Source organism: Carcharhinus amblyrhynchos, chromosome 11 (assembly GCF_965287045.1).
Source record: "Carcharhinus amblyrhynchos chromosome 11, sCarAmb.v2.hapA, whole genome shotgun sequence".
Classification (NCBI taxonomy): Eukaryota; Metazoa; Chordata; class Chondrichthyes; order Carcharhiniformes; family Carcharhinidae; genus Carcharhinus; species Carcharhinus amblyrhynchos.
The window spans coordinates 22,805,683-22,877,771 of record NC_137334.1 but is presented as its reverse complement, the minus strand read 5'-3'; the positions used below and the strand labels follow the sequence as shown (position 1 = coordinate 22,877,771).

At 46.8% G+C, this 72,089-nt stretch overlaps 1 protein-coding gene across 2 annotated transcripts; it reads left to right on the top strand.

Moving 5' to 3' along the window:
• The first annotated feature begins 20,675 nt into the window (after positions 1–20,675).
• On the top strand, positions 20,676–46,412 carry s100b (S100 calcium binding protein, beta (neural)). 2 transcript variants are annotated; one of them, XM_080198201.1, is made up of 4 exons: positions 20,676–20,854; positions 31,424–31,576; positions 40,418–40,586; positions 46,092–46,412. In XM_080198201.1, exons 2-3 carry the CDS (start codon positions 31,439–31,441, stop codon positions 40,562–40,564), a joined length of 285 nt encoding a protein of 94 aa, XP_080054327.1. In that variant the 5' UTR covers positions 20,676–20,854; positions 31,424–31,438; the 3' UTR covers positions 40,565–40,586; positions 46,092–46,412. The 2 variants fall into 2 exon arrangements, with proteins under 2 accessions (XP_080054327.1, XP_080054326.1); XM_080198200.1 differs by having other exon boundaries at positions 31,420–31,576.
• Positions 46,413–72,089: the final 25,677 nt, after the last annotated feature.

The window sequence follows — 72,089 nt, the reverse complement described above, 5'->3', positions numbered from 1 at the left end:
GCTGAGGAGGACACTGGGTTGCAGGGGAGTAGAATTGACAGTGTTACAGTTGATAAGGAGGATGTGCTGGATATTCTTGAGGGATTGAAGATAGATAAGTCCCCTGGTCCGGATGGGATTTACCCTAGGATTCTCTGGGAGGCAAGAGAAGTGATTGCAGAGCCTCTGGCTCTGATCTTCAGGTCATCGTTGGTCTCAGGTATAGTACTGGACGATTGGAGGTTAGTGAATGTTGTCCCATTGTTTAAGAAGGGGAACAGAGACTTCCCTGGGAATTATAGACCGGTGAGTCTCACTTCTGTTGTGGGCAAGGTTTTAGAAAGAATTATTAGGGATAGGATTTATAGTTATTTGGAGAGTAATGAATTGATTGGAGATAGTCAGCATGGTTTTGTGGCGGGTAGGTCGTGCCTTACTAACCTTATTGAGTTTTTTGAAAAAGTGACCAAAGAGGTGGATGGGGGTAAGGCAGTTGACGTGGTATATATGGATTTTAGTAAGGCGTTTGATAAGGTTCACCATGGTAGGCTTCTGCAGAAAATGCAGATGTATGGGATTGAGGGTAATCTAGGAAATTGGATCAGGAATTGGCTAGCAGATAGGAGACAGAGGGTGGTGGTTGATGGTAAATATTCGTCATGGAGTTCGGTTACGAGTGGTGTGCCTCAGGGATCTGTTTTGGGGCCACTGCTGTTTGTAATTTTTATTAATGATCTGGATGAGGGTATAGTTGGGTGGATTAGTAAATTTGCTGATGACACCAAAGTCGGAGGTGTGGTAGATTGTGAGGAAGGGTGTCATAGTTTGCAGGAAGACTTGGACAGGTTGCAGAGCTGGGCCGAGAGGTGGCGGATGGAGTTTAATGCGGAGAAGTGTGAGGTAATTCACTTTGGTAGGAATAACAGATGTGTTGAGTATAGGGCTAACGGGAGGACTTTGAATAGTGTGGAGGAGCAGAGGGATCTAGGTGTATGTGTACATAGATCCCTGAAAGTTGGGAATCAAGTAGATAGGGTTGTTAAGAAGGCATACGGTGTCTTGGCGTTTATTGGTAGGGGGATTGAATTTAGGAGTTGCAGCGTCATGATGCAACTGTACACAACTCTGGTGCGGCCGCACTTGGAGTACTGTGTGCAGTTCTGGTCCCCACATTACAGGAAGGATGTGGAGGCTTTGGAGAGGGTGCAGAGGAGGTTTACCAGGATGTTGCCTGGTATGGAGGGGAGGTCCTATGAGGAGAGACTGAGGGATTTGGCGTTGTTTTCGCTGGAAAGAAGGTGGCTAAGAGGGGATCTTATTGAAACATATAAGATGATTAGAGGTTTAGATAGGGTGGACAGTGATAGCCTTTTTCCTCGGATGGAGAAAGCTAGCACGAGGGGGCATGGCTTTAAATTAAGGGGGGGTAGTTATAGGACGGATGTCAGGGGTAGGTTCTTTACCCAGAGGGTGGTGAGGGATTGGAATGCCCTGCCTGCTGCGGTTGTAAATGCGCCTAGTTTGGGGGCATTTAAGAGATCCGTGGATAGGTTTATGGACGAAAAGGGATTGGTTTAGGTTAGAGGGTCATTGTTTTTTTTTAACTGGTCGGCACAACATCGTGGGCCGAAGGGCCTGTTCTGCGCTGTAATGTTCTATGTTCTATGTTCACTAACACCTTTGAATCTTAGAAATTCTCAGGCAACATTTTATTTTCCACAATTCAGTGCAGGGTGCTAAAATCATTCCTCTCTAACAGGCAAAGAACGTGAACCCTTCACTCCCTCTGGGCTGTACTTGGGGTATCTGATCCTCCAAATCTGTCTGCTCTACTGAGACAGTACTGGATAAACACATGTGTTGTTAATGCACATTCTCCCCGTGTCTGCGTGGGTTTCCTCCGGGTGCTGTGGTTTCCCCCCACAGTCTAAAGATGTGTAGGTTAGTGGGATTGGCCGTGCTAAATTGCCCTTTAGTATTCCAAAATGTGCAGGTTAGGGGGGATTGGCGGGGTAAATGGACTAAGATACAAGGATAGAGCCTGGGTAAGAGAGTGAGTGCAGACTCGATGGCCTGAATTACCTCCTTACTGCATTGTAGGCTTCTATTATTGCAAACCCACACAAGCTCCATGCTGAAATGCATTCCGACCTCCAAAAGGCTGGAGTCTTAGAGCCAATTGGAAATCCAAACCGGATAGATTTCTGTCAGGGCAAGGTATAGAATCAGGGCAGATTTCAGACAGCAATAGCAGGGCGGGACATGAGGGGCTGAATGGCCTTCTCCTGTTCCAGTGTTTAATGCAGTCCCCAACCAGTGCACTGAGCCGTGAAGCTCCCCCCCCACAAGTGTGCCGTGGAAAAAGATTCAAAATGATCCACAATTCACAAAATTAAAATTAAAATAACCTTCGCCTTCAAAGGTGTGGCCGGCATCTCCAAAACCCGAGGAAGCTCGGGTCTCCCGTGCAGGTTTCAGCTGGGAAGGACCCCACACGCACACTTTACAATATTCACACTGGGCAGGCCTACGTCCACTGAACACTCAATGGGACTTGGAGCTGATGACAAAGGCACCCGCACGAAAAGCAGAAGTTCAGGGGGCATGAAAAACGCCAGGAGAGAGAGAAAAACAGGGAGAGGTTAAAAGTAAAGTTCGCAGTAAGGGAAAAAGACAGGAAAGAGGAGGTGCACCTCCCTCAAATTGTTTTTGTAGTGTGGAGATTTGGCGTGACACGTAAAAGGTTGGGAACCGCTGGCTTGATGCAATGTACAAACTACCATTCGGGACTTATGGATAACAGAATGAACTGTATTTGTTAGCTTCCAGGAAAGCACAGTGCAAATCATCAGGGATTAGAATCTCTGACACATAAATTCTGTTTTGTCCTTATTGATGATAAAGCAGTGCCTCCTGGTGTACAGTGATAGTATGACAGGTTCTGATGAATATAGGTTTGACTTGTCGGTAATGTTCAACAACAGTTTCAATGGACTGGCACAAGAGAAATGTCGACATGGGTTTCGTCCCTGTGCTCCAGCTTTCTCCCACACTCTAAAGATGTTCGTGCTGGTTAGGTTGATTGGCCATGCTAAATTGCCCCTTAGTGCCAGGAGGATTAGCAGGGTAAATACGTCACGTGCCAGGGATACAGTCTGGGTGGGATTGTTGTCAGTGCAGGCTCGAGGGGCCAAATGGCCTCTTTCTGCATTGTCGGGATTCTATGATTCTGTGAATGGTCCCTTTGGATGACATGATGGCACGGTGGATAATACTGCTTCCGCAAAGTTCCAGGGGCCCGGGTTCAATTCCCGACTTGGGTCACCGTCTTTGGAATCTGCACATTCTCCCCATGTCTGCGTGGGTTTCCTCCAGGTGCTCCGGTTTCCTCCCACAGTTTGAAAGACGTGCTGATTAGGTGAATTGGCCTTGCTAAATTCTCCCTCCGTGTACCCAAACAGGTGCTGGAGTGTGGCGACCAGGGATTTCCACAGTAGCTTCATTGCAGTGTTAATATAAGCCTACTTGCAACATCAATGAATAAATTTTAAAACTCTCCCCAAAGCACTGGAAGATTACTTGTACTAGCAGAACCAAATCTCAAGGGAGGTTCAATGCCTTATAAAAAGAAAGCATTCAGAAATAAATTTATTTTTATAAGGACAAGTGTGTAACTGCTTGACTTATCACTAACATCATGAAATTTCTATTTGTCCTCAAGGTGAGTTTACTGCTCCCTCCTGTCTGCCTCACTCCAAGATCCTTCCCTTTGGGAGCGCATTGAGCACAGACATGTGGCACAGTGGTTGGCAGTGCTGCCTCACAGTGCCAGGGTTCAATTCCCACCTGGGGTCGCTGTCTGTGTGGGGTCTGCCCGTATAAGATTCCTTCCAGTGCTCCAGTTTCCTCCCACAGTCTGAAAGATGAGTGGGTTCGGTAGATTGGCCATGCTAAATTGCTCCTTAGTGTCCCAAGATGAAGGCGATAAGGGAATTAGCAGGGACAGATGACGGACTACGAGGATAGAGCCTGGATGAGATGCTCTGTGGGAGAGGTGGTGCAGACCCAATGGTCTCCTTCTGCACTGTAGGGACTCTATGAGTGTATGACAATTGCTGAGGGTTAGGGTATTGAGCCTTTCAACACAGGGCAGCCATTCCGCCACAACGATCAAACAGCTCTGGCTGAGAAGGGCACACTCGCACACATCAAGTGCTGGGGTGGACCTCAAATCCCCAGCTTCTAGTTCAGAGGTGGGAATGCATCGCATTCATTCCACTAATCAGCCCACAATGAGGTGAGGGAATGCTTTAATAATGAGGAGCCTTGGGAACAATTTGATCACAATGATATGAGCCTCACAAGTGTTGTTATTTCAGGCCTCACAAGAATTTCTGTTTTGCTTTAACATATCAGGCAAGACATTTGTGACAATCACAATAGAGGCAACCAGCTTTCTTCACAAGAACTTGAATGGTTTCAGTGGTTTTTTAAAGGGAAAGCTCTGCTCTCAAAATCTTTCTGCTTCGTGATGTTTGCAAACCTTCTCTGCTGAACTCCCAGTCAATGCGAACGTCAGAGTGGTGTCATTGCAGATCAGAGGACCTCTCACTCTAACCCTAATCCTAATGCGAGCCTAAATTTAACCTAACTTTTACCCTAACCCTAGCCCTAACCCTAACCCTTTCCCTAACTCTAACCCTAAACCTCACCTTAACACTTAACCCTTTCCCTAACCCTAACATTCACCCTAACCCTAAATCTAACTCTAACCCTAACCCTAGTCCTAACCCTAACCCTTTCCCTAACTCTCACCCTAACTCTAACCCTAACCTTTTCCCTAACCCTAACCCTTTCCCTAACCCTAACATTCACCCTAACCCTAAATCTAACTCTAACCCTAACCCTAGTCCTAACCCTAACCCTTTCCCTAACTCTCACCCTAACTCTAACCCTAACCTTTTCCCTAACCCTAACCCTTTCCCTAACCCTAACCCTCACCCTAGCCCTAATTCGAACCCTCACCCTTAACCTTAACAGTAGCTCTAAACCTAACTCTAACCCGAACCCTAACCCCAATGCAGGGAAGTACTGCACTATGTGGTGATAATGATGCAGATCTGTGTTTCTGGACCATTCTGTGGACAATGATACAATCGGAGAGGATGCTCAAGTCAGCAGTGGGCACCCAGCACAATATCCTTCAACACGGTCCATCCACCCAGATAAACAGCACAGATTACCACTCCACAACTATCACCATAACAACATTTTTAGGCACTGGGTTTTGATGATGACTTCAAGTGAACCTTCCCCCTGGCTTTGTGCTTCCCCAGTTCAATGAGCTTGCCTCGTCATAGGGCCATCAAAACACCACAAGGGTCAACACAGAAAAACAGGCAATTTCAGCTGCTGTACTTGTTCCAGTTCTCCACGAGTCCCATTCCCTTTTCCCCGTAGCCAGGTGAGAACATTCTCTTCGGATAATTATCAAACTTCATAGAAACTGGAAGCACGAGGTGGCCATTCAGCCCTCCCAGCCTGCTCTGCCATCCATTTTGACCATGGCTGATCATCGAATTCAATATCCTGATACCCCCACCCCGCCCATATCCCTTGATCCCTTTAGCCCCATATCTAATTTCTTCTTGAAATCCCTTCTGCACTCCCCCATCATTGGGAACATTCTTTCTGAACCTACCCTGTCTAGCCCTGTTAGAATTTTGTAAGTTTCTATGAGATCCCCTCTCACTCTTCTAAACTCCAGTCAATATAATTCTAACTGGCTTAGTCTCTCCTCATGTGACAGACCTACCATGCCAGGAATCAGCCTGGTAAACCTTCACTGTATTCCCTCTATAACAAGGGCATCCTTCCTCAGATAAGGACACCAAAACTGCACACAATACTCCAGGTGTGGCTTCACCAACACCTTGTAAAATTGTAGCAAAACATCCCTATCCCTATGCTCAAATCCTCTTGCTATGAAGGCCAACATACCATTTGCCTTTTTTACTGCCTGCTGTACCTGCGTGCTTACTTTCAGTGACTGATGCACAAGGACGTCACTGTCTCATTGAGTATCCACCTCTCTCAATTTATACCCATTAAAGTCCCATTATACCCATTATACCCATCTGTCTTCCTATTATTGCGACCAAAGTGGATAATCTCACATTTATCCACATTATACTGTATCTGCCATGCAGATACCCACACACTCAGCCTGTCCAAATCACACTGAAGCATCTCTGCATCCTCCTCACAGCTCACCCTCCTACCCAACTTTGTATCATCTGCAAATTTGGAGATAATACACTCAGTTCCCTCTTCCAAATCATTAATATATTATTTTCTCTTGAAAGCCTTGTCCCCATTGCACTCTCAGGCAGGGCACTCCCACGTCACTTTCAGATAACTGGAATTCCACACATTCCAGTTACCAAAGGGTCCTGTGGTAGGAGGAAGGGTGTTTAACAGGGATATTTTGCAGGGATGAGGGTGCAATGTTGGGAATAGCTTGTCCAAGACCATTCCAGCACCCTCAGCCTGGTATTCAGCTCTGACATTTCATAGTGTGATAGCATGTAGAATTGAACCAGGAACAAAATGAGTTGCAGATAGAGCTCTGTGATAATCTGACCCACGGTGAGAAACAAAGTGAAACTTTTGGCCCTTTGCTGCCACCAAGTGGCGAGATTTCACAACTACACTTCCATCTGCCGGTTTGTGTTAATCTATACTTCAGGCACTTTAGCTCAAGTATCCTTTGGAAACTGCAGTGGGGGCCTCTCAGCTTGTCAGATGGAGGTACATGGACCATTGAACCTTAGAATTCAGGTTCAGCTCTCGGTTATGCAATTCTTTTAACAGCTGTGCTAACTGGGGCCATGGTTTTCCTGCACGCAGTTAGCCCAATTTTGCCCTGGGGTGGAGTTAGTTCCAACAGCACTGGAAATGTTCACTTTGACTTTCAAATCAAAGATCAAGAATTAAAGTTTGTTTATTAGTGTCACAAGTAAAGCTGACATTAACACTGCAATGAAGTTACTGTGTAATTCTCTAGTTGCCACACTCCAGCGCCTGTTTGGGTACAACTGAGTGAGAATTTAGCACCTAACCAGCATGACTTTCAGACAGGAGGAAACTGGAGCATCCAGAGGAAACCCAGGGGGAGAACGTGCAAGTTCCACACAGACAGTGCGGGGAATTGAACCCGGGTCCCTGGCGCTGTGAGGCAGCAATGCTAAAACCACTGTGCCACCGTGCCAAGGCAGAATGATAGCTGGACATTTCCAATAACCACTGACATCAGTCTCACACGATGCGGGGTTGTCTCCCTGGAACGGAGGGGGGAAGTGGAGAGGAAGCAGAACTGGGCAAGGGAAGAAGTACCAGACACTGTGGTCCATGTGTGGAATCAGTAAGACAGACTGAGTCCCACATACCAGTCAATATGCAAGATAGGACGGGTTCATGTGTGGCTGGGGAAATGAGCTTCCTGTGCTGTTGGGATCAGTTTGGAGAGAGGATGGACCTGCATAAGATAACTGAGTTGCACCTTAACAGATCTGGAATCAATATCATAGAATCATAGAATCCCTACAGTGCAGCAAGAGGCCATTCAGCCCATCAAGCCTACACCAACCACAATCCCACTCAAGCTCTATCTCCATAACCCTATGTACTTCCCCTGCTAATGTCACTGACCCTAAGGGGCAATTTAGCACGGCCAATCAACCTAACCCCCACATCTGCAGGAGGAAACCGGAGCACCCAGAAGAAACCCACGCAGACATGGGGAGAATGTACAAACTCTACACCTGAGGCTGGATTTGAACCCAGGTCCCTGGCACTATGAGGCTGTGTCAATGGTACTGCACATGTCCTTGCAGGGAAGTGGTCCAAGGAGTATTTAGAGTGTAGGTGTGTAAATGCACTGAGCAAGTGGCTACACGAGGTTATGGTGAAAACTGTATTTCCAAACATTGGCTCAAACTACAGCATGAATAGGAACTTACCAATCCTGGTTTCACAATACGCAGAAGGAATAGGTAAGATAGAGGTCAAATTTGGTGAAGTAACAGGGAGGGTTGATGAGGGACGTGTGGTAAATGTGGTATATGTGGACTGTTGAATGCTGATTGATAAATTGCCACATAATCAGTTTGTTAACAAGACTGAAGCTCACGGGATTAAAGGGACAGTAACATTAACAATACCAAATTGGCTAAGAGACTGAAAACACAAAGCCATGGGACAGAATTTTCCTATTATGGGTGGCACGGTAGCACAGGTGGGTGGCATGGTAGCACAGTGGTTATACCGCTGCTTCACAGCCCCAGGGTCCCGGGTTCGATTCCTGGCTCGGGTCACTGTCTGTGTGGAGTTTGCACATTCTCCTCGTGTCTGTGTGGGTTTCCCCTCGGTACTCCGGTTTCCTCCCACACTTCAAAGATGTGCGGGTTAGGTTGATTGGCCATGCTAAGAAATTGCCCCTCAGTGTCCAGGGATGCGTAGGTTAGAGGGGATTAGTGGGTATAATATGTAGGGATATGGGGGTAGGGTTTGGGTGGGATTGTGTTCGGTGCAGACTCGATGGGCCGAAGGGCCTCTTTCTGCACTGTAGGGCTCTATGATTATTACATCCCCACCCGATGTCAAGGGACTTTTAGATTGTCAACAAATTCTCTGTTCTCCTGCAATGACTCCCTTGGTGGGTGGAACTGGCAGATTCCAGTTGTGGAGTGGTCAGTTTAGAGTGCTATTCTTTCTCGTGGTCAGTGTTGGGCTATTGCTCTTTTCGATACATATAAAGATTATATAAATATCTGTATATATAATATATATATACAACCTGGAAGCGGATACAGGGGGCATAATTTCAAAGTTTGCAGATGGCAGAATGTTTGGAAATATAGTAAACAATGAGGACTGGAGGAGGATATAGACAGGCCGATGAAATGGGCATTAAAGTGATACACTCGGGTAGGAGGAATAAGGAGAGGGGCAGTTCAGTGGCACAGTGGTTAGCACTACAGCCTCACAGCGCCAGGGACCTGGGTTCAATTCCCGGCTAGCATCACTGTCTGCGTGGAGTTTGCACATTCTCCTTGTCTCTGTGTGAGTTTCCTCTGGGTGCTCCAGCTTTCTCACACACTCCAAGGAGGTGGATTGGCCTTGCTAAATTGCCCCTCAGTATCCCAAAGACATGCAGGTTAGGTGGATTGGCCATGCTAAATTGCCCTTCAGTGTCCCAAGATTATAGAATAAGTGGATTGGTCATGGTAAATAGCCCCTTAGTTTCCCAAGATGTGTAAGTTAGGTGGATTGGCCATGCTAAATTGCCCATTAGAGTCCCAAAGATGTACAGGTTAGTTGGATTGGCCATGCTAAATTGCCCCTTAGTATCCAAAGATGTGCATGTTAGATAGATTAGCCATGCTAAATTGTCCCTTAGTGTCCAAAGATGTGCAGGTTAGGTGGATTGGCCATGCTAAATTGCCCCTTAGAGTCCCAAAGATGTGTCGGTTAGGGGGTTGTCCATGCTAAATTGCCCTTTAGTGTCCAAAGTCATGCAGGTTATGTGGATTGGTGGAATAAATACTTTGGGTTATGGCGATAGGGTCTGGGTAAGATGCTGTGTCAATGCAGCCTCGATGGGTCGAATGGCTACTATAGGGATTCTATGATATCAACTGAACAGTTGCAGTGTTAGAGAGAGTACAGAAACAGAGAGATCTGAGAGTATATGTTGAGGTTATTGGGGGTAGACAGAATGTCGAGTCAATGTTATAATCAGATCAGCCATGGTCAAACTGAATGATAGAGTGGATTAGTGGGGCTGAATAGCCTACTGCTCCTATTTTGGATGTTCATATGTTCTGGCACCTTGAGAATCTCTTTAAGTTCAAATCACTGCCAAAATCTGGGGAACAGAGGCAAATTGAAATATTATAATTAGTCTTAAAGAGCAGGTTAAACTGGAAGGTGTCACATATTTATCAATTTAAACCCTTGATTCTTCCTCATTTATTTTGACATGTGTTCAGATTACTTACTGAACATGATGCAAGGAAGTTATGATAAACCTTAATAAAAGAAAGTTAAACTATTAGTCACAAGTAGGCTGACATTAACACTGCAATTAAGTTACTGCAAAAGTTCCCTCGTCAACACACCCCGATGCCTGTTCAGGTACACTGAGGGAGAATTTAACATGGCCAATCCGTTTAATCTGCATATCATTGGACTGTAGGAGAAAAGCAGAACACCCAGAGAAAACCCATTCAGATACGGGGAGAATGTGCAGACTCCACACAAACAGTGACCCAAGCCGGGAATCGAACCTAGGTCCCTGGAGCTGTGAGGCACTAGTGCTAACCACTGTGTCTCCGTACCACCCAAGTATCACATCTGTATGCTTACTACAGCCATACACAGGTAACACCAGTTAGGTCTGAGCTGGGAAGGTGTGCCAAGGTTTGGAGATAGTGCAGAATCCCTATAGTATAGAAAGAGGCCATTCAGCCCATTGAGTCTGTACTGACCCTCTGAAAGAGCATCCTACCCAGGGCACCCCCTCGACCTTATCCACTAACCCCCCTGTACTTACCGTGACTAATCCACCTAACTGACCCTAGAATGGCACCAGGATCCAGTCACCTTGAGAAACTGGCATGTTCTCCTTAGAGCCCGGTGGGTGAAGGGGAAATTTAACAGTAGGTTTCAAACCTATGAGGGTTATTGCAAAGTAGACGGAGAAATTGTTTACAGTGGCAGCGCGGTCAGGAACCGGAGCACAGACTTAAAATAATTAAACCTGGGAGCAGGTGAGAATTGTTTTCTTACACAGCGAGTTGTTGTGATCTGGAAGGCACTGCCTGAAAGGTGATGGAAGCTGATTCAAGAGGAACCTCCCAAAAAGGAATTGGGAAAATCCTTACAGAGGGAAAACTTACAGGGCTATGAGGAATGAACATGGAGGGGTGGTGGGATTAATGGGATAGCTCTTTCAAAGGGTCAGTATAGAGATGATGGGCTGAATGTCCTCCTGTGTTGGATGATTGTCGCCCTGTTTGGTATTCTGGGCGAGATCCCATCAGCTTTTTCTCGGTGCCACCAATTTGTTAGCTCACTTTCTGGAAATGAAACACTCAATAATTTATTGCCATTAGCCGCAACAACTGAAGCTTCTCAACCAAGATCAATCGATTTTTATTCGGTAAGGGATACAGAATTGAAGTCAAAGTGCTCAGTAGAACAGGTCCAAAATACTAATTGGTCTCCTTCTATCGTTAATGTTCCTCTGTTAACACTTTTTACACAATTTCCCAATGTTTCCATTGAGTTATTGTTGTTTCATTAACACACACTGGGAGCCTAGGTCTGTGGGTAATGCATTGTTAATGGAGGCGCCATTAGATGGTATTAGAAATCCACAGGGAAATTTAACTAGATTCTTTGTTCATTCTTTTTATCTCAAGTTCCCTCATGCTGGAAACTTTAGCTCAAGTCTGGAAATGTAGCCACTGCATTGACAAATCACCATGTTTCATAGAGTCATAGAGGTTTACAGCATGGAAACAGGCCCTTCGGCCCAACTTGTCCATGCTGCCCTTTGTTTTAACCACTAAGTGAGTCCCAGTTGCTCGCATTTGGCCCATATCCCTCTATACCCATCGTACACATGTAACTGTGTAAATGCTTTTTAAAAGATAAAATTGTACCCGCCTCTACTACTGCCTCTGGCAGCTTGTTCCAGACACTCAGCAACCCTCTGTGTGAAAAAATTGCCCCTCTGGACACTTTTGTATCTCTTCCCTCTCACCTTAAACCTATGCCCTCTAGTTTTAGTCTCCCCTACCTTTGGGAAAGATATTGACTATCTAGCTGATCTGTGTCCCTCATTATTTTATAGACCTCTATAAGATCACCCCTCAGCCTCCTACGCTCCAGGGAAAAATGTCCCAGTCTATCCAGCCTCTCCTTATAACTCAAACCATCAAGTCCCAGCAGCATCCTAGTAAACCTTTGCTGCACTCTTTCTCGTTTAATGATATTCTTTCTACAATGGGGTGACCAGAACTGTATGCAGTATTCCAAGTGTCTTGTACAACTTCTAAAGATGTCTCAACTCCTGTATTCAATTTTCTATAAGAAGTCTGACAACACCAGGTTTAAGTCCAACCGATTTATTTGATAGTAAACTCACTACCTTTCAAGGGGTTTCCCTCTTCTTCAGGTGAATGGAGAGTCCTGGCCAGAACTGTGTTTACCCCAGTCCAACGCCGGCATATCCACATCATGACTTCAATTTTCTGACCAGTGAAACCAAGCATGTCGAATGCCTGCTTCACCACTCTGTCCACCCGTGACTCCACTTTCAAGGAACTATGAATCTTTACCCATAGACCTCTTTGTTCTATAACTCTCCCCAATATCCTACCCTTAACTGAGTAAGTCCTGCCCTTGTTCTGTCTACCAAAATGCATCACGTCGCATTTATCTAAATTAAACTCCATCTGCCATTCCTCAGCCCACTGGCATGAAGCTTTCACTAGATATCCATATAAGATGGCCACTGATATCCATCTACATGTGTGCATTGCTCCAAGTGTGCACAGGAAACCAATGCCATTAAGTCCCTTGTGTCTAGCCTCCAGCAAGTGGTTTTGTCCAGTCAGTTTTGATGGCTGTGCGTTGGCCAAATCAGAGCTGTAGGAGTGGCACTGAATGGATCAGAGGTGGTGGTTGCAATTTGATGCCTCCTGAATGAGGACAATGTTATTACCAATCCCAGAGCGAGAGTCGCCAGTGGGCAGGGTGGTGAAGGAGGCATGCTTGGTTTCATTGGTCAGAACATTGAATACAGGAGTTGGGCCGTCTTGTTGAAGTTGTACAAGACATTGGTAAGGCCACAGTTGGAATACTGCGTGCAATTCTGGTCACCCTATTATAGAAAGGATATTATGAAACTAGAATGAGTGCAGAAAAGATTTACTAAGATGCTACCGGGACTTGATGGTTTGAGTTATGAGGGGAGGCTGGGGAGATTGGGACTTTTTTCTCTGGAGCGTAGGAGGCTGAGGGGTGATCTTATAGAGATCTATAAAATAATGAGGGACACAGATCAGCTAGATAGTCAACATCTTTTCCCAAAGGAAGTGGAGCCTACCCAATAAATGTGTACCTGGGACAATAGACCATTTTGTCCTTTGGAGGCCCCCTCCAGCACTGGGAAACTGGGAGGTGGAGGTTGTCGGGCACTGCGTGAGTTTTTTACTGGTTTGGAGATAGAACATAGAATCATAGAATCCCTACATTACAGAAGAAGGCTATTTGGCCCATCGAATCTGTACTGACCACAAATACCATCCTATCCCTGCAACCCCACACTTTTACCCTAGCTAGTCCCCTGAGATCAGGGTCAGTTTAGCATGGCCAATCCAGCTAACCAGCACATCTTTGGAGTGTGGAAGGAAATGGGAGCACCCGGAGGAAACCCCACGCAGAGATGGGGAGAATCTGCAGACCCCCCATAAGAGACAGTGCCCCAAGACAGGAGTTGAAGCTGGGTCCCTGGCGCTGTGAGGCAGCAGTGCTAACCACTGTGCCATCCCACTGTGCCACCGTGCCATCCCACTGTGCCAATGTCCTGCTGTGCCACCTATGGGTATTGTATTTGGTGTTTTCTTGCAGCATCTTCAAATATCTTTCAAAATTCATGGAGAAACACCGTTACTGATTCCTGATCTCTGCTTCTGACCATAAGGTGCTGTACCCTCTGAGAGGGCAGAGAGCTAACTGGTGTCTGATTTAACCTGAGGGTCACTATCTCTCGGGTGAGAAGGTGGGGGTTTTGTGGGTAACCTCAGCCAGGCGTATGGGAATCAAGCCATTGATTTACGGTGTTTCCTACTCATTCCCGTCCAATGTCAGATGCTGGTTGTGATGGTGAAGGTGGCACTTTCTCCTGCTGTGTGCCAGTGCACGTAATCTATTGCCAGACATGTTGCTACGTTGCTGCTGTCCCTCTCACTGTCTCTGTTTACCGATGGACAGCGTGACAAGAGCTGTGTTATTAAAGCATTCTGTGACATTCATAGCCTGGCTTGTCTGATTGCAGTGAAGAAATCTGGGTGGCACACTCAGCGCAGACAGAATGAATACAAGTCTGAAAATAAAAGATTGCGTTATTGAGAAAAGCGGCCGCACGGACAATATAAACATTGAGAGTGCTGATAGTGAGGAAGGGAGGAAGGAAGGATCAGGAGGGTCTATTGTAATCGAAAGGCATCTGCATGGCGTGGCCTTGAATGCTTCTCGTTTTTTCCATCCCTCATTAGTCATTGAGCCTTCTGCAGAGGGGCAGGCTGCCATCTGAGAGACTTGGCAGGACTGGTGACTGGCAAGACAACTCCTTCCATCGTAAATCTGACACCCTTTGGAGCCCGTGCCTTCGATTAGTATTGTCTCAACAGCCAAGAGCCACTGTTACTGCCCAAATCCTAATCTGTCAAAGTAACAGATACACAGACACTCGCTCCGTAGCCTTATGTGCTGTGTCGTTACAACTGGTCCATATAAATGCTTTCTAAATGTTGTGACCAGTAGTGCAGCGAGTTCCAGATTTCCACCACCAAGTCTTTACCTCAAATCCTCTCTAAATCCCATGCCCTTTACTTTAAATCTCTGTCCCCTGGTTACTGACCCCTCTACTCAAGGGAAATTTTCCTTCCTAACTAGGCAATCTATATCCCTCATAATTTTCCACACCTCAATCAGATCCCCTCTCAGCCTTCTCTGCTCCAAGGAAAACAACCCCAGCCTTACCAGCTTCATAGCTGAACTCTCCAGCCCAGGCAACATCCTGGTGAATCCCCTCTGAACCCTCTCCAGTGCAATCAAATCCTTCCTTTAGTGTGGGGACCGGAACTGTGGGCACACAGTTCTCCAGCTGTGGCCAAACTAGCATTTTATACAGCTCTGTCCTAATCTCCCTGCTCTTATATTCAATGTAAGAGGTCTCACAACACCAGGTTAAGGTCCAACAGGTAAGCCATCAGCTTTCGGAGCGCTGCTGAAGGGAAGCTGGTGGCTTGTGCTACCAAACAAACCTGTTGGACTTGAACCTGGTGTTGTGAGACTTCTTACTGTGTTTAACCCAGTCCAACGTTGGCATCTCCACATCATGGCTTATATTCAATGCCAGAGACTTGGCTCATATTTATCCTTCAGTGATCATCATACACCAGATTGTAATGGTCACAGTGCCTATTGTGGGATCTTGCTGTGTGCAAAATGGCTGCTTTAGTGATCTTCATTCCAGCAGTGACTAGACTTCAAAACTATTTCACTGGCTGCTAAATGCTTTGGGAAGGTGCTACATAAATGCAAGTCTTTCTTCCTTCCTTTCTACTTTTGGGAAATATTAAGAGATTCAATATCTTCCAAAGGTTAATCCTCATTGGCTGGAACCTCTCAGTATTCCATCCCTTCAGAAGACAAGATGTCAGGTGGTGAACGAGAGATCCGGGGAAATTTTCCTGTCCCGCCCACCACAGGAATCGTAGTGGGTGGGACACGGACCATGTAAAGGTCCATTGACCTGGGGCTGGATTTTCTGGTTATTGCGGCGATGGAACCTGGAAAATCCCACCCCCTGAGTGAGGAATGCCACAAATGCTGTTCTGATTCAGACTCATTCCCAACCTCTTGAGTCATCTTCCCAGGAAAGACACAGGGCAGTATTTTTCCACCCCACCGGATCGTCCAGTCCCGTTGAAGTTCCACGGAATTTTAGCCAGGCCTGCCAAATATCCACAGAGGATCCACTACGGCTAGACTGGAAAATCCCAGCCACAATTACCACAGGCCTCAAATGAACCATGGCCCCATTCTCTGTGGAATAGCGTGTTATCTATTCATAAAAACATTGGAAACCGCAAGCCATGACCATAGGTTTGAGGGGGGTGAGCTGACTGATGATGATTTAACCCAAGGGTCACCACACCTCAGGGGAGGGGCAAGGTTGAGAAGGAGAGGCCTCCATTAATAACCTCAGCCAGTACGGGAATTGAACCCACATAGATCGTCACTCTGCATCATGAACCAGCCGTCCAACAAACTTAGTGAACTGATTCCCCAAACCACATAAAATGCCCACAGCAATCTCCATTCTATTCATAAGAACATAAGAACATAAGAAATAGGAGCAGGAGTAGGCCAACTAGCCCTTCAAGCCTGCCCCGCCATTCAATAAGATCATGGCTGATCTGTCGTGGCTCAGTTCCACATTCCCGCCCTCTTCCCACAACCCTTAATCCCCTCTCTCATCAAAAGCCCATCAACCCGCGTCTTAAAAATATTTAGCAAGGCAGCCTCCACCACTTCAACGGGCAGAGAATTCCAGAGATTCACCACCCTTTGAGTGAAGAAGTTCCTCCTCAACTCCGTTCTAAACCGCACCCCCCCCCTTTAACTTGAGGCTATGCCCCCTAGTCCTACTATCCTTTCTGAGCGGGAAGAGTCTCTCCACCTCTATCCTATCCATCCCATTCATCATCTTATACATCTCAATGAGATCTCCCCTCATTCTTCTAAACTCTAACGAGTACAAGCCTAATCTATTCAGCCTCTCCTCATAGCTCAACCCCCTCAACTCCGGTATCAACCTAGTAAACCTCCTCTGCACTCCCTCCAAGGCTAAAATATCCTTGCGTAAGTACGGCGCCCAAAACTGCACACAGTACTCCAGCTGTGGCCTCACCAGTGCCCTGTACAGTTGCAGCAAGACCTCCCTACTTTTATATTCAATCCCCCTCGCTATGAAGGCCAGCATCCCATTCGCCTTCCTGACCACCTGCTGCACCTGCAAGCTGGGTTTTTGCGACTTATGCACAAGGACCCCGAGGTCCGTCTGCACCGTCGCCTGCTGCAGTTTTTCGCCACGTAAGTAATAATCCTTCCTACCATTATTCCTACCAAAATGGACCACCTCGCACTTGCCAACATTAAATTCCATTTGCCAGTTTCTGGCCCATTCGCCCAGCCTATCTAGATCCTTCTGTAGACTCTCCACACCCTCCGCACGATTTGCCTTTCCACCAATTTTGGTGTCATCAGCAAATTTCGACACCATACACTCGGATCCCTCCTCCAGATCATCTATTCTTAAAGGCAACACTCGGGTGCAGCTCCAACAACACTCAAGAAGCTCGCCATCATCCAGGACAAAGCAGCCCCACTTCATTGTTACTGCTTTCACAAACGTTCACTCCCTCCACCACCAATGTTCATTGTGTACCATCTGTAAGTAATAGAATCGTACAGTGCAGAGGAGGCTCTTCGGCCCATCAAATCCACACTGAATCATTAGAAACACCTGACCTGCCCACCTAATCCCACTTGCCAGCACTTGGCCCATGGCCCTGAATGTTATGATGTACCAAGTGCTCATCCAGGTACTTTTTAAAGGATGTGAGGCATCCCCCCCTCCACCACCCTCCCAGGCAGCGCATTCCAGACCCTCACCACCCCATGTGGAAAAATGTTTTTCCTCAAATCCCCCCTAAACCTCCTGCCGCTCACCTATTGTCTCCTTGTGACTGACTCTTCAACTAAAGGGAACAACTGTTCCCTATCCCCACTGTTCATGCCTCTCAATCTTGAACACCTCAATCAGGTCACTCCTCAGTCTTCTCTGCTCCAACGAAAACTACCAAAGTGTACCGAACCTCTCTTTAAAACTTAAATGCTCCATCCCAGGCACACGCAATGCAGATACTCACCAATGCTCCTTAGGGAAATTTAACAGTAACTTCATTGCAGTGTTAATATAAGCCTTACTTGTGACTAAAGGATAAATAAACTTTAGGCAGCAACTTCCAAACCCATGACCAATTCTATATAGAAGGACAAGAGCGACAGACACATGGAAACACCATCATTTGGAGGTTCCCCTCCAAGTCACTCACCATCCTGACTTGGAAGTATATTCCTTGACTGTCACTGGGTCAAAACCCCAGGAACTCTCTCCCTAACAGCACTGAGGGTGTGCCTACACCGCAGGCAACTCACCGCCACCGTCAAGGGGTAATTAGGGACGGGCAATAAGTGCTGGCCTAGCCAGCGAACCCCACATCCCAAAAGTGAATTTCAAAAATATCACAATCAGACTTGTGTGTGAGGTTGCAGCCTTCAGAAACACAGAGGGAGCGACCAGTTAGATGATCTCCTTATCAATGTATCTGTGGGATAAGCACTGTGAAGATAAAAAGGGGAGAATCTCTGCAAGGATTCCCAGATCATGGACATCAGCAGAGACCCTGGAAGAGAAAGTTACATTACAAGGAGAGATTACACAAACGAGGATTGTTTCCCTGGAATTTAGAAAGTTCAAGGGCAATTTGATATACGTATTGGAGACATTAGGGGAGAGCACATTGGGCGGATAGAGAGGAACGGTTTCTGCTCTTTGGAAAGTCTAGATCCAACGACGTAACCTAAAAATGAGAGCCAAAGCTTTCAGGAGAGAAATTCGGAAACATTCCTTCGCATAGAGGTGGGAGAAGTTTGGAAGTCTCTTCCCCAAATGGCTGTAATGGCTGGATCAATTACTGATTTTAAATCTGAGATAGTAGGAAAAAGTGTGAATGGATATAGGGTAAAGGATCAATGCAAAACACTGCGGAAAATTTTAACTTGATTTGATTTGATTTGATTTATTATTGTCACATGTATTAACATACAGTGAAAATATTGTTTCTTGTGCGCTGTACAGATAAAGCATACTGTTCATAGAGGAGGAAACGAGAGGGTGCAGAATGTAGTGTTACAGTCATAGCTAGGGTGTAGAGAAAGATCAACTTCATGCGAAGTAGGTCCATTCAAAAGTCTGACGGCAGCAGGGAAGAAGCTGGTCTTGAGTCAGTTGGTATGCGTCCTCAGACTTTTATATCTTTCTCCCATTGGAAGAAAGTGGAAGAGAGAATGTCCGGTGTTCATGGGGTCCTTGATTATTCTGGCTGTTTTGCCGAGGCAGCGGGAAGTGTAGACAGAGTCAATGGATGGGAGGCTGGTTTGCATGTTTGACTGGGCTAAATTGATGACCTTTTGTAGTTCCTTGCGGTCTTGGGCAGAGTAGGAGATACCGAGCTGTGATACAACCAGAAAGAATGCTTTCTATGTTGCATCTGTAAAAGTTGGTGAGAGTCTTAGCTAACATGCCAAATTTCCTTAGTCTCCTGAGAAAATAGAGGTGTTGGTGGGCTTTTTTAACTGTAGTGTCAGCATGGGGGTGACCAAGACAGGCTGCTGGTGACCTGGACACCTAAAAACCTGAAGCTCTCGATCCTTTCTACTTTGTTCCCATTGACGTAGACAGGGGCAAGTTCTCCTTTACGTTTCTTGAAGTCGATGACTATCTCCTTCATTCTGTTGACACTGAGAGACAGATTATTGTCATCACACCAGTTCACCAGATTCTCTATCTCTGAATCTGAAACAAAAACAGAAAATGCTGGAAATTTAACTTCTCCCTATCCTCATAGTGTAAATCTCTGCTGACTCTCTTTACTCTCAGCTCCAACCGCAGATCATCCAGACTCGAAATGTTGGCTCCATTTTTTTCTGTCTCCACAGAAAATGTCAGACCAGCTGAAATTTTACAACATTTTTCTGTTTTTGCATGGGGAAAAGGTTATGGAATTCATACACAGAGCAGCCGTGGTCTCACAGAATGGTAGAATGGGGCGATATGGTGGCATAGTGGTTAGCACTGCTGCCTCACAGCACCAGGGATCCGAGTTCGATTACCAGGTTTGGGTTACAGTCTGTGTGGACTCTGTAAATTCTCCCCGTGTCTGCGTGGGTTTCCTCCAGGTGCTCCGGTTTTCCCCCCTCAGTCCAAAGATGTGTAGATTAGGTGGATTGGCCATGCTAAATTGCCCCTTAGTGTCCAAAGATGTGTTGGTGAGGCAAGGCTATGGGGTAATCATGTGGGTTTACACATGAAGTGGTGGAGGCTGCCTCATTGAATATGTTTAAGTCACGGGTAGACAGATTTCTGATCGATAAGGGAATTAAGGGTTATGAGGAGCAGGCGGGCAAGTGGAACTGATCCACTTCAGATCAGCCATGATCTTATTGAATGGCGGGGCAGGCTCGAAGGGCTAGATGGCCTACTCCTGCTCCTATTTCTTATGTTCTATTTGAATTAACTTTGTCAGGCGGGGAAGGGGGGTGTGTAAGAGCTTGGTAGGTATCAGACTGAGGTTACCATTCTGCTCCGGCTTCCTCCCACACTCCAAAGATGTGTGGGTTAGGTTGGTTGGCCTTGCTAAATTGCTCCTTAGTGTCAGGGGGATTAACTGGAGGATTATGCGGATAGGGCCTGGATGGGATTGTTGTTGGTGCAGGCTTGATGGGCCAGATAGTCTCCTCCTGCACTGTCAGGATTCTGTGAGTCATTAGGACAGCCACAGCGGGACAGATCTTAACAAATGATGGATAATATTATCAAGCTCAGATATAAAACAGAGACCGTTGTGTTCCATTCATCCGGGACAATCTAGATCATCAGAAGTGTTCAGGGACACCCTGCGCCACGCTACTCGAGTCCCGACAAGACACTGGCTCCTTTAAAAAAAATAGTTGCTGCATCATTTAAGCTTCATTAAGTTGCAACTGATGTAGTCGGTCTGAGGGATGTGTGGAATCTCAGCCACCGGATTGGTGGAATCTATCCGCACTGGGACTGCAGTAATTTCAATAACAGCTTCGAACTCACCACTCAGAGCGGATAAAAACGTCAGTGCCTGACAGCAAAACTTCCAGAAGCTCCGCACTGAAACTTTGCTGGAATCACACCAAGGTAAGGAGAATGAAACTGTTCTGCCTGGACTAAAAGTGCGATGCATTGATATGATCTCTGCCAATTTAAGACCATCGCACTTAATGCCTTTAAAATAAGTACTGATGGAAAAATCTTCTTTTGGGATAATAAATATCCTATTGTGCAGGAACTGGAATCAAGCCACTCTCCAAGTTTGCCCAGGGTTGAGCTGAGAAAACTCCAGCTCCCTGCCGGAATGGGTGTAGGACTCAATCCTTTCAAAGGGGACTTGGATCAATAGTGAAAGGGACAAATTTGCGGGTCTCCAGGGAATGGGACTCAACGCTGCTGCTTTTTTTTTTGCTCCAGTTCCTGTCCATGTTCTGGGGAGAGTTATGATGAGGGGTGTGGCTGCACTCTGATAGCGTGTCGGTAACTTTCTCACTGAGAATGTTTGAAGGTTACTGTTCCTATCTACTGGACTAAAAGATAAACGAGAAAGCTGAAAATGCTGAAGATCTTAAGTTAACAATAAAGAGAAAGGCTGGGACTGCAAGGTAGATCATTCTGGAAGACAGGGATAGTTTAGTCATCAAATCTGTTTACCTCCTTGTCTTAATTTTTACTGAAAGTGTATATCACTGCCTTGTACTTTTGGGGTCTTAGTTCAAACTTGTTGCAAAGTTTACATCTAATTCAGAATGAACAGAGGATTTGATTTGATTTGATTTATCATTGTCACATATATTTGTATACAGTAATGTTTCTTGCACATTATACAAAGCAGAGAAGGAAAGGCGAGGGTGCAGAATGTAGTGTTACAATCATAGCTAGGGTGTAGAGAAAGATCAATTTATATACGGTAAGTCCATTTAAAAGTCTGACAGCAGCAGGGAAGAAGCTGTTCTTGAGTCGATTGGTATGCGCCCTCAGACTTTTGTACCTATTTCCCGTCGGAAGAAGGTGGAAGAGAGAATGTCGGGGGTGCGTGGGGTCCTTAATTATGCTGGCTGCTTTGCTGAGGCAGCGGGAAGTGTAGACAGTCATTGTTAGAGAGTTTAAAAGAGATAGAATAGAGGAGGATAGAATGAGAGTAAAAGGTGGAATCAGGGGGTACGCTGGGCACAGCTTTCAAGTAGTCGTCAGGCTCTGGCGCCATGTTGGAGGAAAGGTTGATGGAGAACCCAATCCTTCTCCAATTGCTTCACTGAGATGGTGTGCGAGGTAAAAGCAGCAAGCACTAAATCTACCCGCTCTTGTGATCTGGAAGCAGATCCACGCATAACTGTGAAAAGGGAAATGGAAATATAGTTGTAAAGGGGAAAAGAAATAAGGCATGGGGCATTGGGGGAAGTGTGAAGGAATGGAAGTAATTGGATAAGGATTAAAGGGTCAGCTGATGGACGCAATGACCCACTTCTGTATTTTTCTGAATGTGTTTGAGTGTAATATACAAATAGCAACATTACAAAAATGTGTTGAGATACTGAATGGCAATCATAGGATCCCTACAGTGCAGAAGGAGGCCATTCAGCCCATCGAGACTGCGCCGACTATAATCCCACCCAGACCCAACTCCATAATATTTACTCCAGCTGGCCCCTCCGATGCAAAGGGTCAATTTAGCGTGGCCAATCCACTTAACCCGCACATCTTTGGAGTGCGGGAGGAAGCCGGAGCACTTGGAGAAAACCCACACAGACACGGGGAGAATGTGCAAACTCTGCACAGACAGTGACCCAATCTGGGAATCGAACCCGGGTCCCTGGCATTGCGAGGCAGCAGTGCTAACCACCGTGCTGTAAATGTGGAGCATACAACATTTCCCTTGCCAATTCATTTCTGCTCAACTTCCATGAACAATGAAGTGATTGTAATGGAATTTGAGATAAGCATTGTATTTATTGCTGCCTACTGGGCTTCCTGCATGTGAATGGCCACCCACAGACTTCAATTCGCCGGCACAATGTACCCCTCCTTCCCAGACACAGAGTTGTGGGTAACGTATAGTTCAGGGGGTGCACTTTCCCCTCAATAAAGTTACTACTCCCTAGGGTGTAGTTTGTTGATGCTTGCATGTGTGCCAGCCTCTCAAACACCCAATGCACTCCCTCTCCACCTCCCACAACCTCCCCCCCCACCACTTTGGTCCATCTTTCAGTCTAGTACCATATCAGTGTGCGTACTGTAGGTGTTGCTTCTCCTGATCAGCTACTATCTGCATGAGAGACTCCATCTAGCCTGAAGCTCTTGTCCCATTGAGACAGGGTTACGCTGTTGGATGTTGATCTGATAATGCACTAAGGCCCCATCTGTCCTTTCGGCTCATATAAAGGAAGTCACGGCACTATTTTATAGAAGAGCAGAAGATTAGGAAAGCAATGGCCTAGTAGTATTACCACTGGATTATTAATCCAGAAACTCAGCTCATGTTCTGCGGACCCCGGTTCGAATCCTGTCATGGTGGAATTTGAAATCAATAAAAAATATCTGGAATTAAGAATCTACTGATGACCAGGAAACCATTGCCAATTGTAGGAAAAACCCATCTGGGTTTACTAATGCCTCATTAGGGAAGGAAATCTGCCTTCCTTATCTGGCCTGGCCTACATGTGACTTCAGAGCCACAGAATGTGGTTGACTTTCGGCTGCCCTCGGGCAACAAGGGGATGGGCAATAACTGCTAGCCAGCCAGTGACACCTATGTCCCACGAACGAATAAAAAAAAATTCATCCGATATTTCTGACCAATATTTGCCCCTGAAGTGACATTCTAAAAGATTCTTGCGGGATCTTGCTGTGTGTAAATTGGCTGCCTTGGCAAACTTCCTACCTTACAACACTGCCATCACTTCAAAAGACTCTTCATTTACTCTACTTGGAGAATTCCTGAGACTGTGAACCATGCTCGGGAAGCATGAGCCTCCCTTTCTGTGAAAGCAAAGAGTGTTATGACCTGCTCCGATTCATTCTCCCCATCGTATCGGCAAATCAGTCACTGAACCAGACTGTGGTCCTTTAGAAAAGCTTCATGAACATTCCTGGACAAAGGAGCACAGATTTGTAGACTTGCTCCTAATTCAGTGAAGTGTCAGTGTCTTATATCTGTCTAGCTGCCAACATCTGGAGGTAGCCATTTTTGCTGCCAATCTCTCACCAGTGAACTAGTTGCCACAGTTGGGATGGGGGGGGGAGTGGGGTGGTTTCTGGGTGGTATCTGTGAAGTGATTGGTTTGGGTTTCCACGCGACCTTTAAGCTTTGACTTAAAAATGAATAAACTTGCTTCAATTCCCTTCTCATTTGATGTTGATTTGTGGCAAACACTGAACAAAATCAAGCATAACAACAATAGCAAGAGAACAATGCTCGCTGTCAAATCTATTAGCTCAGTCTATCAAACATTCCCCACCACCTAAATTAGCAATCCCTGGTGTCACAACCCCATGGTAACGGTGAAAGAGCCAACCATTCCTGCTGGGAGCCATTTTGACTGCATTGTGCCCAAAAGGTTAGTCCACATTTAAATTCCTACTTTTCAGGGCAACGGGACATTTAGAATCCCTACAGTGAAGAAGGGGGCCATTCGGTCCATCGAGTCTGCACCAACCACAATCCCATTTAGGCCCTATTCCCATAAACCCATGTATTTACCTTACTAATCCCCCTAATAATCCACCTAACCTGCACATCTTTGAAATATGGGAGGAAACCGGAGCACCCAAAGGAAGCCCATGCAGACATGGGGACAATGTGCAGTCTCCACACAGACAGTGGCCCAAGCAGGAATCGAACCCGGGTCCCTGGCGCTGTGAAGCAGTGGTGCTAATCACTGTGCCACCATTAGGTTTTGTATTTGCTCCTGAGACCGATTACTGTCTACAGTGTCATCCTTCCTCAAGATAATAATGGAAAGGGAATCCCAGTGAACCCATCCAGAAAAAAAAGGTTCGTCATTCAGTTGTTTAATTTTAAATTTTTTTTGTCACTAATACTTGCGCTGATCTGTCTTTGTGCGAACAAAAATTTCCTGCTAACTTTCTTCCCTTGTAATGCAATTTCAGATCAGCCTTGTGACTGGTTATTGCGCTGATTCTATTCCATGAATGTCTCCCTTGTGTCTCGATGAGCAGAAACTGGGAGACAGGATTGATGTGTGTTCTGGCTAAATCTGAGTGGCTTCTCTCCATATTCATTCACAGGGTGTGGCCGTCGCTAGTTATAGAATCATAGAGCCCTACAGTGCAGAAAGAGGCCCTTCGGCCCATCGAGTCTGCACCGAACACAATCCCACCCAGGCCCTACCCCCATATCCCTACATATTATACCCACTAATCCCACTAACCTACACATCCCTGGACGCTAAGGGGCAATTTCTTAGCATGACCAATCAACCTAACCCGCACATCTTTGGACTGTGGGAGGAAACCGGAGCACCCAGAGAAAACCCATGCACACACGAGGAGAATGAGCAAACTCCACACAGACAGTGACCCGAGCCAGGAATCGAACCCAGGACCCTGGAGCTGTGAAGCAGCAGTGCTAACCACTGTGCTACCGTGCTGCCCAATTCTATGATCATTTGTTGCCCATCCCTAATTGCCCCTTGCAAGAGGAGCTGGGTGGACTGCCTTCTTGAACCTGCTGCAGTCCCTGTGAGGTGTAGGTACACCCACAGTGCCATTAGGGAGGGAGTTCCAGAATTTTGATCCACTGACAGTGAAGGAATGGCCGATATATTTCCAAGACAGGGTGGTGAGTGGCTTCGAGAGGAACCTTCAGTTGGTGGTGTTCCCAGGTATCTGCTGCCCTTGTCCTTCTTGGTTGTGGGTTTGGAAGGTGGTATCTAAGAAACCCTGCAGTGCATCTTGTAGTTGGTACACATGGCTGCCACTGTGCATTGGTGGTGGGCGGAGCGAATGTTTAAGATGATGAATGGGGTGCCATTAAGTGGGGCCACTTTGTCCTGGATGGTGTTGAGTTTCTTGAGTGTTGTTGGAGCTGCACCCATCCAGGCAAGTGGGGAGTATTCCATCACACTCCTGACTCGTGCCTTATAGATGGAGGACAAGCTTTGGGGAGTCAGAAGGTGAGTTATTCACCGCAGGATTCCCAACTTCCAACCTGTGGTTAGCACTGCTGCCTCACAGCGCCAGGGACCCGGGTTCGATTCCCACCTTGGATCAGTGTCTGTGCGGAGTCTGCATGTTCTCCCCATGTCTACATGGGTTTCATCCGCGTGCTCCGGTTTCCTCCCACAGTCCGAAAGATGTGGTTAGATGCATTGGCCGTGCTAAATTCTCCCTCAGTGTGCCTGAACAGGCGCCAGAGTGTGGTGACTAGGAGATTGTCACAGTAACTTCATCGCAGTGTTAATGTAAATCTACTTGTGATTAATAAATAAATCTAAAACCTTAGCTGTTTGATCACAGATCCCTCTAACTTGTACTTTCTTGTTGACCTTGTGCTTACCCTGTGAAATACAGGGTGACCTCCTAAGATTATTATTTCTTTACTAAAAGTCTGATGAGGTTTTAACTGGGGGAATGGTGTGGCAACAGTCTGCAGTGCTACAGACAGACAGAATCTCACTGCATTAAGCCCTTTGTTGATGAGTGCATCATTCGATCATTATCGTGAGCACTAGGTCTCCAGCGTATCTGCCAAGTGATTTATTTTTGTTCTCCCATTCTTTCTGACATGGGAAAGAAAATGGCTCAAATCTATCCACACTGGCCCACCACAGAGCAAGGATAGTGGGTAAAATAGTAACAGCAGCAAGAATTGTTCATGCACTCGCTTGGCAGCACTTCCTGCCTCACCACCCCGCCCCCTCCGCAGCCCTCCCCTTCCTGCCACCCCCACCACCCTCGATCCCTGAAGGGGATACACGTGACTCCAGGAAAACAGAGCGGAGTAGGGGAACAGAGGAATCTGGAGCAACATTGAGAAGAGGATGCTCAATGGCTGACAAGTGAGTCTGATTGGTCGAGGCTTTGTCATGGAGATTGCATCAGGGAACAGTTAACTGCCAAGCATCTGTTTACATCCAAACCAAATGGCATGACTCTAATTGGCCAAGGCCAAAGGGAATGAAACAAGCATTGGCTGTTCCCAAAATGTTTGTTTAGTTAGAAAAAATGCAATTATTGAACATGCCCCTTAACTGGAGTACCGTGTGCAGTTTTGGTCGCCACACTTGTGAAAGGATATATTGGCCTAGGAGGGAGTGCAGAGAAGGTTCACGAGGCTGATACTGGAGATGAGGGGGTTAGCCTATGAGGAGATATTGAATAGACTGGGTCTGTACTCGTTGGAGTTTAGAAGGCTGAGGGGGGATCTTATAGAGACATATAAGATAATGAAGGGGCTAGATAGGGTAGAGGTAGAGAGATTCTTCCCGCTTAGAAAGGACAGCAGGACTAGAGGACACAGCCTCAATATAAGGGGGGAGGGAGCAGTTTAGATCGGAGTTGAGGAGGAACTTCTTCACTCAAAGGTGGTGAGTCTCTGGAATTCTCTGCCCATTGAAGTGGTGGAGGCTACCTCGCTGAAAATATTTAAGTCACAGGTAGATAGGTTTCTGATAGACAGGGGAATTAAGGGTTATGGGGAGAAAGCGGGAAAGTGGAACTGATCCACTTCAGATCAGCCATGATCTTGTTGAATGGCGGGGCAGGCTTGAGGGGCTAGATGGCCTACTCCTGCTCCTATTTCTTATGTTCTTATGTCCTGCCTGTATGGGACAGGGCCATGTGTGCGAATGCATGTAGCTTGTAGCACATGCATGTGAGCTGAATGCCTGACTGATAATCTTTTATTACGTTTCAGTGTTATTCTTAACACAATCAGGATTGTTTAACAAGTGCTGCCCCACTGCAGAATCACATCGAATGTTGGACACAGTACACAGGATTTTACAGCTGCGCTCGGGCGAGACTGGAAATTCCCACCCGAGGTCAATGGAGATTTCCATTGTTGGATCCTCCCCCACATTGATTGTGTGGTGGGCGTAATGGTAGAGTTCTGCCCTGTGTTTTGAGTAGTGCAAGTGCTGGCTGGTTTATTAGTGTCTGTACTTTGCCTGGAGCAAAGGGATGCACTGTTTGAGATGATCTACCTGTACTGGAGTATCTGCCTCAAAGTCTGTGCTCAAATCCCAGAGCGAGGTTTGAACTCACAACCTTCAGACCCAGAGGTGAGACGTCTACTGACTGAACTACAGCTGGCCAGGTCACCTCTGTCAACCTGATTGAGGGAACACTGAGTAAGAACACTTTCCTTCACTGAATAGTCCAAAGATGTGTGTGTTAGGTTGATTGGACAGGCTAAATTGCCCCTTAGTGTCAGGGGGATTAGCAGGGTAAATATGTGGGATTATGGGAATGGGGCCTGGGTGGGATTGCGGTCATTGTGGACTCGATGGGCTGAATGGTCTCCTTCTCCACCATAGGGATTCTATGGTTCTGTGTATATCGGAATCAGTTGAGAAGGAAGCTGGGGTCCTGTTTTAACATCTCGTTCCAAAGACACCACTCCTGACAGTTCAGCACTCCCTCAGTACCATGCTGGAGTTTTGGCTTTGTAGACTTTTATTTCAGTCCTAAGCCAATGGGTAAGGTATGAAATGAGGCACTGAGGATGGGATTCTCCAGCAGCATTCGCCCCGAGATCGGAAAATCCCATCCAAGGGAATACTTTTCTTGATAATAATAGATTTATTCACAGAGTGCGACTTTATCAATGTTCCCTTAGTAGCCAGTGTCCCTCTCTTCATAAATTCTCCAGAGCTAGGGAGGCCTGCAGGGGCTGGAGTAGGGTACAGAGATAGGGAGGGGTGTAGGAGGCTGGAGGAGCTTACAGAGATAGGGAGTGATGTAGGGACTGGGGAAGGTTACAGAGATAGAGAGAGTTGTAGGGACTAGAGGAGGATACAGAGATAAGGAGGGCTGTACGGGCTGGAGTAAGTTACAGAGATAGGGAGGGGTATAGGAGGCTGGAGGAGGTTACAGAGATAGGGAGTGATGTAGGAACTGGGGCAGGTTACAGAGATAGACAGGGGGTGAAAGGGTTGGTGGGAGTTGGCGCCGCACTTGTGGAAGGATATTTTGGCCTTGGAGGGAGTGCAGAGGAGGTTCACTAGGCTGATACCGGAGATGAGGGGGTTGGACTATGAAGAGAGACCAAATAGGCTGGGTCTGTACTCATTGGAGTTCAGAAGGATGAGGGGGGACCTTATTGAGACGTATAAGATAATGAAAGGGATGGATAGGGTAGAGGTGGAGAGAATCTTCCCGCTTAGAAAGGATAGCAGGACCAGAGGGCACAGCCTCAAGATAAGGGGGGGCAGTTTAGAACAGAGTTGAGGAGGAACTTCTTCACTCAAAGGGTGGTGAATCTCTGGAATTCTCTGCCCGTTGAAGTGGTGGAGGCTACCTCGCTGAATATATTTAAGTCACAGGTAGATAGGTTTTGGATGGACAAGGGAATTAAGGGTTATGGGGAGAGAGCGGGAATGTGGAACTGATCCACTTCAGATCAGCCATGATCTTATTGAATGGCGGGGCAGGCTCGAAGGGCTAGATGGCCTACTCATAGAACATAGAACATAGAACATTATTTATTTATATTATTTATAATTTATATTATTATTTATAGACCTCCTAAAAGTTCTAGAGAGGTTGAGGAAAGGATTGCGGAGACGATCCTGGTTAGGAGTGAAAGTAATAGGTTAATTGTTATGGGGGATTTTAACTTTACTAATATTGATTGGAATTGTTATAGCTCTAGCTCGTTAGAGGGGTCAGTTTTTGTGCAAAGTGTGCAGGAATAAATAAATAAATAATATAAATTGCGCTGTAATGTTCTATGTTCTATGTTCTATGTTCTATTACAGCGCAGAACAGGCCCTTCGGCCCACGATGTTGCGCCGACCAGCTTTTAAAAAAGAACAACACTAACCCACTAATCTAAACCAATCCCATTTCGTCCATAAACCTATCCACAGATCTCTTAAACGCCCCCAAACTAGGCGCATTTACAACTGCAGCTGGCAGGGCATTCCAGTCCCTCACCACCCTCTGGGTAAAGAACCTACCCCTGACATCAGTCCTATAACTACCCCCCCCTTAATTTAAAGCCGTGCCCCCTCGTGCTAGCTTTCTCCATCCTAGGAAAAAGGCTATCACAATCCACCCTGTCTAAACCTCTAATCATCTTATATGTTTCAATAAGGTCCCCTCTTAGCCGCCTTCTTTCCAGCGAAAACAACCCCAAATCTCTCAGTCTCTCCTCATAGGATCTCCCCTCCATACCAGGCAACATCCTGGTAAACCTCCTCTGCACCCTCTCCAAAGCCTCTACATCCTTCCTGTAATGTGGGGACCAGAACTGCACACAATACTCCAAGTGCGGCCGCACCAGAGTTGTGTACAGTTGCATCATGACGCTGCGACTCCTAAATTCAATCCCCCTACCAATAAACGCCAAGACACCGTATGCCTTCTTAACAACCTTATCTACTTGATTCCCAACTTTCAGGGATCTATGTACACATACACCTAGATCCCTCTGCTCCTCCACACTATTCAAAGTCCTCCCGTTAGCCCTATACTCAACACATCTGTTATTCCTACCGAAATGAATTACCTCACACTTCTCCACATTAAACTCCATCCGCCACCTCGCGGCCCAGCTCTGCAACCTTTCTAAGTCACCCTGCAAACTATGACACCCTTCCTCACAATCTACCACACCTCCGACTTTGGTGTCATCAGCAAACTTACTAATCCACCCAACTATACCCTCATCCAGATCATTAATAAAAATTACAAACAGCAGTGGCCCCAAAACAGATCCCTGAGGCACACCTGCTCCTATTTCTTATGTTCTTAAGTTACAGAGATAGGGAGGGGATGTAACGGCTGGAGAATGTTACAGAGATAGGGAGGGGATGTAGAGGGCTGTATGGCGTTAGAAAGATAGGAGAGTTGTAGAGACTGGAGGAAGTTACAAAGATAGGGAGATGTGTAGGGGCTAGAGAATGTTACAAAGATATTGAGGGTTGTTTGGAGCTGGAAGATGTTTCAGAGACGGGGAGGAATGTAGGGGCTAGAGGGAGTTATTGAGAGAGGGAGTACTGGAGGATGTTTCAGATATAGGGAGACGTGTAGGGGCCATATGAGGTTGTAGAGATATGGTGATGGTGTAGACGGCTGGAGGAGGTTACAGAGAGAGGGAGTGTTGAAGGGACTGGAGGAGTTTACAGAGATAGGGAGTGTTGTAGGGACTGGGGGGGGTTACAGAGATAGGGAGGGGATGTAGGGACTGAAGGAGATAACAGAGATAGGTTGATGGTGTAGAGGGCTGGAGGAGGTTACAGAGATAGGAAGGGGTGTACGGACTGGAGGAGGTTACAGAGATAGGGAGGGGTGTACGGACTGGAGGAGGTTACAGAGATAGGGAGGGTTGTAGGGACTGGATGAGATTACAGAGATAGGGGGATGGCATAGAGAGCTGGAGGAGGGAGTGAAGTCTTGGAGGGATTTGAAAGCAGAGCTGTGAGTAAGAAATGGAATGACACACTTTCCCCTCTTTTCACTCTCAGGCAGGCTTTTCCCGACAGAATGTCTGACCTGGAGAATGCGATGGTGACAATTATTGAAACCTTTCACAAGTACAGCGGGCGAGAGGGAGACAAGCTGAAGTTAAAGAAGGCGGAACTGAAGGAACTCATTAATAATGAGCTTTCCAACTTCATTGGTGTGAGTACAAACGCGTTTGTTAATCAGCACGGAAGGAATTGGTTGTGTTTCTGATCTGGATACCAGGGCACAGGTTGGGAAGAATTCTCACAACTAACAGTCTTCATGTGGAGACATTGTGAGCTATGTTGCTTATCCTGCTACACCATCTGCACACACACACACACACACACACACACACACACACACACACACACGCACACAGAGCAATGTGCTGATTTGATGTTTAGGACCACTAGGTGTCATCAGATACATTGAAAAGTTTAAAGTTTATTTATTAGTGTCAAAAGTAGGCTTACGTTAACACTGCAATGAAGTTACTGTGAAAATCCCCTAGTCGCCACACTCCGGCACCTATTTGGGTACATTGAGGGAGAATTTAGCACCACCAATGCACCCTAACCAGCCCATCTTTTGGACTGTGGGAGGAAACTGGAGCATAAAATTATAGAATCATAGAATCCCTACAGTGCAGAATGAGGCCATTCAGCCCATCAAATCTGCACCGACCACAATCCCACCCAGGCCCTATTTGCATAATCCTTGCTAATTCCCCTGATGTGGAGATGCTGGCGTTGGACTGGGGTAAACACAGTAAGTAGTCTCACAACACCAGGTTAGAGTCCAGGTTGGTGTTGTGAGACTTCTTACTGTGAATCCCCCTGATGCCAATCAACCTAACTTGCACATCTTTGGAGCGTGAGAGGAAACTGGAGTACCCGGAGGAAACCCACACAGACATGGGGAGAATGTGCAAACAGACGGTGACCCACAAAATGGACCCAGGCCCCTGGCACTGTGATGCAGTGGTGCTAACCGCTGTGCCACCCTGCTGCCCATTGAATGAGGAGTTGCTTCATTATTGGCTGTTGTCCACAGCCTTGTGGTTCCCAGACCCAAGAGGGGCACATTTGCAATGAAGTAACCCCCAAGAAGGTTACAGGAGCGGCCCAGGGAGTATCTTTCTCTCTGATGTAGTTTCTCTGTCTTCCTTCCTGTGTGGGAATGCCTACGTTGCTCACTTTTCGAGAAGCAACAGAGAACAAAATATGTTCATTCGCTCATAGGAAATGGACAAGGTCCCTAATTGCACTGAGAACCTGGTGGTAAGCCACTTTCTGGCTTGGCCATTTCAGAGGGCACTTGAGAGTCAACCATATTGCTGTGGCTCTGGAGTCACATGTAGGCCAGACTGGGTAAAGATGGCAGATTTCCTTCCCTTAAGGACATTAGGGAACCAGATGGGTTTTTTTTGCACAGCCGCTATTTCTTCGTAATACCAGATTTAATCAATTAAATCCCAGTTGCTAGAGCTTTACGGTGGCACAGTGGTTAGCACTGCTGCCTCACAGCGTCAGGGGCCTGGGTTCAATTCCCAGCTTGGGTCACTGACTGTGCGGAGTCTGCATGTTCTCACTGTTTCTGCATAGGTTTCCTCCGAGTGCTCCGGTTTCCTCCCACAATCCCAAAGATGAGCAAGTTACGCGGATTGGCCGTGCTAAATTGCCTCTTAGTGTCAAGGGATTAGCAGGGTAAATACATGGGGTTATGGGATAGGGCTTGGATGGGATTGTAGTCTGTGCAGGCTCGATGGGCTGAATGGCTTCCTCCTGCACCGTACAGATTCTATGATTCGATGTTGACATCTATGCCCATGTCTTTGGATTACGAGTCTAGTAACACAACCATGTTGCCAATGTGTGCAATAAAATGAGGGATAGTGCTGGCACTTCCTGATTCCCTGAGCATAGCAAGGTGGAGTGTAGACTTTAGTAGTTGTGGTTACCTGAGATGTTGAGGTCGATTTTACAGGTTGGTTCTCAGTCCTAACGCAGAATCCCAAACACATCTTAGGCATTTGGGTAGAGGGGTCATATTTCCCGTAATAACAGAATGGAAACCATCGAGAGAGCACTGAGCTCGGCACTCAGCTTGTTGTTGTGATCTCCCACTTTGTTACACTCAGCCACGAGAGGATGACATAATTTGCTCTCTGGGTGTGAGTGGAGAGCCGGTGAGCATACAAGTGGAGATCTGACCTGTACTTGTGCGTAGAAAGTTGGAGTGCAATGAGCCCGTCAGCAATTGTAAACACTTGCAGTTTAACTGGGATTTACCCCATCATCTGCAATAACAATGAGGGGAGCAGTGACTATCCTAAGAAAAGGCATAAGGTGCTACATTTGTCCTTCTGTGACGATACTGTGCCTTTAAGAAATGTATTTTAGTCATGTTTCTCGTGCAGGATCTATTTTAGCAGTTTCTGTTTATTATCGGTGCCATTGAGTCTGCAATCAACATCCTTTATTGTTACTGCAGCAGCATAATTGCACCTAATTGCTAGCATGTGTATTTTGATCTGGACTAATGCTACTTTTGTTGTTAGTGTTTTCCCCTGGGGTTTTTCTGAGTAGGACTCGATTGTGATGATTGACAGTAATATCAGGTGACTGGGTGGAGCTAGGCTTACACAGAGGAATCAAGGTCAAATGCTGCTTGGTGGTGGTGGAGAGCAGTGCCTCTCTTGAAATGGGGATGGCAAATAAGTCTCTGTCTCTGAGATTCTACTGTTTGGGGCTGGATCTTTCTCTGGAGGTTGCTGTATGAGAGGCAGAAGATAGGTATCTGGATATCTGTCCAGAGGTGTTAAAGAGCAAAGAACAAAGGCTGGAAATCTAGCATCCAGGTAAGCATACTAGATTTTGGTATTACCTGGTTCTGAAGGGATATATGACCATATGGTGCTACTTGGACTAATATAGATAGCTAGCTGTTAAGAATTATACTTTGTCACATTTACGTATTTAAATTGGTAAAAATTATGGTAATTCTGTTTGTTTGATTCAAACTGTGTTCTTAAATAAAGTTTTTTTGATAAAAGCTCCCTAGTGGGTCACTTGAATCATACAAAGACCAAAGAACAGCACAGGAAACAGGCCCTTTGACCCTACAAGCCCGTGCCGCCCATTTTAACACTCAGTGAATGCCTTATTCAAGTCTTTCATCGATCATTGACATTTTTGTCTACCTCTAGTGGAACTCCACAATAAAGGGGGTACAAATTTAGGGAATTGTATGTGTGCCAGATTAAGGGAGATCCAATTCAGGGACAATTTATTGACACCAATCAGCCTAAAAAGCATGTTTTTGGGGTGTGGGAGGAAACCGGAGCACCCGGAGAAAACCCACACAAGCACGGGGAGATCCCACAGACATTGATCCAAGCTGGAGATCCGACCCGGGTCCCTGTAACTGTACAGCAAACAGTGATAGTCACTGAGCTGACGAGTTGCCCGTCAATTGGTCCAGTTTAAGCGTACACTAACGACGTGAAGCACTAGGCAACTCTTGAAGCAACATCCAAGAGCAACCCTCGCACAACCCAACGCGTGTATGCCCCTTGTTGGACAACAAGGCAGACCGAATCGCCTGTGGATGTAAAAGGAGACATCAACAAACATAAATAGACATACAACAGGCTATACAGACATTAATGGAAGTCTTAAACAACCCTAGTGTGCCTGCTTCCACCACCTTCCTTGGCAGTGCATTCCAGGCCCCCACCATCCTCTGTGTAAAAAACGTCCCTCTTACATCTGAGTTATACCTCGCCCCCTCTCACCTTGAGCCCTTGTGATCTTCGCCTCCAACCTGGGGAAAAAGCTTTCCACTGTTCACTCTATATCCTTCTTAATCTTATGCACCTCTATTAGGTCTCCCGTCATTCTCCGTCTGTCCAGGGAGAACAACCCCAGTTTACCCAATCTCTCCTCATAGCAAAGACCAGGCAGCATCCTGGTAAACCTCCTCCGCACTCTCTCTAAGGCCGCCACGTCCTTCTGGTAGTGTGGCAAAGTGGAGTGAAACGTCTTATCCTCACCCGAATGCCAAATTCAGAAGGAAAACTTGGGGTCCAGGCTACCTTCATGACATATCTTGGAGTTTCTGATCTGGATCCAAACACTCCACTGAGGATTACACTGGGAGATTGGGAGAATGCCGATACGGTCTTCAGCAACAGCGAGTGACGATGCTCTGTGGGATGGTGGACGCCCACTGCAGGGAAACAAAGATTTCCACAAGAAGTTCTTGTCTGACAAAAAGGAGACAGGGAATGCTCTGCGCTCTACGTGAGTCGAATGAAAAGTATTTCCTCAAAGGCCCGGACCTCCCCACTCTCTTTGTATTCTCCTCAGCGATATGTGGCTAATTAATGAAAAATTGGTGTCCATCCCAGAATCGAACGACACAGAGCAACAAAGGATTTCTCTGGGTGATATTGTGCGTCTGACTGTGAAAAAGACCCCTATTCACTATTTCCCTCAAAAATCAGAAGCATGTTCCAATAGAAACCATTCAGAATTCACACGGAAGGGACTAGCATCAATATATTTCAAACAGGTATTTGCCTCATTGTAGCCAGGTGAGTCCCTGACCTGTCAATGTGGCACGGAGGCTGGAGATTATCGGGTTTATTCAGTTGGTCTTGGAGGGGGTATAAAGCCAGGTGTCAACGTTGATGTGGAATCCGCGAGTCGGGCAGCACGGCGACACAGTGGTCGGCTCTGTTGCCTCACAACTCCAGGAGCCCGGGTTCGATTCCTGGCTTGAGTCACTGGAGTTTGCACATTCTCCCTGTGTCTGCATGGGTTTCCTCCAGGTGCTCCAGTTTCCTTCCACACTTCAAAAATGTGTGGGTTAGTTGGATCGGCCATGCTAAATTTCCCCTTAGTGTCCCCAGATGCATAGGTTTTAACCTATCCGGATGCAAGTCTTCAACCTGTGAATATCCCTCTCTCCACTCGCATTGTCTGTACCTGTAAAGACTTGATTACCTGTTAAGACTTGCATTCCAACCATTATTTTGTGTCTATATATATGCCGTGTTTGTGAATCACTCACCTGATGAAGGAACAGCACTCCGAAAGCTCGTGTTACCAAATAAATCTGTTGGACTTTAACCTGGTATAGTGAGACTTCTTACTGTGCCCACCCCAGTCCAACGCTGGCATCTCCACATCAATGGTTAGAGGGATCAGTGGGGTAAATATGTGGGGTTTTGGGGATAGGGCCTGGGTGGGATTGTTATTGATGCAGACTCAATGGGCCAAAACCCAGAGCGCCATTAGCACAGTAGGAGATTTCTATATATCCGTTTAGAAATAGGGAAGCAACAACAACTTATATTTGTTTTGTAACTTTAACACAATAAAGAGTCCCAAGGTGCTTCACAAGACAATCATTGATGTCTGGCACAGAGTCACGTGAGGGAATATCGGTTCAGGTGATCAAAAGCTTGGTCAAAGAATAAGGTTTTAAGGAGTATCAAAAGAAGCCTGGGAGGTAGAGAGCAGTAAGGATGAAATACTAGAACTTAAAGCCCAAGAAGTTGGAGGTGTGGTCACAGTGGTGGCCCTATCCCTGTAACCACAAGCATTTCCCTTGCAAGCCCCTCTGACACTCAGAGGCAACTTAGCGTGGCCAATCCACCTAACTTGCACATCTCCGTAGGAGGAAACCAGAGCATCTGGAAGAAACCCACTCAGTCAGAGAGAGAATGTGCAAACGCCACATAGACAGTGACTGAGGCCGGGATCGAATCCAGGTCCCTGGTACTGTGAGGCAGCAGTGCTAACCACTGTGCCACGATGTCACATGCCTTGACAGAATTATCCCTCAGTTCGCAAGATGGCCGAACGAAAACACCTCACTGAACCATGACTGTAGTGGGAGTTTTCTCTGTTGGTGCCCTGATTCTCTTCAAAACTTAACAAAACTTAGAAATGAATTCACAAAGAAAAGAAATCTCAGTTCAAGGAGTAAGCAAAAATTTATTTAAACATAAAAGACACACAAAACAAACAAAACATTAATCTTGGGAGGCCTTTGGATGGTCAATTAGCTGTGAGTTAGTGCTAAAGGCCCCTCCAAAGATCTGAGGCACTGAGCCAAAGTCCAATACACTTATACCTTCCTGATATCTAAGGTATTCCTCCTGATGAGCTTAGACTTGATTTCATTTCAGTCCAAAACATAACGGTTATCTCAGCTAATTGCAATGCACTACTTGACTTAATAATCTTTCATTTGCTAACTCAAAAACCGGATATCCACCCCCTGGCATGGTCTACGTCCTCACTGCTATGTCTCTCTAAGGATAATATCACCTGAGTACCTTTTGTCAGAATGTAACCTGTGACAACCTTGTCTAGGATATAATGTGACCAATGGAAAGAAGATGTAAGGGTCAGCTGACCCAGTAAACCATAGAACCATGACAGAATGATGTAATAATCAGCTGACCAGCTAATTCACTATAAAAAGGAATGATGTAGAATTGTGGGGAGCTTGGAGTGGCCCACGGCGAGGCCTCAAGTTTGGAGTAATGATGTTTCTTTACTAAACCCTGTCTTTGATTTATAAGTTGGAGTAAGTTTTGTTGTATTTTCATTAGCTGCATTTTGAAGAGTTCCTTCTGAAGAAACACCTTTCTGCCAACTAAATGACTTTCTCTAGTGAACTTTTGAACTTTTATACTCTCTGCAGTGTTTGTGTCTATTCACTGTGGTGAATATTTCATAGTTTAAGCTTAATTCATATTAATACACCATTATCATTCAATATGAAAATAGATTCTTAACATGAAAGTCATCTTTCATTCCTTTTTAATAGGGTTTAGCATTCATATATAGCCAAACTGTTAACATTATCTTGTTAGGTGTAAGTCACCTTAACTCTTTTGTTCCCAACTGTTACTAAACCTAGGAATCTGCCTATGACTCTGCTTCTTGATCCAGAATCCTCGTCCTCAATGATCTAAGTTTCAAATGCCAACCTAGTTTATTAAACAATAGAGGAAAAATTAATCAGTAGTGGGGACATAATTTAGACTTTACGACTATCCCACATCAATGGGAAATAACCAATACTTACACTGAATTGTACTGTACAAAATATCTTTATCTTCTTTCTCATTGCCCATGGAAGTTTTTTTTGATCTGGACAACTCTCTGGGTAGAAGTTTCTAGCCCTTCCTGTCGAAGATAGTCACCCTCCCAACCGTGATGGGACAGGACAACAAATGAGCCATACAAAATGTCATAGACCTCGGCGGGACTGGAAGATCTCACCGACTCATCATGAGCCACCTCCGCTGCTGTGAATCCCGCCACCAGGGTGGGGTTGGAAGTGTCTTCAGACAGGGTGAAGAAGACAGGCGAAGCCATCACCTTCAAACAGTGACTGGGGCCAAGCGGTTTGGAGGAAATATCTATTCAGAGAGTTGCCGGTCACATACATTCAAACCAAATCCACAGGATGTTTGCATTCAAAACGTTGAGTTCATTTTGAGGATGTAACCAGCGAGAACCAGTGGATGTGGCTTTATTTAGACTTTCAGAAGGCTTTCGACAAGATCTCATGGGACAGCCTATTACATAAAGTTAAAGCTTGTGGGATCGCAGGTAATACCTTGAGATGGATAGAAAGCTGGTTCGCAGACAGGAAGCAAAGAGTTGGTATAAATGGGTCTTTTTTATGATTGTCAGTCAGTGACTTGCGGGGTTCCTCAGGGACCTGTGCTAGGACCTTAACTGTTCACATTATATGTTAATGATTTGGAAGAGGGAACTGAATGTATTATCCCCAAATTTGCAGATAATACACAGTTGGGTGGGAGGGTGAGCTGTGAGGAGGACGCAGAGATGCTTCAGTGTGATTTGGAAAGACTGAGTATGTGGGCATCTGCATGGCAGATGCAGTATAATGTGGATAAATGTGAGATTATCCACTTTGGTAGCAACAACAGGAAGACAGATTGTTACTTGAGTGGATGTAAAATTGTAGAAGATGGATACTCAACAAGAGCTTGGAGTTCTCGTGCCTCAGTCACTGAAAGTAAGCGCATAGGTACAGCAGGCAGTAAAGAAGACAAATGGTATGTTGGTCTTCATAGCAAGAGGATTTGAGTATAGGGGTAGGGATGTTTTGCTGCAATTGTATAGGGTGTTGATGAGGCCACATCTGGAGTATTGTGTACAGCTTTGGTGTCCTTATCTGAGAAAGGATGTCCTTGCTGTAGGGGGCATAAGCGAAAGTTTACCAGGCTGATTCCTGGGATGGCAGGTCTGTCACATGAGGCAAGACTGAGTCAGTTAGGATTATATTCACTGGAGTTTAGAAGAGTGAGAGGGGATCTCATAGAAACTTTAATATTCTAACAGGATTAGACAGGGTAGATTCAGGAAGAATGTTCCCAATGGTGGGGGAGCCCAGAACTAGGGGTCATACTTTGAGGATACGGGATAAACCTTGTAAAACTGAGGTGAGGAAAAATGTCTGTACCTAGAGAGCGGTGAATGTATGGAATTCACACCCACAGAAAGTAGTGAGGCCAAAATATGTGATTGCAAGAAGAAATTAGATATAGTTCTTGGGGCTAAAGGGATCAAGGGATATGGGAGCAGAAGGGGGGAGTCAGGATATTGAATTTGACTCGAAGGGCTGATTGGCCTATTCCTGCTTCTAGTTTCTGATTTTCGATCAGACAACTAACTCACGCAAGATGACAAACATTGAAACATTTGAAGTAAAGGAATATATTTTGTGTGAATTTTGTTACAAACTGCGTGAAAAGAATTGGAGAAGAAATTGTCAGGCTGGAGTGAAATCTATCATCGACTGTTTGAGGTCAACGATTAAATATTGAGCTGTTTGACTTTAGGATCTACTTTCTATAAGCAAAGAGGTTATTGAAGGTAAACGTCTGCAGAATGATCGGGGTTAGACGCGTGTGCCTTTCATTTTGAACTTTGTCCTTTCTTTTAAAAAAACAACCTTTAGGACATCAAGGACCAAGAGACGCTCGACAAGTTAATGGAAAGTCTGGATACTGACGGCGACGCAGAGTGCGATTTCCAGGAGTTTGTTGCCTTCATTGCCATGGCAACCGCGGCCTGTCATGAATTCTTTGTCCAGGAAGATGAATAAGAGGACGGCTTGGCAGCACAACGTAAGCCTTTGCACCTTCTAGCTGTTAGATTCTGTGAGAAGCCAGTCTTAATGCTGATCCATCTATAGAGTTACAATTAAGAATCATTAATGGGTGTTGTCTACCAAAAGTAACAATCCCCAACCTCAGGTTTGCTTTCATAAATTCCCACAGTGCAGAAGGAGGCCATGCGGCCCAAGGAGCCTGCGCCGACCGCGTTTATCCCGTTCAAACCCTATCCCCGCAGCCCCATGTGTTTACTCTAACTAGTCCCCCTGACACTAAGGGGCATTTAGCATGGCCAATCCACCTAATCCATACATCTTCGGAGGAAACCGGAGCACCTGGAGAAAACCCACGCAGATACAGGGAGAACATGTGAACTCCGCACAGACAGTGACCCAAGCCGGGAATCGAACCCGGGTCCCTGGCACTGTGAGGCAGCAGTGCTAACCCGCTGTGCCACTGTGCGGCCCATTCAGCTCATGGTGAAAAGCATTACCTTTGTTAAAGGAGAAACAGCTGGAGTTAGAGATGGTTTTAGAAGATGGAGTTAAGGACCGCAGCTGAGATAAAACTAAGGCTTCTGTCTGTCACTCTGGACACGTGCTGCGTGTGACATGCGACTATCAGATACAGGAGTAGGAATAGACCACAGTGCCCAAACTCAAATACGGCTGAGCCGGGGTTACAACCTCACTTTCCCACTCATACCATATCCCTTAATTCCAAAAATCTATCCATCCCAGTTTTAAATATATTCAGCCACGGAGATCCCACAGCTCTCTGGGGTGGAGAATTCCAAAGATTCACTACCCTCTGAGTGAAGAGGCTTCTCCTCTTCTCCATTCTAAATGATCGGCCCCAAATCCTGTCCAAGAATTGTCCTGTCCCGCCCACCACGGGAATGGTAACGGGCAAGGGCAGAGCACACAAATGTTGATTTGATTTGATTTATTGTTGCCACACGTATTAACATACAGTGAAAAGTATTGTTTCTTGCTCACAACACAGACAAAACATACCGTTCATAGAGAAGGAAAGGAGAGATTGCAGAATGTAGTGTTACAGTTGTAGCTAGGGTCTAGAGTAAGATCAACTTAATGCGAGGTAGGTCCATTCAAAAGTCTGACGGCAGCAGGGAAGAAGCTGTTCTTGAGTCGGTTGGTACGTGACCTCAGACTTTTGTATCTTTTTCCTGACGGAAGAAGGTGGAAGAGAGAATGCCTGGGGTGCGTGAAGTCCTTAATTATGCCGGCTGCTTTTCCAAGGCAGCAGGAAGTGTAGACAGAGTCAATGGATGGGAGGCTGGTCTGCGTGATGGATTGGGCTACATTCTCGATCTTTTGTAGTTTCTTGTGGTCTTGGAAAGAGCAGGAGCCCATACCAAGCTGTGATACAACCAGAAAGAATGGTTTCTATGGTACATCTGTAAAGGTTGGTGAGAGTCGTAGCGGACATGCGTAATTTCCTTAGTCTTCTGAGAAAGTGGATCACGACATTGGGTCCGGAAAGCTGTAACATGATGAATGCTCAGACTGTAAACTCAGCCTTCAGCCCACTGCCATTTACCTGATTTCATTTCTTCTTTTCACCCATTTTTATTACTTCATTGTCTTGTTTTTATTTTTCCATTTATGAAATCTCGCTTTCCATTTTATCTTCCAAATTTCTACCACCCCCCCACCTCGCCTCCCCACCCCCTCCCGCGTCCACCCACTTGCCAACTGCCACATTCCTCAAGTTGTCCTCTGACAATCTCCATCTTTGTGCTGCCATTCACACATTCTGATCACTTAATGGATGCTTTTCGCATCTTTCTCAGCCTTTACCATCACCATTTGTGTTCCCTTTGTCCTATTACAGTCTCCCACCCCACCTTCATAGGAACATAAGAACTAGGAGCAGGAGTAGGCCATCTGGCCCCTCGAGCCTGCTCCGCCATTCAATAAGATCATGGCTGATCTTTTCATGAACTCAGCTCCACTTACCCACCTGCTCACCCATAACCCTTAATTCCTTTACTGTTCAAAAATTTATCTGTCTTTGCCTTAAAAATATTCAATGAGGTAGCCTCAACTGCTTCACTGGGCAGGGAATTCCACAGATTCACAACTCTTTGGGTGAAGAAGTTCCTCCTCAACTCAATCCTCAATCTGCTCCCCCTTATTTTGAGGCTATGCCCCCTAGTTCTGGATTTACTCACCAGTGGAAATAACTTCCCTGCTTCTATCTTATCTATTCTCTTCATTATCTTATATGTTTCTGTAAGATCTCCCCTCATTCTTCTGAATTCCAATGAGTATAGCTCCAGTCTACTCAGTCTCTCCTCATAAGCCAACCCTCTCAACCCTGGAATCAACCTAGTGAATCTCCTCTGCACCCCCTCCAGTGCCGGTATATCCTTTCTCAAGTAAGGAGACCAAAACTGTACACAGTATTCCAGGTGTAGGGAACTTTCAGGTGCTGGTGTTCCCACGTATCTGCTGCCTTGTCTTTCTAGGTGGAAGTGATCATGGCTTTGGAAGGTGCTTTCGAAGGAACATTGGTGAGTTCCTGCAGTGATCTTGTAGATGGTACACGCAGCTGCCAGTGTTCGTTAGTGGTGGAGAGAGTGAATGTTTGCGGAAGGGGTACCAATCAAGAGGGGCTGCTTTGTCCTGGATGGTGTTGAGCTTCTCAAGTGTTGTTGGACCTGCACCCATCCAGGCAAGTGGGGAGTACTCCATCACACTCCTGACTTGTGCCTTGTAGATAGGCTTTGGGGAGTCAGGAGATGAGTTGTTTGCTGCGGGACCAGCCTTTGACCTGTTCTTGTAGTGACAGTATTTGTTTGGCTGGTCAATGGTAACTCCAAGGACATTGGTAGTGGGGGATTCAGTGATGATTGAATGGGCAATGGTTAGATCCTTTCTTGTTGAAGATGGTCAATGCCTAGCACTTGTGTGGCATGAGTGTTACTTGCCACTTGTCAGTCCAAACCTAACTGACTTACTGTTAAGCTACAGAAAAGACTGCTTTAAGACACATTGATCTGTAAGCAACGCACCCCCAATAAAATCAATCAGGTGCCTGAAGGCAGAAAAGTTCATTCACACAAGCAGGGGGTAGAGCCATGCCATGTCCTTCTCTGCACTGCCTCACTTAGCCCTGCACGCAATTTATTCAAGAGCTGGATGTGCCAGACAGCCGGCAGAGGAAGGGAACTTGTCCAGCATGCAATCTGCAGCAATTGAAGTCAATTAGCTGGCGATTTGTTGGATCAAATTCTTCAGTCCAAAATTATCAGAGCATTAAAGGCAATACAAACTCCCTTGTGAACTGTACACATCCATCAGGTCATCCCCGCTGTCAAAGAGTTCAGACTCGATGTGTGCTTATGCTGAGCACACTAATCTCCAGATCTAGATAGTCCCATTGACTTTGGTTTTGCTGTGGCATTCTTGCAGAGTGCTCTTAAAACCCATCTACCATCCTTAGTGAGCAGGAACCAGAGCTGAACAGTTAATGGCAAATAAAATATTTCACTGATAGTGGATAAAAGGAAAATAATTTATAATTTATTTATTATTGTCACAATTGAATTGAACCCAGGTTCCAGGGACTGTGAGACAGCAGTGCTCACCACTGTATTTTCTGTTCCTTCACTATAAATAAACAACCCCTTATTTTTAAATAGTGACACCTAGGGATCATAGAACCCTACAGTGCAGAAAGAGGCCCTTCAGCCCATCAAGTCTGCACCAACCACAATCCCAACCAGGCCCCACCCCCATATCCCTACATATTTAACCCGCTAATCCCTCTAACCTAAGCATCCTAGTACACTAAGGGGCAATTTTAGCATGGCCAATCAACCTAACCTGCTCATCTTTGGACTGTGGGAGGAAACCGGAGCACCCGGAGGAAACCCACGCGAGGAGAATGTGCAAAATCCACACGGACAGTGACCTGAGCCAGGAATCGAACCCAGGTCCCTGGAGCTGTGAAGCAACAGTGCTAACCACTGTGCTACCGTGCCGTACCTAGTTCTAGATTCACCCACAAAGGGAAATATCCTTTCCACATCCATCCTACCCCTCAGGATCTCAAACGTTTCAATCAAGAACTCTGAATAGCAAGCAAGTTGGTTTACAGATGACGATTGTGCATTGATTGACTGATTATTTCAATGCATTTTTAATACATACTTAATTAAAGTTAGATCTTTGCGACTGGGTAATTTGTATTCTTTTGTAATCACTGTTATTTAACAAACGAGCAGCGTACCCAAATCTCATCTCGATGTGGATAATAATGAGGTGAATTGTGGAGTGAGTTGATCTGGCTTCAAGGGATAGAGGAGATGGAGGAAGAGACAAGCCCTGTTTTTGAAAGGTTAAGCTAAATCAATACTGTTAGTCCCAGCGGTTTATTGAGCGGTACCAGGTAAAGTGACAAACCGCAAGACTGGAGTGTTAAATGAACAAGAATCTTGCAAGACTCCTCCGAACAGAACAGTGACTGTGTGAAATGAAATCAATTAGCACTGAATCCTTTCAAAGTTTGGACAACAGTTTTGTTAAAGCTGCAACAAGAGTTAAAAGGTGGTGGAATATAATGGCTGAACAGCTCAGGTTACGTAGGTGTCACACTAAGGTCATAGGTCAAAGGTGTATCATGTACGATGGATGTTCGGATACTCCTGAGAGTAAGGCTGAGGGATCTTTCACAGAATATAGAAACTGAGGGGAACGGTTTGCCTCAGCTGTTTGCCTCGGTTGATGGCACCCTTACCTCTGAGTTTAAAGGGCTGGGGATTTAAATCTCCTGGGAGGCACGGTGGCACTGTGATTAGCACTGCTGCCTCACAATGCTAGGGACCCAGGTTCAATTCCAGCCTTGGGTCACTGTCTATGTGGAGTTTGCACGTTCCCCCCGTGTCTGCTTGGATTTCATCTGGGTGCTCCGGTTTCCTCCCACAGTCCAAAGATGTGCAGGTTAGGTGGATTGGCCATGCTAAATTGCCCCTTCATGTCCAAAGAAGTGCAGATTAGGTAGATTAGCCATGCTAAATTATCAATTTCTGTCCAAAGATGTGCAGGTTAGGTGGATTGGCCATGCTAAATTATCAATTTCTGTCCAAAGATGTGTAGGTTAGGTGGATTGGCAATGCTAAATTGCCCTTTAGTGTCCAAAAATGCACAGGTTAGGTAGATTAGCCATGCTAAATTGTCATTTTGTGTCCAAAGATGTGCAGATTAGGTAGATTAGCCATGCTAAATTGTCATTTTGTGTCCAAAGATGTGCAGATTAGGTGGATTGGCCATGCTAAATTGCCCTGAGAATCCTGCTATTGTTGAATGAAGAATGGAGGCCTTGGGCATTCTGAAGCTTTGGTAGTTGTGTCCGTGTATCAGGAAAGCTCCCTTGTTTCAATCCCAGGACAGCGAAATTCTTCTCTTCCCAGAAACCATTCTTTAACAAGAACGGTTCCCGAAGAGCTCTTGTTGTATTTGAATTTATTCACCTGCTGTTCCTTCACAGGACGCTGGGAAACGCGAACCCCAAGGCAGAAAACTGTCTGCACTGCAGAAGTGATGGGCAGTTCCAGGCAAGCACATCGCTAGCAAACTAACCCTGGCCTCGGTGTAGATGTGAGGAAGCCCTTTATCCAGCTTCTCGCGTGGCTTTCAGCTGCAGATACTGATGGACAGCACTAACTCTGAAAGTAATGTCTCTCAACCCATGCTGATGGAGAATGCATAATGCCTAGAGCTGTTTAATCAAATAAAGGATTAACAATAACCAGCCGAGGCTGGATCTGTAAATGGTTAAAGGTGTCTGTAATGGATCCATAAATAAAAGCAGTCACTTTGAACAATTGCAGCTGTCTTGTCCGGTTATTTGGATTCCAGCTGTCTCCCAAGATGCTGCATCTATCTGGTTTGGGTCCTCTGAGCAGTGTTTTTGTGTGAGCTCCAGTGCTGGGTATCGGACACAGCACCCAGTCTGATATTGTTCATCCACAGATACACGCTCACACTGACACACACTTACACTGACACACACACACACACACACACACACACACACACACACACACACACACACACACAGTCACATAATCACACTCACACATACGCACACACACACACATGCACACTGACACACGCACACTGTCACACACACTCACACACACAAACTGAGAAACAGTCACACATACTCATACACACACTGACACACACACACATTCACACACATACCAGCATACACTGACAACTCACACACACAGTAAAAAGTCTGACAACACCAGGTTTTAGTCCAACCTATTTATTTGATAATATACTCGCAAGCTTTCGGGTTAGCCTCTTCGTCAGGTGAATGGAGAGTTCTGGCCTCAGACAGAACATATAAAGCACAGACAGTTTAGAGATTACTGATTAGAATGCGAATCCTTACACCTAACCTGCTGTTCAAGACCTGAAGTGGCTGATAATGTGAGTGGAAGGAGCACTGATCACAGTTTAAAGAGATGTGTATTGTCTCCAGACAGTACAGTAAGTGAGGTTTTGCAAACCCAGGCAAGTCACGGGGGTTACAGATAGTGCGACATGAACCCAAGATCCCTGTTGAGACCGTCCTCATGTGTGCGGAACTTGGCTATCAGTCTCTGTTCAGCGACTCTGCGCTGTCGTGTGTCGTGAAGGCTGCAAGAAAGGATGTCCCGAAGCATGGTACATTGGGGAGACCATGCAGACGCTACGACAACGGATGAATGAACATCGCTCGACAGTCACCAGGCAAGACTGTTCCCTTCCTGTTGGCGAACACTTCAGTGGTCACGGGCATTCAGCCTCTGACCTTCGGGTAAGCATTCTCCAAGGCGGCTTTCACGACACACGACAGCGCAGAGTCGCTGAACAGAGACTGATAGCCAAGTTCCGCACACATGAGGACGGTCTCAACAGGGATCTTGGGTTCATGTCGCATTATCTGTAACCCCCGTGACTTGCCTGGGTTTGCAAAACCTCACTTACTGTACTGTCTGGAGACAATACACATCTCTTTAAACTGTGATCAGTGCTCCTTCCACTCACATTATCAGCCACTTCAGGTCTTGAACAGCAGGTTAGGTGTAAGGATTCGCATTCTAATCAGTAATCTGTAAACTGTCTGTGCTTTATATGCTCTGTCTGAGGCCAGAACTCTCCATTCACCTGACGAAGGGGCTAACCCGAAAGCTTGCGAGTATATTATCAAATAAATAGGTTGGACTAAAACCTGGTGTTGTCAGACTTTTTACTGTGTTTACGCCAGTCCAACGCCGGCATACCCACATCATAACTCACACACACACATACACTCACACTCACACACACACATACACACACATACATTCATTCCTGCACATATTAACTCACACACACACAGATGCACGCCCACACTGACACACACACTCACACACACACACACTGACACGCACACTCACATCAAACTGAGAAACACACAGTCACACACACACTGACAAACGCACGCACACTGACACACACGCTGATAAACACACATACCGACATACACTCACACACACAGAGACACATACACTCACACTGACACTCACATACACATACGTTCACTCCTACACATATTAACTCACACACACACACACACACACACACACACTCAAGCTCTGACACACATACACTCGCATAGACACATACACTCACACTGATACACACTTACACACTGACATATATACACACACTGACATACACACACACACCAACACAGATACTCTTACACATACTCTCACTCACTGACATACTCATATACACCCTCATACACATGTTAACACTCACACAGACACACATGCACTCTCTCACAGACACACTCTCTCACACACATACTCTCTCACACATTCACACACATGCACTCACACATGCACTCAGTCTCACTTACACCCAGACACACCCACATTCAAGCACACACAAACATTCACAGATACATACTCACACACACACAATCTCACACACTCAAACTCACACACACAATCTCTCTCGCTTACACTCACACACAAACATTCACACACACATTCAGACACACACATTCTCACACACATTCAGACACACACACACTCTCTCATACACGTACACAGACAAACACACACGTAGACAGTCACACACTCACAGCCACGCTCACACACAATCACTCACTCACAGACACACACACTCATGGACACACACGCTCACAGACACACATTCACATACACGCTTGCGCACACATACACACTCGCACTCACACATACAAACACACACACACTCTCATACGTGCACATGCACACACATACACACAAACTTACACACACTCATGCACACATATACTCTCACTAACCCACCCACAGACATAAACACACTCATAGACACACATACTCATGTATACACTGACACTCATACACACACACACACACACACACACAGTGACAACACACACATGCACACACACACTGACACACACACACACACACACTCAGACACACACTGACATTCACACACACACACACATATACACACACTGATTCACACTCACACTGACACACGCACACACTCACACTGACACATGCACACACACACTGATATACACATTTAAGTGCTGAGAAATACACACATACTGACACACACAAACACAGATATACTTACACAACTCACACACACATGCACACACACTCTGACACACAAACACACACACATTCAGACAAGCACACACATACAAGTGCTTACACACAAACACACACACACGCGCACACACACACACACGCACAGTCACACTCTCTTGCACACACTCTCATACACACACACTCACACACACTGACATGCGCACACTGACCCACACACTCACACACTGACAAATGCACACTCCCATTGACATACACATTCACACAAACACAGATACTCTTACAGAAACTCACACATACATGCACACTCAAACACACAAACACATATGCACACTGACAACACTGGCACACATGTGCATACAAACTCTCTCTCACACACACATAAACACACACTTGCACATACTCACACATACTGTCTCACACACTCTTACACACACAGTCACACACAATCACACACACAAACTCTCACACACACACTCACACAGATGCACACACAATCACACACACACACACTCTCACACACACACTCACACAGATGCACACACACTCTCACACTCTTACACACACACAGAGTCACACACAATCACACACACACTCTCACACAAAATCACACTCTCTCACGCAGATGCACAAACTCTCACACACACACACTTGGACACACTCACACACACTCTCTCTCACACTCTTACACACAGACAAAGAGTCGCACACAATCACACACACTCTCACACACACTCACACTCAGACACACAGCCACACTCACACACACTCAAACACACACACTCTCACATACACACAAAACACACACACTCAGACACATTCACAGACACACAAACACACACACACTCACACTCACATACTCACACGCACACACACACACACACACACACACACTCAGTCATTCACATTCACATGCACTGTCACACACATACAGTCATGCTCTCACATGCACCCACACACACTCTCACACGTAGAAACACACATGCACACACACATATTCTCACAACACTCAGGCACCCTCACACAGAAAGTTGCATATATTCACACACACTCAATCTCTCTCTCTCTCTCATACACACACACATACACCCTCACTCACCGACACACACACTCATGTACACACACACACAAACACACGTACACATACACACACTCACACATTAACACACACACACTCACTCTCACACACACTAACACACACACACTCACACACACATGTTCACACACTAGCACATACATACATTCACACATGTTCACACACTAGCACATACATACATTCACGCACACTCTCATATACAAGCACTCACACACACACTCACACTCATGCTAACACACACACTCAAACTGACAAATACACACACACACACATCCTCAAATACACAAACACGGATCCTCTTACACACTCATACATGCTCACACACACATCTCACTCACACACACTCACATACACGCACAACACACATTCACACATGATCACACACATGCTCACACTCTTGCGCACAGACAAAGAGTCGCACACAATCACACACACACACTCTCACACACACTCACACTCAGACACACAGCCACACTCTCACACACACTCAAACACTCAGAAACATACACACATGATCACACACATGCTGACACACACACTCACACTCAGAAATACACATTCACACACATACTCACACTTTCACACACACTCACACAAACTTTCACACACATGTAGACAAACCCACGCACACACTCAGACAGACACACACTCACAGACATTCTCTCACACACACAATCACTCACTCATGGACACACATGCATTCACATGCCCTCTCATACACAGATACTGATACACACTCACACACTGACAAATACACACATACTGACACACTTACATACACACACACAAACTTTCACACACACTTTCACACACACACATACACTCACACTCACACACACATCCTCCCTCTCACACACACTCACACACATACTCACACACACACTTACACACTCATGTACACACTCACGCACACACACTCAGAGTCACACACACACACTTGCTCACACACACACACACACTCACACACTCATGTACACACTCCCACACACATACTTACACACTCATGTACACACTCACGTACACACTCACGCACACACATTCATGTACACACTCCCACACACACACTCACGTACACACACACACACACACTCTCACACACATACGCTCTCATGTACACACTCACGCACATGCACTTACACACACACATACACACTCACACACACACACACACACACACACGAGTTGGGATGATCCTTTGAAACATTGGTTCTATTCTCTCCCTATGGATGTTGTCAGACTTGCTGAGATTTTCCAGCATTTTCTTCAGAAGAGAGGCTGTGTGAGGGAGCAGAGGTGGATAATGTTGAAAATCTTGGGTGAGGTTAGAAGCTGAACTGGATTAAATCCTGGAAGGCCCATAACTGTCGAGTTCAGCCAGAGATGGTGGTCAGAGAGAGCTGGAGATTGGCTCTGAGTTTACAGAACATCAGGTGGATTTTTATTGACCAGGTGCTGAAGAGAGTGGGTCCATTGGGAATCTTCAGTGAATGCTCAATTTCACCGTAGGGTTTTATCTCTGGAACAACGTGGATTGGTGGCCTGGCCTCCTGTCGAAGTGGGAGAAACTGATTACCAATTACCACAACAACTGGTACAACCCCAGCCAGGCATTGGCTTCAGGGTAGGGGGAGGCATATTGGAGATGTGGGGGAATGGTTGTTGACCATATAGGCTCCCAAGTTATGTTATGTTATTACGTTGTGTTGAGGGAGGCTCAGGCCTTCTATTAGGGGGAGAATCCCAGCCACAGGAGCGAGATCGGAGCATCCCAGCCACGGGGCGAGGTCGGAGAATCCCAGCCATGGGGTGAGGTCGGAGAATCCCAGCCATGGGAAGGTCGGAGAATCCCAGCCATGGGGCGAGATCGGAGAATCCCAGCCATGGGTGAGGTTGGAGAATTCTAGCTATTGATAACAATTCTTGACTGTCAGTTATTAAGATTTCTGTGTTTGGGTCATGGGACTCATTGGTAAAAGAAGAAAGACACACAGTAATCAATTCCTTGGGTTAAATACTTAATTCTGCAAACATTTGGTTCAAAAATTTGGGGTTATTAACAAACGACTCTGTTTCTATTCCAAAACCAGCCCTGGAAAGAGCCCCAAGTTAAATTAGCATTCAGCTGCCCCTGCCAACAGACTGGTATTTCAACAATCTGGCCTGAACTGACTTTGCAAACACAAAACGCATGGTTAATTATGGGAGCTAATGTTTAATCAAATCCTCTATGCCGGTGACAAACTGAAAAGGTTCTAAGTGTTCTAAAGGACCTGTGAGGTGAGCGAACACAGCCCATCGCCACCTATTGTGGGAAAGGTACTGTTTCAAAGTTCCTGCTGAAAGATGTATCGCTTTCACAGCACCACTGTAACACCTTAGCAACAACGTTTGGAAAACATCACAGGATCACAGAGGCGGGAGAAAAGGAAGCAGCAGACAAATGGACAGCCAACTCCCAGTGTGCCCTTCCCTGAGGTGGCTGCTATAATAAATATATGACCCAAGGGGTGGAAAGGAGAGCTGTGCTTTTAAAATTGATCAGTGAGCAACATTAATCACAACTGTGTCACTGCCTGTGAAGATCTTCAGATATTTGAGGACAGCACAGAGGGTTAGCACTGCTGCCTCTCAGCGCCAGGGTTCGATTGCTGGGTTTGGGTCACTGACTGTGTGGGGTCTCTACGTTCTCCTGGTGTCTGCGTGGATTTCCTCTGGGTGCTCCTGTTTGCTCCCACTCTCCAAAGAAGTGCAGGTTAGCTGGATTGACCATGCTAAATTGCCCCTTAGTGTCCAAAGATGTGTAAGTCATGTGGATTGGCCATGCTAAATTGCCTCTCAGTGTACACAGATGTGCAGGTTAGCTGAATTGGCCGTGCTAAATTGTCCCTTGGTGTCCAGAGATGTAAAGGTTAGATGGATTGGTCATGCTAAATTGCCTCTCAGTGCCCAAAGATGTGCAGGTAGGTGGATTGGCCATGCTAAATTGCCTCTCAGTGTCCAGAGATGTAAAGGTTAGGTGGATTGGCCATGCTAAATTGCCTCTCAGTGCCCAAAGATGTGCAGGTAGGTGGATTGGCCATGCTAAATTGCCTCTCAGTGTCCAGAGATGTAAAGGTTAGGTGGATTGGCCATGCTAAATTGCCCCTTAGTGTCCAAAGACGTATAGGTTAGGTGAATTGGCCACGCTAAATTGCCCCTTTGTGTACAAAAATGTGCAAGTTAGGTCGATTGGCCATGCTAAATTGCCCTTTAGTATCCAAAGATGTGTAGATTAGGTGGATTGGCCATGCTCAATGTGCGGAGTTACAGGGATCGGGTGGACAGTTCTGATGGGCATGGGTGGGATGCCCTGTCAGGTGGTTGGTACCGATTTGATGGGCCAGATGGATGCTTTCTGCGCTGTGGGGATTCTATGGTTCTGTGGGGCGACGAACTGATCAAATTTAGGATCTCAATCCAATAGAAAATAGATTGAGATAAAACAAATAGAACGAGATAAAAGGGAAGACATGAAGTTGGATAAACCATATTCCCCATCCAATCTATTTGTGGTTTGACAATGTAGCCCAGCAGAGTTTGAATATGGTGATATTAATAGATCTCAGGCATCAAAACCCACAAAGTGAGCTTTCATCCTTAAAATAAGACTTGTTTTATTTTTAATCACTGCATCTTTCCAATACCAATCTCTTTTTACCCTTTTGATTATTACACAGCCTGATATTTTTAGTAAAAGATATTTTTCACCAGGAACACTAAGGGTATTTATTAACAAGCAAAAACTGTACAGAGGCTGACAGAATCCCCACCAGCTGCCCCAAATCCTACACGCCTACTACATGCCTTCTACATGTCATTTTGTTATTCTGTTGTGGGACATGGGTGTCACTGGCTGACCAGCATTTATTGCCCATCCCTCATTGCCTTTGAGAAGGTGGTGTTGAGTTGCCTGCCTGAATCGCTGCAGTCCGTGTGCTCTGGCCCACAATTCCATTAGGGAGGGAATTCTGGGATTTTGACCCAGCGACTGCAAAAGAATGGCGATATATTTCCAAGTCAGGACGGTGAGTGGCTTGGAGAGGAACTTGCAGGTGGTGGTTTCCCCATGTATCTGCTGCTCTTATCCTTTGAGATGAAAGCGGTCATGGATTTGGAAGATGCTGTCTAAGGATCTTTGGTGAATTGCTGCAGTGCATCTTGTAGATGGATGGTGGATAGGCTTTGGGGAGTCAGGAGGTGAGTTACTCCCCTCAGTGTTCCCAGCTTCTGACCTGCTCTTGTAGCCAATGTGTTTATGTGGTGAGTCCAGTTGAGTTTCTGGTCAATGGTGACCCCAATGGTGTTGATAGTGGGGGATTCAGTGATGGTTACACCAATAAATGTCAAAGGGCGGTTTTTAGACTATTTCTTATTCATGATGGTCATTGCCTGGAATTTGAGTGGTGTGAATGTTATTTGCCACTTGTTAGCCCAAGCCTGGATATTGTCCAGATCTTGTTGCATTTGCTTCTTTATCTGAGGAGTTGTGAATGGCGCTGAACATTGTGCAATCATCGGCGAACATCCCCATTTCTGACCTTATGATGGAGGGAAGGTCATTCATGAAGCAGCTGAAGATTGTTGGGCCTCAGACACTCCCCTGGGGGACTCCTGAAGAGACGTCCTGGAGCTGAGATGACTGACCCTCCACGACCACAACCATCTTCCTTAGTGCCGGGTATGACTCCACCCGGAGTGTTTGCCCCCTAATACCCATTGGTTCCAGTTTCACTAGGGCTCCTTGATGCCAACTCGGTCAAATGCAGCCTTGATGTCATCAGACTGTGCGCGAGAGGACTCCTGGTTACCCTTGGGGGATTACACATTCTCAGTCTCAACTGGTCACTCATGCCAGGTGACCCCCTTTCTGCTGTTGCCCTTGAAGGGACACATTAACACTTCCCAAAAGTTATTTACTGACGATATCCAGCAACCAGGATTGTCATGAGGTAAACACTCCCGGAAACAAAGCATTTTGATATCTTGGGTGGAATTTTATGATCTCATTGTGGCAGGAAAATGTTGTAAAATTGGCCACCACAATGCAACCAGCGGGAATGGCGCCCATTTTTGCGCCCATTCCCATTTAACCAATAAAAAATCAGTGCGATCGGAAGCCCCGCCCAAAACAGGTGAGACGTCAATTTGCATTTTTTTTGCATTCAGCACAATGCCATTAGTGAGTTTCACTCCCAATCGTCCCAGCTCACCTGCCTTACCCACCTCACTCGCTGCAGCCACATCAGGCAGGAAAATACCTACTCTGTAAAAGTTGGATTTAGGTGCTTGATCGGTTAGGGTGAGCGAGGAAGTGAGTCTCTGTGTTCAAACTGCTCTGTGCCGCTCTGAGAGGGTTGTTTTGTGGTGGCCATCTTGCATTTCAAGTCTGGGGTGTATTGTGAGCGCATTTGGGGGTGGGGGGGGGGGTGGGGGCTGTTGTTGTTCACGGGGTCTGGCTTCGGACTCCCAACACAGACCCGGCTCAGAACACTGACTTCGCGTCTTAGCGCTGACTCTGGGTCCTAGTGCTGACAGCAGCAAGCACTGCTGCTGGTGGGAGAATGGGCTGGGAACTCTCTGATGTTGTAGTACTGCAGCTCAGGACTGGTCAAGCAGCACTGTCTGTGGCCACTACTGCATGGATTCTGGGTGTGTGTTTGAGAATGGGGAATGGGGGGGTGGTGGGTGCTGCTGGAGATGCCTGGGGGGGGGTGGGATGGTATGGGGAATGCGTGTTGCTAGGAGCGTGGGGGGGTACGGTATGGAGAATCTGTGTTGCTGATGGTGTGTGTGGGGGTTATGGGGGGGGTGGGTGGGTGTAGCTGAGAGTGTGGGGGGGTATGGGAAGTGTGTGTTGTCAGGGGTCTGTGGGGGGGGGTTTGGGGAGTGTATGTTGCTGAGGGTGTGTGTGTAGGGTATGGGGAATGTGTATTGCTGGGGTGTGTGTGGGGATATGGAGAGTGTGTGTTGCCAGGGGTCTGTGGGGGTGTATGGGGAGTGTATGTTGCTGAGGGAGTGTGTATTGCTGGGAGTGTGTGTGGGGGTATGGGGAGTGTGTGTTGCTGGGTGTGTGTGTGGGGGGTATGGGGAGTGTGTGTTGCTGGGGGTGTGTGTTTGGGGTATGGGGATTGTGTGTTGCTGGGGGTGTGTGTGGGGGGTATGGGGAGTGTGTGTTGCTGGGGGTGTGTGTGGGGGGTATGGGGAGTGTGTGTTGCTGGGGGTGTGTGTGGGGTTTATGGGGAGTGTGTGTTGCTGGGGGTGTGTGTTTGGGGTATGGGGAGTGTGTGTTGCTGGGGGTGTGTGTGGGGGGTATGGGGAGTGTGTGTTGCTGGGGGTGTGTGTGGAGGGTATGGGGAGTGTGTGTTGCTGGGGGTGTGTGTGGGGGTATGGGGAGTGTGTGTTGCCGGGGGTGTGTGTGGGGGTATGGGGAGTGTGTGTTGCTGGGGGTGTGTGTGGGGGGGTATGGGGAGTGTGTGTTGCTGGGGGTGTGTGTGGGGGGTATGGGGAGTGTGTGTTGCTGGGTGTGTGTGTGGGGGTTATGGGGAGTGTGTGTTGCTGGGGGTGTGTGGGGGGTATGGGGAGTGTGTGTTGCTGGGGGTGTGTGTGGGGGTTATGGGGAGTGTGTGTTGCTGGGGGTGTGTGGGGGGTATGGGGAGTGTGTGTTGCTGGGGGTGTGTGTGGGGGTTATGGGGAGTGTGTGTTGCTGGGGGTGTGTGGGGGGTATGGGGAGTGTGTGTTGCTGGGTGTGTGTGTGGGGGGTATGGGGAGTGTGTGTTTCTGGGGGTGTGTGGGGGGGGTATGGGGAGTGTGTGTTGCTGGGGGTGTGTGGGGGGGGTATGGGGAGTGTGTGTTGCTGGGGGTGTGTGTTTGGGGTATGGGGAGTGTGTGTTGCTGGGTGTGTGTGTGGGGGGTATGGAGAGTGTGTGTTGCTGGGGGTGTGTGTGGGGGGGTATGGGGAGTGTGTGTTGCTGGGTGTGTGTGTGGGGGGTATGGGGAGTGTGTGTTGCTGGGGGTGTGTGTGGGGGGGTATGGGGAGTGTGTGTTGCTGGGGGTGTGTGTGGGGGGTATGGGGAGTGTGTGTTGCTGGGGGTGTGTGTGGGGGGGTATGGGGAGTGTGTGTTGACGGGGGTGTGTTTGGGGTATGGGGAGTGTGTGTTGCTGGGGGTGTGTGTGGGGGGTATGGGGAGTGTGTGTTGACGGGGGTGTGTGTGGGGGGTATGGGGAGTGTGTGTTGCTGGGGGTGTGTGTGGTGGGTATGGGGAGTGTGTGTTGCTGGGGGTGTGAGGGGTATGGGGAGTGTGTGTTGCCGGGTGTGTGTGGGGGGCATGGGGAGTGTGTGTTGCTGGGGGTGTGTGTGGGGGTATGGGGAGTGTGTGTTGCTGGGTGTGTGTGTGGGGGGTATGGGGAGTGTGTGTTGCTGGGGGTGTGTGTGGGGGGGTATGGGGAGTGTGTGTTGCTGGGGGTGTGTGTGTGGGGGGTATGGGGAGTGTGTGTTGCTGGGTGTGTGTGTGGGGGTATGGGGAGTGTGTGTTGCTGGGTGTGTGTGTGGGGGGTATGGGGAGTGTGTGTTGCTGGGTGTGTGTGTGGGGGTATGGGGAGTGTGTGTTGCTGGGGGTGTGTGTGGGAGGGGTATGGGGAGTGTGTGTTGCTGGGGGTGTGTGTGGGGGGTATGGGGAGTGTGTGTTGCTCGGTGTGTGTGTGGGGGGTATGGGGAGTGTGTGTTGCTGGGTGTGTGTGTGGGGGGTATGGGGAGTGTGTGTTGCTGGGGGTGTGTGTGGGGACTATGGGGAGTGTGTGTTGCTGGGTGTGTGTGTGGGGTTTATGGGGAGTGTGTGTTGCTGGGTGTGTGTGTGGGGGGGTATGGGGAGTGTGTGTTGCTGGGGGTGTGTGTGGGGGGTATGGGGAGTGTGTGTTGCTGGGGGTGTGTGTGGGGGGGCATGGGGAGTGTGTGTTGCTGGGGGAGTGTGTGTGGGGGTATGGGGAGTTTGTGTTGATGAGGGTGTGTGTGGGGGGTATGGGGAGTGTGTGTTGCTGGGGGTGTGTGGGGGGGGTATGGGGAGTGTGTGTTGCTGGGGGTGTGTGGGGGGGGTATGGGGAGTGTGTGTTGCTGGGGGTGTGTGGGGGGGGTATGGGGAGTGTGTGTTGCTGGGGGTGTGTGGGGGGTATGGGGAGTGTGTGTTGCTGGGTGTGTGTGTGGGGGGTATGGGGAGTGTGTGTTGCTGGGGGTGTGTGTGGGGGGTATGGGGAGTGTGTGTTGCTGGGTGTGTGTGTGGGGGGTATGGGGAGTGTGTGTTGCTGGGGGTGTGTGGGGGGGGGTATGGGGAGTGTGTGTTGCTGGGGGTGTGTGGGGGGGGTATGGGGAGTGTGTGTTGCTGGGTGTGTGTGTGGGGGGTATGGGGAGTGTGTGTTGCTGGGGGTGTGTGTGGGGGGTATGGGGAGTGTGTGTTGCTGGGGGTGTGTGTGGGGGGTATGGGGAGTGTGTGTTGCTGGGTGTGTGTGGGGGGTATGGGGAGTGTGTGTTGCTGGGGGTGTGTGTGGGGGGTATGGGGAGTGTGTGTTGCTGGGGGTGTGTGTGGGGGGTATGGGGAGTGTGTGTTGCTGGGGGTGTGTGTGGGGGGTATGGGGAGTGTGTGTTGCTGGGGGTGTGTGTGGGGGTATGGGGAGTGTGTGTTGCTGGGGGTGTGTGGGGGGGGTATGGGGAGTGTGTGTTGCTGGGGGTGTGTGTGGAGGGTATGGGGAGTGTGTGTTGCTGGGGGTGTGTGTGGGGGTTATGGGGAGTGTGTGTTGCTGGGTGTGTGTGGGGGGTATGGGGAGTGTGTGTTGCTGGGGGTGTGTGTGTGGGGGTATGGGGAGTGTGTGTTGCTGGGGGTGTGTGTGGAGGGTATGGGGAGTGTGTGTTGCTGGGGGTGTGTGTGGGGGTTATGGGGAGTGTGTGTTGCTGGGTGTGTGTGTGGGGGTATGGGGAGTGTGTGTTGCTGGGGGTGTGTGTGGGGGGTATGGGGAGTGTGTGTTGCTGGGGGTGTGTGTGGGGGTATGGGGAGTGTGTGTTGCTGGGTGTGTGTGTGGGGGTATGGGGAGTGTGTGTTGCTGGGGGTGTGTGTGGGGGGGTTATGGGGAGTGTGTGTTGCTGGGGGTGTGTGTGGGGGTTATGGGGAGTGTGTGTTGCTGGGGGTGTGTGTGGGGGTATGGGGAGTGTGTGTTGCTGGGGGTGTGTGTGGGGGGTATGGGGAGTGTGTGTTGCTGGGGGTGTGTGTGGGGGTATGGGGAGTGTGTGTTGCTGGGGGTGTGTGTGGGGGTTATGGGGAGTGTGTGTTGCTGGGGGTGTGTGTGGGGGTATGGGGAGTGTGTGTTGCTGGGGGTGTGTGTGGGGGTTATGGGGAGTGTGTGTTGCTGGGGGTGTGTGTTTGGGGTATGGGGAGTGTGTGTTGCTGGGGGTGTGTGTGGGGTTATGGGGAGTGTGTGTTGCTGGGGGTGTGTGTTTGGGGTATGGGGAGTGTGTGTTGCTGGGGGTGTGTGTGGGGGTTATGGGGAGTGTGTGTTGCTGGGGGTGTGTGTGGGGGTATGGGGAGTGTGCCTTACTAACCTTATTGAGTTTTTTGAGAAGGTGACCAAAGAGGTGGATGGGGGTAAGGCAGTTGACGTGGTATATATGGATTTTAGTAAGGCGTTCGATAAGGTTCACCATGGTAGGCTTCTGCAGAAAATGCAGATGTATGGGATTGTGGGTAATCTAGGAAGTTGGATCAGGAATTGGCTATCAGATAGGAGACAGAGGGTGGTGGTGGATGGTAAATATTCATCATGGAGTACAGTTACGAGTGGTGTGCCTCAGGGATCTGTTTTGGGGCCACTGCTGTTTGTAATTTTTATTAATGATCTGGATGAGGGTATAGTTGGGTGGATTAGTAAATTTGCTGATGACACCAAAGTTGGAGGTGTGGTAGATTGTGAGGAAGGGTGTCATAGTCTGCAGGGAGACTTAGATAGGTTGCAGAGCTGGGCCGAGAGGTGGCGGATGGAGTTTAATGCGGAGAAGTGTGAGGTAATTCACTTTGGTAGGAGCAACAGATGTGTCGAGTATAGGGCTAACGGGAGGACTTTGAATAGTGTGGATGAACAGAGGGATCTAGGTGTATGTGTACATAGATCCCTGAAAGTTGGGAATCAAGTAGATAAGGTTGTTAAGAAGGCGTACGGTGTCTTGGCGTTTATTGGTAGGGGGATTGAATTTAGGAGTCGCAGCGTCATGTTGCAACTGTACACTACTCTAGTGCGGCCGCACTTGGAGTACTGTGTGCAGTTCTGGTCCCCGCATTACAAGAAGGATGTGGAGGCGTTGGAGAGGGTGCAGAGGAGGTTTACTAGGATGTTGCCTGGTATGGTGGGGAGGTCCTATGAGGAGAGACTGAGGGATTTAGGGTTGTTTTCGTTGGAAAGAAGGCGGCTAAGAGGGGATCTTATTGAAACATATAAGATGATTAGAGGTTTAGATAGGGTGGACAGTGATAGCCTTTTTCCTCGGATGGAGAAAGCTAGCACGAGGGGGCATGGCTTTAAATTAAGGGGTGGTAGCTACAGGACGGATGTCAGGGGTAGGTTCTTTACCCAGCGGGTGGTGAGGGATTGGAATGCCCTGCCTGCTGCAGTTGTAAATGCGTCTAGTTTGGGGGCGTTTAAGAGATCTCTGGATAGGTTTATGGACGAAAAGGGATTGGTATAGGCTAGTGGGTCATTGTTTTTGTAACTGGTCGGCGCAACATCGTGGGCCGAAGGGCCTGTTCTGCGCTGTAATGTTCTATGTTCTATGTTCTATGTGTGTTGGGTGGGTATGGAGAGTGTTTCTTGCTGGGGGTGTGTGGGGGGGGTATGGGGAGTGTGTGTTGCTGGGTGTGTGTGTGGGGGGTATGGGGAGTGTGTGTTGCTGGGTGTGTGGGGGGGTATGGGGAGTGTGTGTTGCTGGGGGTGTGTGGGTGGCTGAATTAGCTCAAAAAGGGGGCTTAACATCACTAGTTTCTTTTTAAACTCTCGAGTAAACCAAAGGAATAAAAATAAACTGATTAACTAATTAGCATTACAGACTCTTAACAGGACACTGTAACAAAAGATCAAACGTTGAAGCAAAGTTATGTAATGAAGTTAAAGTATTGTTTCAGGGACTGACGATGCACTCTGACCCCTCGTGGTACCCATTGGTCATGGAAGGCCTTGTTGATGCTGGCAGACATTGCGTGCTCCCCCCCCCCAGGGACACCCAGCCTGAACTAATCCATAGAGGAAGGTCAGACGATGGGGATCCTCAACTGTATATTGGCTGGGCCGGCCTCTCTTACTGCTCTTTAGGAGTGAGCACTGATTCAGTGGGAATAAAGCAAGTAACAAACAGTTTTAATTTAAGAGGCAGCCCCTTAATGGTGTCTGTTTCTCTTTACAAGTACTCTAGGCACCTAATTAAAGAATGCCATTCACCTATCTATCTGCACAATATAACTAACGTAATGCAGAAAACCCTAGTCTGATGCCTAAGTCCCGTTCCAGGGTCAGAACCCTGCAGCCAGCGATCACCCCTATATGTCCAGGGGACTTCTGTTACAAACACAAGGATAACTGAGTCTTGATCTCCGCAATAATCTCCATCATTCATTAGTCCTGTGAATGCTGACCGTTTGTCATTCTGTAGGCAGCGAGCAAGGCAGGAACTAGAGACTCTACCCAAAACACCAAATCAGAGTGCTACCTGCCTTTTAATGTGTGGCTTTGTCTTCGAAACCTTTGCTGAGATTGTCTCCAAAGCAGAGTGGGCGATGTCAGTGAGAGAGGAATGTGTTTTTCTTAATTCTGTTATTCATTTTATCGTGTGAGCCCAGCTCAATATAGGACGGATCGGAACTACGACTCGAATCCTCCAGTCTGTTATAACACTGACTTGGTCATTAACCCTTTGCAATAGTAGTGTCAATTTTCCATTGGAGTGAGCCTGGCGTGAGAGTGAGCCTGGAATTGATGAGAGTTAGGGACATCCCAGGAATATGCACCAGGCTTCATCCTCGGTCCCAGGGGTGAAAGTACAATATGCCACCTGATCCCATCTTAAGGAAACAAGAATGCCGAACATTTTCCATTCTTTCCTCAACTAAACAAACACAAGTCATGTGATGGGGCAGAGGCCCTTAAATCGAATTTGCCCGTCCATGCCCATCTCACTGATACGCTAAACGGTAACGCAAATTATGTCAAATGGCAGAGATCAACTCTCAATTGTTGAAGATTGGCAGGGGGGGAGGGCGGGGAGGAGTAAGGGCTGTTGGAGAATAACATGGGAGGTGCAGTTAGGTGGGAATGTGGAATTATAAACACAGTCAGATCAGCCGTGATCTTATTGCGTGGTGGAGCAGGCCACTCGGCCCATTGAGTCCATACCAACTCTCAGAAAGAGCATCTTACTCAGGCCCTCCCTTCCACCCTATTCCTACGACTCCATGTATTTACCCTGCTAATCCACCCAACCTGCAGGTCTTCGGACACCAAGGGACAATTTAGCATGGCTAATCTGCCTGACCTGCACATCTTTGGACATTAAGGAACAAATTAGCATGGCTAATCCTTCTACTCTGCACATCTTTGGAAACTAAGGAATAATTTACCATGGCTAATCCACCTAACCCACACATCTTTGGACACTAAGGAATAATTTAGCATGGCTAATCCACCTAACCCACACATCTTTGGGCACTAATGAACAATTTAGCATGGCTAATCCACTTAACTGGCACATCTTTGACATTAAGGTGCAATTTAGAATGGCCAACCATTAACATATACATCTTTAAACACTAAGGGACAATTTAGCATGGCTAATCCACTTAACCGGTACACCTTTGACATTAAGGTGCAATTTAGAATGGCCAATTTACTAACCTATACATCTTTGGACACTAAGGGACAATTTAGCACGACCAATCCCCCTAACCTGCACATCTTTGGACACTAAAGGGCAATTTAGCATGACTAATCCACGAAACGTGCACATCTTTAGACTGTGGAAGGGAACTGGAGCACCTGGATGAAACCCAAACTCCACACAGACAGTGGCCCAAGCCGAGAATTGGGACCTTGGTGCTGTGAGTGCTAACCATGGTTGTAAAAGATCAGATGACTTTAAGGCTCCAACTTGTCCATTTAAAAGAAAGATTAGCTTTCACATAACATCCGTGACAACTGTGATTTGATAAAGAGCTGCAGATACTTCCATTAAGAATGTGTGGCTTGGAGCAAGGGTTTTTAAATGATGAATTGAAGAGATTCAGTCTCATTAAATAAGGTACTTAGGATAGATAGCAAAGAGTTAGGTTACATGTTTGGAATTCTTTTCAGAATCGTTGGAGAGTCATCTCCCTCTGAACAGACCCCTGAAGAATGTGGTAAGTACGAACTCTCCACACTCCATCAAAGGGCAGCTAAGCACGTTGTCAAAAAATAAACACAAAATAGTGTGAATTTTGGAATCTGAAACAAAAACAGAAAATGCTGGAAAATCTCAGCAGGTCTGGCAGCCTCTGTGGAGAGAGAATTGAGCCAATGTTTTCAGTTTACAGCTCCGATGATGGGTCATCTATCTCTACAGGTTCTGTCAGACCCGCTGAGATTTTCCAGCATTTTTCTGAATTGTTAGAAGAGGAGGTTATTTGCATTTAGAGAGGTCAAACTGGGATCAGAACAATCTGTGTGGCACCATGGAAATTTGTTTCATTTCTTTAAGGAGTCAGGGAGGAGATCTACAATGTTTTACCTCAGTCAGGGCATGGTGTGAGGGGAGGGTAAGGGAGGGGGGAGCTTACAGACAGGAATTGGAACCTCAAACGTCACAGTGGGATTAATCAATCAGTAGCCTTTTCCACCTTGTTTTCATATAGTTGTGTGCCCTGACTGGTTACAGCATCAATTAAATGCTTTTCAAGGGACTAAAAATAAAGTTAAAGTTAATTTATTAGTCACAAGTAGGCCGACATTAACACTGCAATGAAGTTACTATGAAAGTCCCCTAGTCGCAACACACCAGCGCCTGTTCGGGTACACTGAGGGAGAATTTAGCATCACCAGTGCACCTAACCAGAATGTTGTTCGGACTGTGGGAGGAAACCAGAGCACCCAGAGGAAACCCACGCAGGCACGGGGAGAATGTGCAAACTCCACACAGGCAGTGACCCGAGCTGGGAATCGAACCTGGGCCCTGGTGTTGTGAGGCAGAGGCTAGCCACTGTGTCACCATGCCACCCTCTATCAATAATGAGAGGATTAACTCCAGCTATCAGAGGAAGCTAATAGGCCGCAGCTGGAGTACTGTGTGCAGTTTTGGGCGCCGCACCTGCGCAAGGATATTTTGGCCCTGGAGGGAGTGCAGAGGAGGTTTACTAGGCTGATACTGGAGTTGAGGGGATTGAGCTATGAGGAGAGGCTGAATAAACTAGGCTTGTACTCGTTAGAGTTTAGAAGAATGAGGGGAGATCTCATTGAGACGTATAAGATGATGAATGGGATGGATAGGATAGAGGTGGAGAGACTCTTCCCGCTCAAAAATGACAGTAGGACTAGGGGGCACAGCCTCAGGATAGAGGGGAGGCGGTTTGGAACGGAGTTGAGGAGGAACTTCTTCACTCAAAGGGTGGTGAATCTCTGGAATTCTCTGCCCGTTGAAGTGGTGGAGGCTGCCTCGCTAAATATTTTTAAGAAGCGGGTTGATGGGTTCTTGATAAGAGAGGGGATTAAGGGTTATGGGGAGAGGGCGGGAAAGTGGAACTGAGCCACAACAGATCAGCCATGATCTTATTGAATGGCGGGGCAGGCTCGAAGGGCTAGATGGCCTACTCCTGCTCCTATTTCTTATGTTCTTATGTTCTTATGAGATCTGATTGAGGCACAGAAAACTCTGAAGTGTGTAGATGGTGTGAATAAAGAGACAGATCAGCCACATGAGGCAACACAGGGAGAAGCAACTTAACGGAGCAGGTAGTTAGGGTCTGGGATGCAGTTTCTCAGAGGGCAGCAGAAACAGATTCAATAGCTGCCTTCAAAAGAAAAATAGAGAAACACTTGAAGGTGTCATGATAAGAGGGTGATTGTTGCAGTGCATTAGACACAATGCGGTATACTCTGTATTTCATGGGTCCAACACTTCGAATACTGTGTATACAATACTGGAATACAGTTCTGGTCACCCTATTATAGAAAAGATATTATTAAACTAGAAAGAGCGCAGAAAAGATTTACTAGGATGCTCCTGGGACTTGATGGTTTGAGTTATACGGAGAGGCTGGAAGGAGGCTTTTCACAGTATTGCAGTGTGAATGGAAGCCTACTTATGACTAATAAATAAATTTTATAAGGCTTGGGGGTGACCTTGTAGAGGTCTATAAAATAATGAGGGGCATAAATTACCAAAGGTAGGGTTATCTAAAACAAGAGGGCACAGGTTTAAGATGAGAGGGGAGAGGTATAAAAAGATCCAGAGGGACAATTTTTTCGCACAGAGGGTGGTGAGTGTCTGGAACAAGCTGCCAGAGGTAGTAGTGGAGGCAGGTACAATTTTAAAAAGCATTTAGGCAGTTGCACAGGTAAGATGGGTATAGAGGGATGTGGGCCAAATGCAGGCAACTGGGAGTAGCTTAGTGGTTAAAAAACGGATGGCGTGGACAAGTTGGGCTGAAGGGCCTGTTCCCATTCTGTAAACATTTACGACTCCATAATCTCACCTCAGGATCAAAAGCCAGGTAGCAGATGCAAAAGAAGATTGTAACAAAACCTTACCATTGTGTGCTCATGTGCTGAAAATGTGTTATTTGTGAAGTTAGTTGACAGCAATGGTGTTGGTTATGCTGCAACACATAAACAAGACAGAAGCAGATAAACCTTGCTGGGATGTGGAGAAAGATTGGGGGGTGCGACTAACTGGATTGGACTTCAAAAGAGCCAACACAGATTGATGGGCAGAATGGTCTCCTTCTGTACTAGCCATTCTATGTTCTAACTCACAGAGAAACGTCAAAACAGCAAATCATTAATATGGCTATTATTGATCAGAGGTTCTATTGCCAATCTGACATGCAATTCTTTTCATTTAGAATTTCAATTTTGGCCAAACCTACCAACAAAAGAAATGCCAGAAATAAAATTATTCAAGGAGGTGATGGTTAGGCAATGGAATCAGCATCCCTTCCAAAGTCTTTCCGTGGGTAAGCATAGGCAAAGTCCAAGGTTCAAATCCTGTCTTAACTGAATGAGCCGTTCTCCACTGAGGAACACTAGAAGTACAGCTGTCACCCGACAGAGCAGTACACCTCACACTAGAGTGTTGACCCAGGAAGGGTAAACTCATCCCAGAGGGGGCTTGGACTCACAGCCTCTCCGATAGCCACACAACCAAGCTGACTACCAAAAAGACAACATTGGAACCCAAGACACGGGGTAGAGTAGGATCGGGTGGAGCAAGAAGACATGCTGTGGGACAGGAGGGGATGTAACAGAACGGAACGGGATGGAGTGGATCAGGACGGGGTAGAATGGGCTGGGATGTCTTGGTAGAGGATAGGTTGGTGTGGAATTAAGTGGAAGGACATGAGGTGGGATGGGGCTGGATGCTCCCGAGAGGAATTTATTAAGGCGCACTACAACATCAGCAACATTCCAATCATATTATTTCATAATATTTATTGACAATTGAGTTTTATTTTGTACATGAATCATGGAATCCCTACAGTGCTGAATGAAGCCATTTAGCCTATCGGGTCTGCACCAACTCTCCAAAACAGCATCTTACGCTGGCCCACCCTCTGTCCTAACCCTATATATTTAGTATGGCTAATCTGCCTACGCTACGCATCTTTAGACACTAAGGGGCAATTTAGCATGGCTAATCCACCTAACCTGCACATCTTTAGATCTAAGGGCAATTTACCATGACCAATCCATCTAACCTACACACCCTGGGACAATTAAGTGTGGCCAATCCACCTAACCTGCACATCTTTGGACACTAAGGGGCAATTTAGCATGGCCAATCCACCTAACATGCACATTTTTGGACACTAAGGGACAATTTAGCATGGCCAATCCATCTAACTTGTGCATGTTTGGACACTAAGGGACAATTGAACATGGCCAATCCACCTAACCTGCGCATTTTTGGACATTAAGGGACAATTTGGTATGGCCAAGCCACCTAACCTGCACATCTGTGGATTGTGGGCATGTTACCCTGCTAATTCCCTGGAATCTCTTGCATTTTAAAGTTGGTGGGTTGATGTTGATAAAACCCTCATCAGAGTTTTATCTGTCTTATATTGTGGGATTAGTTTCCCATGTACAGTTCACCATGCTTATCCCTCCTGGGATGCTGGGTTTATCACAAAGCGATGGGAAAAGGAATCTTAGGAGAAAATAGCATTCATTGAACAGTTTAATAGAAAGTCAATAAGTGTGTGTCAGGATGCATTGAAAAAGGTTGACTGCACTCAGAGAAATGGCGATGTGATTTTCCGCCAATGGACTTGGTTTGAATCTAACTCAGTCTGTCTGGGCACTTTCACTGATTGCAAAGATTAGGTTTAAGGTGGGGGGTAATTTTTAACAGCTTTAGTCCAGTTCCTAGCTGTTACAACCATGGCACAGAATTGTCTTGAAAAGAAGGGTAAAATAGTATTGTGTTTACGGTGATCAAACTTTCCAAACTTCTTGAATTCAAAACCCAACATTGCAAGAAACTAATTCCACTAATGTTGGCGTCATTACTTGACTATTGCTGCAAAAAGAGATCTGTGTAGGTATTTTACAACCTCAGTCAGGCAAGGCTCGTAAAATCCTGCCCAAGGACAATGGAGGATTCTGTCCTGCAAGAACTCCCCGCCCCCCTCCCCACCCCCCAACCCACCCTCATCCCCCACTGGTCCCGGGGCAAGCATGGCAGTAAAATTCCGGCCATGCTGTTGAAGTTTTTTGTAGAATCATAGAATCCCCACAGTACAGAAGGAGGCCATTTGGCCCATTGAGTCTGTACCGACCACAACCCCACCCAGGCCATATTTCCATAAACCCGCACATTTAATCTGCTAATCTCCCCTGACTCTGGGGTCAATTTTGCATGGCTTATCAACCTAACCCGCACACCTTTGGACATTTCATCTTGGAGTCATCAGAACAGATGCCACCCAAGCAGCAGCTTCTTCTGACGCAGTGTAAAATGCTGTTCCCTTCGAAACTTGCATCAGTCCTGATGATTCCAAGGTGAAAAGCTTTGATAGCATGTCTCTTTTTTTCAACAACTCAACTCGTAATGGACCGGCTGACACTGGAAGTAAATAATAGTGGAAGGATCTGATTTTTAATTTAAAAGAAAGCAACTGGATCATTGTACTGTCCTGCCATTCTGCCCTGATAGGGCCTTGGGGTGAGAAATACCCATGCTACATAATTCAATCTCACGTTTATCTTCACCTCTGATTGACAGCATGTTTTGAGTAAACATGAGACACTCGATGAGGGAGTGTACAGAACAGACTTTATTAATGAACGTGACTGATCGGGTGACTTACGTACAGAGAGAAACTCCACTGCTCCCGTATCTTGCTGAGAAACCAGGTTTAGTTAGGCAAAATATCTTCAGATCAAAGGAACAATGTTTTAGATAAAACCTCGTGACATATCTGTTCCCAAATCTTTGAAGCAGCTGCAGTTGTTTACTCCAGAGCTGGTTCCCTCCTACTATTCTCCAACAGGTCTGACTTCTCTTTCTGGAAGTGAATGGGATCCTTCCACATACACTTATTAACACAGCCCCATAATTACCCATGGCTGCAATCATTATTGCCACTTATTTCCCCGCATGAGCATTTTCTCCTCCACTGTTTATCTTTTTCTTCAAGGCTTATTAACGCTTAACTGCACAAAATTGCCCCCAACATCCATACAACTCCTCAGAATGTCCAGGCATTGTGTGGGTAAGTGTGCGGCCTGCAAAAGTTTCAGCAAACAATAACAAGTTGGAGACAGAGAGAGATAGCTCTTGGCCTGATGAGTATCTAGGCCAAGATTTTGATAGCAGTTAGGGCGGTGAAGCAGAAATGGGAGCAAGGAAGGTGATGCGCTTGGTGAGGGTGTAGACGTAGAAGTTGGTCCATTTGCTAAGGAAAAGATTCCAAACCTGAGGAGAGCGCTATCTTCCGAAAAACTATCAAACGTAATGGAAAGAGAAAGCGTTAGGAATGGTGGAAGACAAAGAGAGAAGTGAGATGTTGAAGAGAGCATTTGGAAGATGTGAATAGTTTACCTGAGTGATGTATCAAATTCCAGTGACGTTTGTGGACAAGCGGATGAACGTAGAAACAAAAAAACTAGAAGCAGGAGAAGGCCTCAAACCTGCTCCACCATTCCTGGCTGATCATCAGATTCAATATCCTGATACCTCCTTCCCCCCATATCCCTTTAGTCCCAAGAGCGATACGTAATTTCTTCTTGAAATCACTCGACATTTTGACCGCACTACATTGTGTGGGAGTGAATTCCGCACATTCACTACCCTCTGGGTGAAGAAATTTCTCCTCACCTCAATTCTAAAAGTTTACCCCTTATCCTCAAACCATGACCCCTAGTTCTGAACCCCCTACTATTGGAAATATTCTTTCTGAATCTGTCTAACCCTGTTAGAATTTTATAAGTTTCAATGAAATCCCCTCTCACTCTTCTAAATTCCAATGAATATAATCCTAACCGACTTAGATAAGAGATGCACCACATGCACGGTGGCACAGTGGTTAGCACTGCTGCCTCACAGCAGCAGGGACCTGGGTCCGATTCCCGGCTTAGGTCACTGTCTGCGTGGAGTTTGCACATTCTCCCCGTGTCTGCATGGGTTTCCTGCGGTTGCTCCGGTTTCCTCCCACAGTCCAAAGACGTGCAGGTTAGATGGACTGGCCATACTAAATTGCCCCTTAGTATCAGGGGGTCTAGCTAGGGTAAATGCATGGGGTTATGAGGATAGGGCTTGGGTGGGGTTGTGATCGGTACAATGGGCTGAATGGCCTCCTTCTGCAATGTAAGGATTCCATGATTTGGAGATACAAATAAATTAATTCAAGGTTCCAACTGTGTCTACTACGCACGGCTCTCTGGAGTTCATTTTATACCAAAAAAATCATTGTAGTATCACTTCTTTTGCCTCACTTGCTGGAAAATTGATTCCCGCGCCAGGATTCATAACTGCATCCTTATTTATGGGTTATTTAATAAATCATAGCTTGAAATATCATAGAGGCCAATTAGCCTGCCTTGCATTTGCAAGCACACTTAGATATCAGCTTCGAAAGTATCACTTGAATAGCCCAGAGACATTTCTGTCATGTTGCAAATCAACATAAAATATCAAAGTGTTTTTCACTAAATTAGACCAATTTCCCGCTGTGGACTGCCCACTACATTCCTGAGAAATGGAGAGTGATGGAAATAGCTCTCAGCTCCTTGTTTATGTCCAAGAGTCAACTGTGGTGTGGTTTTTCAGCTGGGCATATGAGTGTGTTTGCAACACATCTGTCTGTTTCTGACATTGGGGGTTGAATTCTCCGACCGTGCCGGTCTAAAAGCTGGAAATTCCTGCCCGACTGTCAACGGGGTTTCACATTGTCCGCTACCTGCTCGCTAAAATTCCAGAGGCGGGCAGGATGGGAGAATTCCAGCCTAGGCTGCATCAAAGAGCCAACATGGGGTGAGAGGGAATGGGGAGGCAGGAAGGGAGGGGGAGGAGGGGGGAGCGAGGGAGGGGAGAGGGGGACGGGGATAGGGGGAGCGGGGAAGGAGGAGGGGGGGGAGTGGTAGTGGGGAAGAAGGCATTTCATCACCCCCCCAACATGTTCCACCCACATTTACCTGTCTAACCATTAGACGAGGTACCCGGGGAAAGGGCCTGCAGTTTCTCTTGGGGTGTTTCCACGGGGGCTGCTCGTCCTGACGGCTGTCCATCACCCTCTTCCATCACCGCCCGTGCCCCCTTCCCCCCCCTTGAAAAAATAGTACAGACCATCGCCCCAACATACACACATCCCCCCGCATCCCCCCCCACCCCCACCACCACCGGATACCCCTTCCACCACCCCAACCAAGACTAAACCTGGAATCTCCACGGAGACCCAGAGCACGATCCGGAATGGCAGATTTGCTCTCCCAGGATATTCTGAAGGCCACTTGGAAACAAAAAGCTATGGGGAGACAGGAATTAGGAGCAGAAGTCGGCAAATTCAGCTCTTCCAGCCTGCTCCGCCATTCAATCAGATCGTGTCTGATCTCTCCCTGGTCTCAAATCCACCTCCCCACCTCTTCCCCATATCCCCTTATCCCTTTTTATATTAGAAATATATCCATCTCCTTCTTGAAACCATTCAACGATTCAGGCTACAATGTGGTCTCCTTCTCCCTCTCGAGTTGGAGCCTAGGAATCCCTGGGTCTCCCAGCCCAGAAACGCTTACGTGTCGTATGGGTTCTCTCAGTCCATTGCTATCATTTTGCATCCTTGGTAGCAATAGAAATTGACACAGCAAATTGGCAGCAACATCAGTGAGCACGTCATGACTGTTATTGTATTACAGAGACCGGGGCAAGCTCAAAGGTTTGGGACGTCACTGGGCAGAACCTTCCTAGCTAAGGAAATAATCAAGCTCTGGGTCCTTTGCTGGGTCCCAAACCCCACTGGCGTCTGCCCAC

Bases quoted from the DNA above. Each gene is read 5' to 3' on its own strand.
- s100b (XM_080198201.1), top strand. From the start codon at position 31,439: ATGTCTGACCTGGAGAATGCGATGGTGACAATTATTGAAACCTTTCAC. The intron at 31,577-40,417 runs GTGAGTACAAAC...AACAACCTTTAG, and splicing joins AGCTTTCCAACTTCATTGGT to GACATCAAGGACCAAGAGAC.